Raw genomic sequence first — 70107 nt, forward strand, 5'->3', positions numbered from 1 at the left:
AGGCGGACTGCAAAGATCCCATCATTTAGCGCTGGCTTGAGGGTCCCTCTCATTCAAACTTCAACCCATCTTCATTTTAACTCAACATTTTACTGACATTACTCATTCCAAATGTTGCTGGTCATGAGATACTAGCTAACTTATGGTAACTAGACTAAGGTGTAGGGTTGCCACCCGTCCCGTAAAATATGGAATTGTCCTTTATTTGAGAAAAAAATGTTGCGTCCCGTATTGAACTAATACGGGACACGATTTGTACCGTATTTTCATTAACTTTTACACCCTATTCTAGTTGAATTATTGAAATAAATTAACTTTTACACCATATTCTATTTGCTGCGTGTCATCCCCGTTCTCTCTCTCTCTACCCCCTTCATATCTGCGACTTGAATAAAGGGCCACTAGAGCCCAAAAAAAAAAAAAAAAAAAAAAAAAAAAGAAATAGATTAACTTTTCCACCATATTCTAGTTGAATTATTGAAATAAGTTAACTTTTCCACCATATTCTAGTTGAATTATTGAAATAAATTAACTTTTACACCATATTCTAGTTGAATTATTGAAATAAATTAACTTTTACACCATATTCTAGTTGAATTATTGAAATAAATTAACTTTTACACCATATTCTAGTTGAATTATTGAAATAAATTAACTTTTACACCATATTCTAGTTGAATTATTGAAATAAATTAACTTTTACAACATATTCTTCACCTGTAGGCTATATTACATCTTGGCTGATGTGGACATATATAGCATAGGAGGCTATTTCAGTTACTAGTATGGTTGGCTGTCTGTACAGTCATACAAGTTCAATGCTATTAAAGCACTTTAAATAAAAGCATTTTGTTTTTTCATATAAAATAAACACATTTTTATTCAGTTTAGAAGTTTTGGGGCTTTTTTTTTTGGCTGGGTGTCTTCCAGTTGGCTCCCCAGCCTGTTTGTTCCACTCATTTGCAACAGGAAGCCCTGCAGCACGAGGAAAAAGCACTCTTCAGAAAACCAATAGGAGCATACACAGCAGGTTTGTCCAGAATTATCTATCTATAAATCTATAAATCTTCTTATACCGTCAATGGTGCAGACATGAACTGCTGCCTACATGTGGTCAGAAGTGGTACTACTACATGATTTGCTTTAATAAACTGAAGTAATCTTATCAAATATCAATGATTGAGTTTCATGTCATTTTCTTATTGGTCCCTTCTGAGAGTTAAAATTCTGGCTACAAGCAATGTATTATTTGACTTCCCCAATTAAAAGCTTTTAGACACATTTGAGGTCCAATCAGGTTTTAATTCAAGAACATTCAGTGTGACAGTTGACACATTAGAGATGGTCATCATTTAGCCAATAGATTCATTCATGCTGTCTCCTATATTGTGCTCACAAAGTTTTATGAAAAAAAAAACAACCCAAAAGGTGTTAATAGATGTATGCAAAATTGCTTTATTTAACTTTTTTCTTTTTCATACATTTCTCATATAATAAATAGACACAAGAATCAGGGCTGATCCTTCAGTCCTCTTCCCATGCCGATTCTGCAACTTTTTTTTATTCTCCACACTGCAAACAACTGTTCATAGAATTTACAACACAAAATAAAAAAAAGAAAAAAAAAGCTTGACACAAGCTGAATTTTCTGCTACCAGCTCAGCGCTCACCTCATGATACTCAGATGTCTGAGCTGAGTCACGTAGCAAATCCCAGGGAACAAAAATATATATAGATATATTTAATATTCACAGTTACTCTATTTACATATTTTAGGATTACAAAGCAAATGGGCAGAAAATGAAGATGTTTCTACAAGAAACAATCTCTCATAAGGGAAGTGGAGACTTTTCCTGTACACAGTGGACCTTTTTCTTTAAATAAACATCCTTTCAAACTATCAGATTCCTTTTACAGATCCCTGAAAATATTTTAAATACTCAGTCTTTTGTGAAAAAAAAGAGAGAGATGGATCTTGAAAGTGTTACCTTTGTGAAGATAAAAAAAAAAAAACAACTTTAAATCTTCTGTACAAGTAATCATATACAATATGAACATCAGTTGTGAAAAAAAATCTCCATTCTGAATCAAACTGAAGCAATGACTTGGTCTTCAAGGGGGGCTGACTGGTTAAGAGACGATGGGAAGCAGGAGTGCAAGCTTCGAGTGCATTCAGCAATTTTTTTTCTTTTTAAATCAAAGAATTGTACAGAAAGATTGACCCTGCAGACTGTGACAAGGTCGTGGAAACTCTTCAGTGTCACTGGAACTCTTAAAGACACTGGTACAATAACAAAAGTTGGAGATAAAGAATGTCTGACCCTGCAAACATAAGACAGTCATTCCAGATACAAACAAAAGGAAGCCAAAACATCTTTATCGAAAACCCCAAAACAGGCAGACGTTTATCGCATGTGCTTGTTAACACATTTCTGCAGGAACACTAAAGTTAAAACAAACAGTGAGACATTCGTATGGCACTTGAAAAGAGAAATAATAACTTTCTCAAAGTTTTCAGATTTTTTTTTCAGCGGGTGCAGACAAACTCGTTTCACATCCATCCCTAAGTGTGGATGAGCAGTTCTCCAGCGCAGCCTACAGGGGGCAGCACTCACATCCTCACACACCATCAAGTCATGGTGATACACACACACACACACACACACACACACACACACACACACACACACACACACACACACACACACACACACACACACACACACACACACACACACACAGTCTTTGAAGAATCAAGCACTTCCTAAACAAACCAGAAAACACTGGAATAAGATTAATGACAATCTTGCATAAACTAATGGGATGCAGTATGATCAGTATGATCCATTCTTGGCTGGTAGAAGTAGGAGACATTTGTAAATATTCCAGATTTCTTTTTTTTACAACAAGATTTAACCATTTCTGTTGTTTAACGTGATTTCTTTTAGTTTGATTTATTTCCAAGGAAAAGTAATGCAGCAGAGGTAGCAGCAAATTAGCTCTGGAGCCTCCAGCCCCCCACCTTCCACAAGGGTTTACCAGGTGGACGTTTGTGCATCACAACAGTGTTAGTAAGCAGCTGAACATGTGAATTTGTGTTGTTTTGTTTTTTTTGTACCACATGTGATGTGGCTAAAGCTTATTAGACAAATGAGGGGCGAAAGACGTGACATTTGCACAAACCACAGCTGGATGTGGAAGGAACCGTGTTTAAATACTGTCCGACATCGAGGCGAGGGTAGGAAATGCTGCACCAGCAAGTCATGTGTTCACACAAAAGAAAAACAAAGTGTTTTTCATTTAAGAGCACCATAAATCGTAAACAATCTAGAGTTTTATGTATGAAGAGTGCCGTACAGGTAGCTTTATCTGGGTGACTGTCCAGATTCTTAGCTTAGCCCACATCAGTTCCTCCTCCTCCTCCTCCTGGGAAAGTTTAGGGTCAGCACTTTTACACCCTGTGGGAGAGTCTTCTGACCTGCAATGGACGTTAATTGAGCGTTCCTCTGCAGTTCTCAGCCCCACACAAACAGGGGATCTTCTCATCTTCAATGGGGAACTTGTAGTCATACGTGATCTCTTCGTTCACAGTAATTGGCTGTCTGGAGTAGATCACAATCTTCTTCTGAGACTCCACTGTGATGACTTTCGCATAACAGTTGGGCTGAAAGGAAATACGAAAAGGAATGAACATAGAATAAGAACACAACTTCTTCCAAGCTAGTGTTTGTACTTAGCGTTGATGTCGTTGATGCCTTACGTTGCAGCTGTGGTTTATGAAACGGGCAAAGTTGCCACACTTGGTAGCATCTATGATAGTGTCGTGGTCCACCCGGAACATGTAGCTGCTACCGATACCCTCCTCTTCGTAGCGCTTCTCTCGCATGTCCGCAATCACCTGTCAGGGAAAAGGTGTCACAAGTTAGAGAGATCTTGGAGAGATTTTGAATAAATAGTCTGGGAAATATTCAGTAAACAGATCTCAATGTTATTTATTTCTAACTCTGTAGCTGTTCGCAGCTACGTCTGAAGCGACAGGGATGATAATCTGAGACCATGGATCTGAGTCAGAAAAGGTTGCGATGTCTGCGCCTGGTCTGGAGTGAGGTGCCAATTCAAGTGAAGGAATTCAAGTACTTCTGCGTCTTGGTTAGGAATGGGCAATATTATACCGTTCACGATATACCGCCAAAAAAATTCCCCATGGTAAGAATTTGTCATCTCGCGGTAAAAACGATAAATTCCCGTTTATGACGTTTTTGTGTAACAAACATGGCGGAAAGCGGATCTGAGAGAGAGGAGCTCGTCGTTAAACGAGGCTGGAACTGGTTTGGATTTTTAAAAAATGGAGGAGGAGCAAACATCATCTATTATGTGCAGTCTGCAAAAACAGAAGGAAATTGTTGTTACATTTTGATTTAACGTTTGACTATTACGAAAAAAAATTGCAATAGTATCTAATTCGTGGCATCTTCCAACCACAGGTTAATTTGCACATTTCATTTATATTAGAAGAGGTAATCACTGATTGGATTTTATTTTCAGTGAACTTTTATTTATTTGTCCTATTTCTTTATTTATCTAGTTGTATTTTTTTCTACTTTGTGATTTTATAAGCTAAGAAAACTTGTTTTGGGGGCTCCAAAGACTGAATGTGGTGATAGATTTAAAGTTAAAAAGATGGAGTTGAATTGGTATTTTTATTATCGTAATTTTTATCGTTATCGGGATAAATGCCAGAAATTATCGTGATCAATTATTTAGTCCATACCGCCCATCCCTAGTCTTGGTTATGTGCCGGATTCATATTGTGCAATTCTGGATGTCTCAGACGAAAGATGCTCAATTGTGTTAAAAGGAAATAAAAAATGTTTCCATCAACAATGGTGGTTGTACATCTCACAGTGATAAAACATAGAAGCGCCCTGCAATCAAGGACAGGCTGCGACAGATAAAACAGTGCCAAAAGTCCTACGACTTCACTAAGTAGCCAATTAAAATGCAACTTGAAATGACGTTTTAAAGCGACCCAGTGCAATTCCTTCACAAAAAAACAAAAAAAAAAGTGAAAAATATAAAAACGAAGCTTTATTAAACCCTGGCAAAGAATGAGATGTGGTGGAGTTGTGGTAAAAGAAGTCAAAACTATGAAAACATTACAAGTTGTCGCACGTTTGTATCTGCAGCCTGGGTCATGTCACAGTGTACCAAATGCTCTCTTTATCAAAACCGACACCCAAAGTTGATCGCTACGACATAGTGGTTCATTTTCACTTTGTTCTTGTTTACCGCTCCCCATGCTGATGAAAACTTACATCCCACCACATCAGGTTGTTGCCTACGACACAAGGGGGCATCATATTACAGTCTGTGCACACGGCTTTTGACGTCTTAGCCAAGACTAAGCAGATCCAAGTCCTACAGTGTGCCTTGGATTGATCTTATAAGACTAGCAATATCCCAGAGTGATGGTTGTAATACTGCCCTGTTGCTACTTGAGTCATAGTTATTAAGATGATGAATGCTGCTGAGACACAGGCTCTGCTCATATGTGCTGATAACGTGTCTTGGGTGATCAAATTACAACTGGACAGCAGCAAGTACAGCTAAATGCACTCATTCAGGTCCCATTACTCAGGCTACGCTTAGAGTTGGTCTGGGAGGCCATAACAGCTGAAAAGCTGCTTAGGTCTGTTGTGATGGGAAAAAGAGTTTCCCATACTTGATGAAAACAAAACTGCTGAGACCTCAGAATATACAGTAGCTTTGGCCGACTACAGGTACAGACTAGTACTCTGACTAGGCATGGGGCGATATACGATATTATCGTATATCGCGATAAAAAACCGCTGCGATAACGTTATCGTGGGGTACTGTAATTATTATTTTTTTTTTTTTGGTCACACAAGGCTACCAGCCAGGTAGAAGCCAGTGTTATTTTTTTCATGTATTTTATTAATATTATTTATTATTATTATTTATTTAATATTTTTTCAGAGAGTAATACAATCAGTGTGCATTTGGCTCTACTTTGTCACTTTATTTCTATTTGTCACTTATTTCTTTCGACTCTCAGGGAAGTATTTTCTTACAAAAAAAGAAAGTTCAAATAAGTACCGGTACTATAGTTTACACTTTGTAATGCATAACATTTACAGTACACTATTTGTTCTCTACCTCAAGTGTCACTGTGTTGAGAATGATTTGAGAATAAATGTTCTGAAGGAACCAGTGGATCCACGGTTAGTGTTTTTCCTTGCATTTTAAGAATTTTATAAGCGACTCGCTAATATCGTGATAATATCGTAATCGTGATATTTTTGTCCACTAATATCGTGATATGAAATTTTCATATCGTCCCATGCCTAGTGAACACCAATGTTCTGTCTACTAGAACGTATCATCCTCTACGCTTTAATATCAGTATGCTCCTCTGTTTCATGGTCATTCTGCATCGAGATGCCTGATGTGTGTTTTGATCCTCTTGCATGCCGCTGTTTAATTAAATGTTCTGAAATCTGGATAATCTCTTGAGTCTTATTCTTGGTAACTTAGACACTCAGTTTTCAGTCCAGTTATTCATCTAGTTGGAAAGAACGTGTTATGGAGGTTTAGCTGGTTTTTCCACAACATTTGTCACAAGAAATGTGTTTCTCTTCTTCATTCTGGCAGAGTAGAAAGGTCATCAATTTAATGAAGAAAGTGAGATCCAATTACAGGAGATCACTTGAGACGAACACAGGGATGCATTTTTATCTCAGGTGTGCGCAGAACACATGCTAATATCAGGTCTAAACAGAGCTGCATTTTCAAAAACATCCTAATAGAAGGCACAATTTAAAAAACATGCATAAAATACCCACTTTGCACAAATAGTTAGACTGTCCCTCACCTGTCTGATGTTCTGTCCCACATACTCGATCACCATTTCATCAGCAGCAATGGGCTCCATAGCAAACAGACCCCAGTCATGGATGTGTGATTTGCAGAATCTGATCTTCTTCTTACGGAACTGGAAGAGACAAAAGTGTCACCAACTATAAAAGGAAAGCTGATAACATCATTAAAGTTTGCAATTTAATAAAACAAAACTGTTTCAAAGGACACTGCCAACAGACAAAAAAAAAAATCAGCTCTGCATTAGGGCTGGGCGATATGGACCAAAAGTCATATCTTGATATTTTCTAGCTGAATGGCGATACTCGATATATATTGATATTTTTTCTGTGCCATAATTGGGGTTTCCCCCAAAGCATTATAGCATAGCATCTCTGTTAGCTTCATTTTTTCTGAGGCAAACCCTTAAAAAAACAGTCAGTTTTAATACAAAGCCTTGTGCCAAATGTCACACAGGTTCCTTTATTAACAGAGGTCTGCACAATATCAAAATGTATAAAACAAATGAAATAAAAATAAACTGCCTGCATATATAGAATAAAAATGCTTCTTGAATAAAATAAAACAAATATCCCTTTCCTGCATAACAATTAAATTAAAATACACTGTGCAATTAATACAATGTAGACAGTAACAGGCAGACTTTTCCACTGAGGTTGACAGTTGTGCAAATAACAAAACATTTGTGCAAATCTCAAATAAAACATTCAAGTCAATTTGTCACAAAATAAGCTATATCAAAATCATTAAAAAAAAAAATGTAAATTTTTTTTTTTTTTTTTTTTTCAAATCGATATAAACGATATTGTCTCGTACCATATCGTGTTTGAAAATATATCGATATATATTAAAATCTCGATATATCGCCCAGCCCTACTCTGCATTGATGACTTGTGTCAACAGCTGCGTGTTTGTTTTGTCTCTGGTTTTTTACTCTGCTGAAACCAAACTGCCCAGTTGACAGTAGTTCTGTTGGGCTTTGTTTACCTTTAGCTGGTTGAACTTCAGGAGGTCACTGTCACATGCGAACGAGGACAGCAAACGTCGCTGCTCCGACCGCCGCTCCGAGCCAGCTCTGGTAGAGGCGTGGACCTGCGCAGGAATACTCATGCCCTGCAAAGATGATGGCAAATTCACAGGTTAGTGTACGATACACTGTGACACATCAACACTGTACCTAACTCAGGAATCACAGTGTCGTCTCCTGCCCACCTGTGTGTCGACCGGTGGCTCCTCCGACTGTAGTCGTGAGCTCTGCAGATACTTGATCTTGTCCTTTTTGTCAATCTTATAGTAACCTTCACTTCGCGCACAGCCGGTCATGTGATCCCTCATGCCATCATCTCTCCTCTTTTTCTTCACTCCAGGGTTGGTGGTTGGTGCGTGGAAGTCAAGGAGCAAACCAAAACACCACTAGACTTTTTAAGCAAAATGTTTAACATTAAACTACATGTTCCTTGTTGTTACCAGTAGAGGGAGCTGCTTATTTATATCAGTACATTTAGTGAGCGAAAATACATTCCAAGCATTATTAAACTGTACCAATCACCTTTTAAGGATTCATATGTTTTACAACACTTCATGTAAACTAAAATCATCAAAGACAGCCTTCAGGTAGACGCTACAGAGTCATCAGGTCAAAAACTAACTCAAAAACAGTTTTTTCCCCAAAGCCATAATCACCCTGAACAACTTGTGAATCAATCCTCGTTACTGTCTCTTTAAACTGTGCAATATTCTACAATATTCTACATATGTATATACTGTATATACTGTCATCTGTAAAAAAAAAAAAAAAAAAAAAAACAATTCAAATGCACCTTAACCTTTTTTTTACATTTTATTTAAAAAATTTAAAAAAAATTGTATTACTTATATTTCTTATTGTTTGCACTACTGCTATTTGTCTTGCACTGGGGAGGTGATGCTGCCTCTAATCTCACAGTACCCAGGTACACTGATAATAAAAGTATTCTGATATTCTGATATTCTGATAAATGAGTAGATTGAGCAGTAAAGGATATGAGGATGGTTCACCCACAGCGTGTCGTTCAGCCAGTCGTTGCCATTGTCCTGCTGGAGCATTTTGTCATACGTGATCTGTAGGAGCCGAATATCTTCGTCATCAATGCCATCATTCCAGATGTCATATAGGATGGTCATCTCCTCAAATTCAGAGCGTCGGGTGAAGTATGAGCGGGGAGGAGTGGTGACGGGGGACAGACTGCCCAGCAGCAGCTCCTCCCAGCCTCTCCGCGTCCTCCGCATCGGTGGCTTGGTGACCGGTACCTCGTCTTCATAGGAGAGGAAGTCGTCATCCGCTGGTAACGCAGTTTGAGGCTCAATCTCTCCTTCCCGGAAGTCCAGGCTGGGGTGTTTGGGCGACTTGGAGGACACGATTTGCTTGGATTGATCTCCTAATTGTGCTTCGTGGGGCAGAGGCGTGGAGGCAGACGACAGCTCTAAAGACTCATCGGTGGAAGAGACGGTTAGGGGCTTTTTGCCTTTGGGTCGCCCAGGTTTTTTCTTTGATGGGGTGGCATCTGATGCCAGAGGGACGTCTTTAGAAAGAGCAGCAGGAAGATCCTCGGGGAGGCTGGCGGAGAGGTCTCCCCCGGCTGGCAGGGTCTGGTTAGGCAGTGAGTTGATGGGTGGCTCCTTGAAGACTGGTCTATCATCCAGGCTTTCAGAGGACACTTTCCTGTTAAGTGTCAGTGCTGTGGGGTCGGGGAAGACGGGGAGGAATGTCAAGTCTCTTCCTGGAGTAGGAGGCAGTCCAGCACTGAGGACAGGGGACTGTGCGGGGTAGGAGAAGGGACTACCGGGGATGTGAGGGGAGCTGAGTAATAGACTGCTACCTGTCAGAGGGCCTTCACTACCTGGTGTAATAGGAACAGTCTCGGTGCTCTGGGATTTCCCCAAACCCCGGACACGCTCCGTCAGGTCCCTACCTGGTGTGCGGGGGATGTCCTCGTCGGTGGGTAGCCTGGGCCGCTGAGAGAGGTCGGGCAGAGGACCGGGGGGCGGGTGGAGGAGGGAACGACCTTCTACTGAAGGGTGAGCAGGGAGAGGGAGGTGCATTAAAGATGCTGAGGCTGCTTTGGGGACGGGTGCGTTTGAATCTACGGTGGATAGGGCTAAATGACTCGGGGGGCAGGCTATTTCTTCACGCTCTGCTTTACCTTTGGTTTTTTTGTCTTGGTCACTGTCCAGCAGGACGCCCGTGGGGGTCGGTGGCCGAAGGTTTGCTACATGCTCGAGAGGTTCAGACTTCAGTGCAGGGATACTGTCATCAACAAAGATGTCTCGCTTGGTGCCTAAAAGACAAAAGAAATTTCATTTCATTTTCATTTCATTTTTATTTATTCCATATCATGGAAATAGTTCACATATGTTCCATTCCTTGATGGAAAAGGGGCAAGAAGAAGAAAGCCTTATATACCAAGCCCCTTTCTCAAAAAAAATAAAACAATTCATATGAAGATGGTCTGTCACTACTTATATAACACCAAAAAAAGAAATAATGAAAAAAACAAAACAAAAAAATAAGAAAACATACACACTAACTCACCAACAATATAAAAACAAAAACAACAAAATATATTTTACCCGTTAAATTCATATTGTCTAATTGTGTTGTCTTTATACAATTTCTTGAACTGGTGAATATTTTTGCAATCCTTGAAATCAGTTGTTAAGGAGTTCCATAATTTTACACCACATACTGAAATACACATTTGTTTTTAAGTAGTGCGTGCAAACGGATGTTTAAAATCAAATTTCCTTCTATGGTTCTTATCTTCTGAACTAAACACAAAAAAACGTTATTTTCAGGCAATATTCTGCTTTTTGCCTTGAACATAACCAATAAAGTCTGTAACTCAATAATATCTTTAAATTTAATTAATCCTGCATTGATAAAAAGTCCATTGGTGTGTTCTCTTGCCTCCTTTTTATGTATGATCCTTACTGCTCTCTTCTGTAAAATAAACAAAGGCTTGATATTTGTTGTGTATGTATTCCCCCAAACTTCGACACAATAACTAAAATAAGGCAAAATAAGTGAGCAATACAAAATTCGCATTGTCTTGTAATCTAAAACATGTTTCACTTTGTTCAAAACAAAAATATTCTTTGATACCTTGGTTTTAACATAATTTAACTGAGATTTCCATGTGAGGTTTTCATCAATAATTGTTCTTTTAGTAAATCTAGTTTGTGACACATGCTGAATGACACGGCTTGAGGCGGACACTCACCTAGGACAGCTTTGGGTGACGGCGGCTTCAGGTCTTCCCCTCCCTCCTCCTCAGGACTGGGCGGTCTTGGTTTGGATTTGCTACTTAGATCCTCCCCATCCCGGTGGTCCTCCGTTACTTCCCTGACTGGTCCTGTGGGAGGGCTCGGTGGCTTGGTGTCTGCCTCCTCATTCTCTTCATCGGAGGATGAAGATGAGGAGGAAGAGGAAGTCGAAGAGGACACTGCAGCTTTGTGACCCGCTTCAACATCCGCTGCCGTCTCTTCTTCCTCCTCTTCTGAGTCTAACTCGTACTCAGAGGAATCTGAGCTCTCTACCAAGGACTCTGAGCTTTCTGCTGAGGAGTCTGAGCTGGCCTTGGAGGAAGCCAAACTGTCAGCTTCTGCAAAAAAGTGAAGCAATGAAATGATAAATAAAAGGAAACATAAGAGGAAGCAACCAGATCCTCCTGTCAACTAATAAACGGACCTTCATCGGATGAATCTGAAGATTCGCTGCCACTGGATGAGTCTCCCTCATGTTCGTCGTTGCCCTCCTCATCACTGCTCTCCTTTGAAGTAATCAGATCAATAATAAAAATGTATTTAAAGAGTCAAACATCATGTACACTGCATGGTTTAAATGTTATTTTGATTGATTACATTGCCTGGCGACGGCCTCTCTGCAAGCTTGGCATCAACGGAGCCTGTTGATTCTTCCTCCCTGTCAGAGAGTGACTCCTCTTCCTTCTCCGAGGTGTCCACCTCTTCCTCGCCCTCACTGTCCAGTTCACGCGGTCGTGAGTGTCGTCGCTTTGCTGCTGTGCCGTCGGCATCCATTTTGGAATCGTCCAAGGGAAGCTCAGCTACTTCTCGATCTCGGTCTAGCGAGAAAAAGAAAAAAAGAAAGAAATTAGCTTTTGCAAGATTTGCATTTGTAGCATATTATGTTTATATTCACCTTCATCCTCTAGCTCATCGTCGACTGGGGTGGACGGTCGGGCTCGTTTGATGTCGCTTGCTGCAGCAGCCTCAGGTGGGTCCTTCCTTTTAACCTGAACACAACATTCGACCTTTTAGCACCCAAAAACATCCTGTCACTGCTATTTAGACTTCAGGCTTTTCCGAATCCAGAAGATCAACATTAATCTCTGACCTTAAAGGAGGGCAACCGGATTGCTCCTCGCAAACCGATTCCAAAACCCATTCCCTCGTAGCCGAGGCCTTCCCCCTTGTTCCAGTTCTCTAGCAGACTGGAACCTATAGTCTCTTTGGGTTTGGGTTTTTCCTCTTCTTTCCCCTCACTGCCCTTCAGTGGAGTCAAAGAAACCTGAGAAAAAAGAAAATGAGTCTAGTGTTTTGTAGTTACTGCATTAAACTGCATTATTTCAGTGGGAATCAAAGGACTAAGATGACATCCTCACATTGTACAGGTATTTGTCTAAACAGACAAAACAAAATAAATAAAAGTTCAATTTTCAGTTCAATAAATAGATAAACGTATCCTCACAAACTGGAACCAGTGACTGATTGATATTTTGCTTAAATGAGTGATGAGTAAAATTGTTAACTTTAGTTTATAAAATGACTAATATAATTCAGCAGCATTTTCATTCGAAGCAGGAAAAAGGCGAGAGGCAGCTCAGATCAATTCATCGTGGCACTCGTCAAAATGGCAGGTTTCTATTATTAATTCAAAACTCTTGGCTGCGCATACAAATTGGACCACAAAGAGGCAAATCAACCACAAACAGGTCATCATCATCTGCAAAAAACAAATGTGAATGCATGTTGCTGAAGAGTTTTGACTTGTGGTTCAGACATTTTTCCAACATCGTCATCGTTTATGACCCTTTAAAAATCTGACATCTATCAAAAATGAGTGTTGAGTGGTATAAATATGTTATATTCTGTAAGGTATTTTTATGTCACACTAGGGCTGGGCGATATATCGAGATTTTAATATATATCGATATATTTTCAAACGCAATATGGTACAAGACAATATCGTTTATATCGATTTAAAATTTTTTTTTTTTTTTTTTACATTTTTTTTTAATGATTTTGATATAGTTTATTTTGTGACAAATTGACTTGAATGTTTTATTTGAGATTTGCACAAATGTTTTGTTATTTGCACAACTGTCAACCTCAGTGGAAAAGTCTGCCTGTTATTGTCTACATTGTATTAATTGCACAGTGTATTTTAATTTAATTGTTATGCAGGAAAGGGATATTTGTTTTATTTTATTCAAGAAGCATTTTATTCTATATATGCAGGCAGTTTATTTTTATTTCATTTGTTTTATACATTTTGATATTGTGCAGACCTCTGTTAATAAAGGAACCTGTGTGACATTTGGCACGAGGCTTTGTATTAAAACTGACTGTTTTTTAAGGGTTTGCCTCAGAAAAAAATGAAGCTAACAGAGATGCTATGCTATAATGCTTTGGGGGAAACCCCAATTAAGGCACAGAAAAAATATCAAGATATATATCGAGTATCGCCATTCAGCTAGAAAATATCGAGATATGACTTTTGGTCCATATCGCCCAGCCCTACGTCACACTATACTTGGACATTGATGAAATAGGTAAGTTACCTTTGCCGAATGTTCCTTCTTGTCCCACCACTCATCGAAAGCCCTAAAAGCCACGACTTCCACCATTTTACGATTGAGGTCCCTCTTCATGATGGCTTTGAGTTCTTTAACAATGACCAGCAGGACGCCATCAACTGTGGCCTTGTGGGGGTCTTCCTTTTTAGTTTCATACCCAGGAGGAGGAACCGTTGGGTTGAATTTTGGATAACTGGGATTCTGCCACTCTTGTCCAAGCGTACCTGTGCTGCTAGCAGGTGTGGCGCCTATAGGAAGAGGTTGGTAGGGTCCTCCGAATGCACTGCCGTCTATAAAATGTGGGTATGGGTAGGGCCCTCTAGTCTGAGCCATGCGACTCAGCATCTGCTGCTGCATCTGGAAGGACATGGGAACTGAGCTCCACTGTTCCCATTGCAGGCAGTTCATTAGCTCCATTTGCACTAGCATGCCCGGAGGGTAGTGACCCATGGGCGGCAACATATGGTGAGGAACTCCGGGGTGAGTCAGGTGATGTCCCGGCACGGCGGAGTGAGCGGCCAGATGGTGATGTGGGATAGCAAAGCCAGCTTGGTGCTGTAAGGGATGGAAGCTGGCAGGGTGGAGGGAAATAGTCTGCATCGGAGACACGGCAGAGTTTACAACAATGTCCTTGCTACAGTCTCCGCTGGTGATTTGGGCACCTGGCATCTCGTCTTCGGAGATTTCCATGTCCTCTCCCGAAGACTGATGATCCTGTGTAAAGAGGGACAACCTGTCAGCGCTGCGGACAACCTGCGTAATCGCTTGTCTAATTTATATTCATGAGGCTTTCGAGGACATGCAATTTACTTAGGACCCAGAGATCAGGTCAGAAGTTCAGAAAAAAAGCTAATGAATCTTAACTCAGATGTGAGTTACTATTATTCCCCTCAGTCTCCAAAACAACACAAGCAGTACCAGGCTTTGTTGAGAATTTCTAAAACTAGGTCAGATACAGTGTCTGAATTATGAGAATGAGTCAAAGTCTTTCTTATTTTCCCCTTGACAACAGTAGAATCGACAAAAGAACTCTGCTTCTAATAAAAAATTACACCAAGGGAAAAGATATTTGAAAATGTACATAAACTTTATGATTATTTTGGGTGTGCATGAGGGTAGAAATGCATCAATCCACTTTTTCTGGATTCTGATACAGTTCCGATATGCCCTTTACCTCCTAAAAACCAATACTGATTCTGATATGAAAGAGAGCATTCCTGGTGTTATTTGTTGTTTCCAAGTTGAATATTTGAAATAAAAATGCAAAAAACTGTAGAACAACAAAAATCCACATTATCCAACTTTTCAAACAAGTTTAAATCAACAACATGATTGATCAAGTAGGGCTATTGGAAGAGTAGAAACATCAACATTTTTATTTATTTTTTATCGGCCTTATCTATGCTTGTGAGATACATTTTCAGTAGCTGACTGTTTTCAAAGCTTAATGACGTGCTATAAACACACTTCAGTTCATACTTAAGTACTTCCTGTAGTAATCCTACAAAATAATAGGGACAATTGATTCCAGACCTGATCCGACTTCAAAGATTTGTAGCCATTAGCACTAGGGCTGTTCGATTTTGCCCAAAAATAAAATCTCGATTTTTTTCTCTCAAAATCCGATTTTCGATTACGATTATTTTGTGAATTGACAAAAGGCAAAGAAATTATTTCAAATATGCTGTTTTTTTATTGAACATTTGCCCCATTGGGCTTTAAGTGCAAACTTTGCTCTTATTAAACCAAAAATGAATGAATAAAGTGCAAAACTCTGTAAAATAAGTTGAAAAAAAGTTTAAAAAAATATAATAAAATATAAAGTTTTATCTCTAAAAAAAAAAAAAATCAGCAAATCAGCACTTGCAAACATACAGTAAGTTATATTTCCAATTAAATAAAACAAGACATTTTCTAATTAAACTAAACTGTGTCTTTGCATGCTAAATAATAATGCAACCCATGAAGGAGGTAGAGGTGTGTAATGGGGCACTTGTCGCAGGTATTGAGAGGTATTTCAATCAATCATTAATATGTGTGCAGACAAGGTAAAAAAAAAAAAAAAAAAGGTGAAAAATCGATTTTACGATTTTCATGTTTTAACATCGTTCTAATTACATAATCGCGATTACGATTTAGAATCGATTAATCGAACAGCCCTAATTAGCACACTCAAACACAACACAACTGACACACATATTTGGTAAATTATTATGCAAGATGTTAATATCAAGCATCTCTCAATGAGTTGTCCTATTCTTTAACTATTATGAAATCATCTGTATCACAACTGCTGCTTAAGGGAAGCTAAATAGTGTTAACTCAGCATGGGAGTGGCGTTGTTACCCAAATGACCTGTTTGCTTTATGATAACTTGAAATATGAGACCAAAGACACAATCCTGACTGTCAAGCTCAGCTACAACCAGGAAGTGTGCCACTGAATGAGGCCCTAAGCCAAATAAAGTTTTCCTTCGACCAGGCGTGTGCAATGAGTGTTAGAAAGAGGAAACAAGGTGCTTTGATTCCCCAACAGCAGAATGGCTCATATTTCGTCTTTCACAACACAGAGGAAAGTTTAAAAATGCAACCATATCAGCCTGAAGGTACGACTGTGACAAGGAGGTCAGCTTGATATCAGTGTGTTGATATCTCTAGAGCAGCAAAATTAGCTTCTACGAGTTTTCATTCATAACCACCACAGACTTTTATAAACACATGGATGCATGTTAACCAAACAAATTCATTTTTAAAAGGCTTGTTAACAGTTTGTTGTTACTTGACTGAAACAGACACAACTGAACTGAAATGTACATGTTTGGCATGAAACACTTTGTGGTAAAACTAGAATTTCCTCTAGAAGGCAGAACAAAAACAATGAAATGAAAGGTTTACTACTACCACCTCACATTCACACTATACCTCACTTCCTGTGTCCTTTGTGCAACTGTCATTCACAGCAGAACACATGCTTCAGGAGCCATGCTACTATCTATATTTAAGAGCTGATTCTAGTAGTATCTGTGAGCTGTTTCTTGGGAAATATAACAACCCTGAAATATCTAAACATTAGGAATGGGTGATATTTTACTGTTCACGATAAACCGTCAAAAGAATTCCTCACGATAAGAATTTGTCATCTTGCGGTAAAAACGATAAATTCCCCTTGATGACGTTTTTGTGTAAAGCTGATTTATGGAAGGAAGGAAGGAAGGAAGGAAGGAAGGAAGGAAGGAAGGAAGGAAGGAAGGAAGGAAGGAAGGAAGGAAGGAAGGAAGGAAGGAAGGAAGGAAGGAAGGAAGGAAGGAAGGAAGGAAGGAAGGAAGGAAGGAAGGAAGGAAGGAAGGAAGGAAAAAAACAAGGAAGGAAGGAAGGAAGGAAGGAAGGAAAGTAGGAAGGAAGGGAAAAAACAAGGAAAGTAGGAAGGAAGGGAAAAAACAAGGAAGGAAGGAAGGAAGGAAGGAAAGTAGGAAGGAAGGGAAAAAACAAGGAAAGTAGGAAGGAAGGGAAAAAACAAGGAAGGAAGGAAGGAAAGTAGGAAGGAAGGGAAAAAACAAGGAAGGAAGGAAGGAAGGAAGGAAAGTAGGAAGGAAGGGAAAAACAAGGAAGGAAGGAAGGAAGGAAGGAAGGAAAGTAGGAAGGAAGGGAAAAAACAAAGAAGGAAGGAAGGAAGGAAGGAAGGAAGGAAGGAAGGAAGGAAGGAAGGAAGGAAGGAAGGAAGGAAGGAAGGAAGGAAGGAAGGAAGGAAAAAAACAAGGAAAGTAGGAAGGAAGGGAGAAAAGAGGAAGGGAAGAAGGAAGGAGAGAGCAGGAGGAAGGAAGGAAGGAAGGAAGGGGAAAAAAAGAAGGAAGGAAGGAAGGAAGGAAAGAAAGGGGAGAAGGAAGGGAGAAAACAAGGAAAGGAGGAAAGAAGGGAGAAAAGAGGAAGGGAAGAAGGAAGGAAGGAAGGAAGGGAGGTATTTTTTCTATCGTCATTTTTATCGTTATCAGGATAAATGCCAGAAATTATCGTGATACATTTTTTAGTCCATACCGCCCATCCCTACTAAACATACATTTATAAATTTGAAATGCGTACTTACCGTATCCATTTTATCAGTGGGACTGTGGCCTCTTAAAGGTCCATCTTTAAGGTCATTGTTGCTCATCTTCTCGTGAACAGGAGAGCTGATTCTCTTGATCAGCGAGGCAGTTCCAGGGATCGGCTCTTCATCTTCCGAGTCTGGCAGCGGCGTCGGGCTGATATCCTCCAAGCCGGTGCTGCAGGGACGGGAGTTTTGCTGGCCGCCTTGCGAGCCGCCGGTGTAAGGAGGGATTGGGGATAACTGAGAGGACGAGGAGGAAATCGGACTTCCCTCCATTCGCACCTCATTGTCCGAGTCCCGCTCCTCCAGGAACGGCAGCAGTTTTGTTCTTTTTTCCTTGAGGAGCATCTCAATGCGAGAATCCAGGCTGTTGCGCCCTGGATCCGGCACTGGGGAGCCTGGTGAGGGACAGCCCTCTGGGGTTTGAGGGGGGGGAGTTGTGGGATGTGGCAGGGGTTCTGGTGGCGGCTCTGGTATGGGGGGAGTCGAAGGTCTGTCCTTGACGGGTAAGAAGTCAATGGAAGCTGCAAGCGGTGGCTGCGGTGGTCGGAGATAATCCCCCTCCCTTTGGGCTGGGTGATGGAAAGGAGGCTCTGATGGAGGGTATGTGGGAGGCAAAGGAGCTTGGTAGGGTGAGAAGGCAGACTTAAAGTTGGGTGTAGCAGGTAGAGGTGCATTGTAAGTGAAAGAAGTAGTGGAAGGTGGAGGTTCAGGCGGGGTCATCTGGTGCTGTTTGAAAGGAGCCTGTTCAGACGGCGTTCCCCGATACATATTGCTGTGATACTGAGGCCTCTCCGGTCTGCGGTTGTATGCATCCTGGAACTTACTCTCATGCCGGCGAGACTTGTAGCCTCCAGAGTTCTCAGGACGGCTGGACTGATACGCAGGTGTGGACTGCCGACTGGAGAAGCTCGAGTCTTGAGAGAAAGGCGTACCTGTTTGGCGTGGGGTGTGAGGGGTACCCTGGGACTGGGGTGTTTCCTGCCTTAGGCTGGAGTAGCCCGTCTCCATGCTCAGGGGGGTGGTGGAGCTGCTGCTGGGCGGCAACGCTCCTCCCACAGCAGACATGCTGCTTTCTGACAACCTGCGGATGGGCTCACAGGCCTTAAAGAGACAAACGGAACACAGTTCAAACTAAATATCACAAACAGACAATAGGACCAATTAACCCTCTGATGCACAACATAAGGACACCCCTTTTAATGCGCAACATGGGTCAAAAATGACCCGCATTCATATCCCATGTTATCTCATGCAGGCTGAGTTTTTCTTTCCTGTATGTTTTTAGATCAATGTATTTTAGTATCCAATAATCCACATATTCTTTAGATATCTTGTTTTTGAGTACCATGCATCATTATTTATATGTTTCCAGCCTTATTTTTTGAATATACTTCATTTTTGTATTACTATATCAAGTTTACACAGATGGATCAAAAAGGACCCGTTTATCCAAGTATGATTTAAAGCACGAAAAACAAAAGTTGTCTTAAATGTAACTGTGAATACATTTTGCTTTGGAATAAAGCAACTTTTCAACAGAGAAGATATGTAAAACACAGCAGCTCCCAGATAAGAGTATCTAGGCACAATGCTAAAAGGCCAAAGGGCATGTTTTAGATGGCTTTGAGAGTTCAGATCACAGTCAAGGGTCTGGATAACAACTCCTCTGCTCAGCTCTACCACCTGTTACACTAGTAACGTGCAGAAAGATTAGGGACAGCTTAGATCAGAAAATTGGCTCATTTTACAAAGTAACACCATGATTCAGTAAAAATCACATCCACACAATAGTAAACATTTGTTCCTCCAAAATGACTCTCCACAAACAAACAAAAATGCATGTATGCACAATTCAGGGGGTGATTTCCAATTGGCTAAATCCATGTACAAGATAAAAAGTATATTGTGCATACTGTTCCAAGCTGTGATTATTGTTATTATTATTCATTTAATTAATTATTTATCTACCAATAATGCTTCTGCCAGGCTCCGAGGGGAAACTTCCCTGGTGTCCTCCCCACCTACAGGCAGCGTCCGGGGAGTGTAGCTGCCATTCATCAAGAGCTGGAAGTACCGAAGGCGATTCTCACCTGCAGAACAGAAAATATGTCTGAGTCTGAGACCAGCTTTAGAAAACGGGAAGACTATGAAAAGTGAGCTAGAATTATTTGGGTATTTTTAGTGTGAACTACAAGAACATAACAAAAACATACTTGCATATTCTATATAAGCAAAGAAATGAAATTTGGGCCCGAATTGCAGCACATTTTGCAGCACACAGCCTGTTCAAGGCAACGGAGAGATACACTAGAGGACTCATTCTTTTGGGTTTGGAACGCTTCATCTGACATTATTACTAGAAAACTTAAAACGTATACAAATTTTTTTCATAAATCCTGCCTCAATCCGGCCTCAAGCTCCTTTAAAACAGTATTTTAAATAACAGTTGAGCCAATGTTTTCCAATAGAAGCTTTTGTGCAGTCAATTAAATCAATCTACACTATTAAAATTAGCAATGCTGGTATATTGGTATTTGTGAAACAATAAAACAGCCTTAAAAAAGTATTAAAGTTAATCTTTTGCATCCACCAGAGAAAAAAAAAAACACTCAAATCCGTACTTTAAAAGAAATCACAATTATAAAGAAAAGTGCCTCAACACCAAGAAACTAATGTGACAGATTGGTTTGTGTTTGTCTGCAGGTCTGAAATTATGCACAGGGGCAATAGACAGCTCTGGGCTTGAGGGAACAAGTTTTTTTTTCAATTAAATTTAATTATCAGCGTTGCCAGGTAACCACATACATTTGAACACATGGCTGCTGTCATCCTAATAATTCCAAAAATGTGAAACATAAAGCTACTGCACACGTGCAGACTGATCTGCTTCCACATAAAATGAATGAAAAAAAGTGTTTACCTTTCGGGTCCAGCTCCACGTGGATGATGTTTCCCATCACAGACGTGTTGTGGAGCGACTGAACAGCGACCTTGGCTGACTTCACGGCTTCAAAAACAACTTTGGCTATTCCCAGGTGCTTTTTGTTTTTCGGATTGTAAAGGATCTCGACCTCCTCGATTTCTCCAAATTTTTTGCACATGTCGGTAAGAAACCCTTCCCTGATGTTGTCGTTGAGCCTGGCGAACGTCACCTCCTTCGGAGGAACGGGGCCGATGTAACAGTCATCGATCTGGGAGAGGGACGGCAGGAGTCAATGCAAAGTGCTGCACCATGTGGAGTAACCAGAGCTGGGTAGAGTAGCCAAAAATTGTACTCAAGTAAAAGTACAGTTACTTCAGAATAATATGACTCAAGTAGAAGTAAAAAGTAGTCATCCAAATAATGACTTGAGTAAAAGTAAAAAAGTACTTGGTGAAAAAACTACTCAAGTATTGAGTAACTGTTGAGTAACATCTGATTTATTTAACACAACCATTCAAACAGACAAAAGTACAAAATTATCTTCAGGCAAATTAAATCAATAAAATAATCAAATAAATTAAAGTAAAAAATAGCTTAAATTAAAATAATCTTAAAGTAAATTCAAGTACTTTAATAAATAATAAATAAAATAACAGAATAAAAAAATAAATTAAGCACAAGTAGCACAAAATGTCAAGCCTTTGTACTTTTCTTTTTTAACCAGGCAGAACTAGAACAAGCCCATGAACTCATAGTAACTCTGTGTGTGTTTGAGTCTGTGTAAATGTGACAAAACATGCAAATACAAACGTTTTTCCCAAAGAATCACCCAGTGATGTCATGAGATTGACGCAGATAAAAGGGATAAAAGAAAAGTAACAGCTCAAGTAGCCTAATGTAGCGGAGTAAGAGTAACAGTTTCTTCTTCACAAATCTACTCAAGTAAAAGTAAAAAGTATAGTGATTCAAAACTACTCCTAAAAGTACAAGATTTCCCAAAACTTACTCAAGTTAATGTAACAGAGTAAAAGTAACTCGTTACTACCCACCTCTGGGAGTAACTAGATAAGAATAATAGTAGAGAAGCGTCGCGTGAACATTGCCACAGATAAAAACCCCACAAATTAAAGCAGACACGGTTTAAACAATCTCACTTTCACTCAGCATCCCAAAGATGACAGAGAGGGGGGTGTGTCTGCAACTTCTGACAGCAACTCCATCCCACAACAAGTTTGGTGTTGCACTTATATCTTACCTTAAATTTAGGCACCGGCAGGTCCGTCTCCTTGTATTTGGTCCAGAGACGACCGATCCTCGGATCTCGGACGATGTCCACCGGCGGTATCCCGGGGTTCTGTATCAGAGGATGGAGGGACACACACAATCCTATTACCCATCCCCATTCACAAACTTCGCACACTAACTAACTTGTTGCAAAGTTAAGTCCTGAGACAACCCGGAGGGTTTTTTTAGGGGGGAAATGAAAGCCTCCGAGCCGGTGTCCTGGATGCTGGAGTGTGCTGGTGGCCACCACGGCCACAGTGTGACCCATCATGGAGGTGGGCTACTCGGTTACTATTGTAGCGGCACTTACGGGCATGCTGAAAGTCTGCCCGTCGTAGCGGTACAGTTTGTGCGGTCCTTTCTTCAGCGCCGGGTCGATGATCAACTTGTAACTTCTCCAGTGGTGACTGCGCTTCTCCGCCGAGCCGCAGACATCCATGCCGTTGGCCAAGCCTGAAAGCGGGCAGAGAGGAGCAGCGTTATCGGGGGCAGCGTGTGTTGCAGCTCGGTCCCCCCTCACTTTTACAACAGCCCACCGCTACAGATGCATGGTGGTGGAGGTGGAGGTGGAGGGAACCCCTGTGAGGGCGAAAATGGGACCTAGCGTAGATCCCACTGACGGAAAACAGGCATTAGGAAGGCTGGAGAAAGAGGGAAAAAAGAGCAAGCTTACTTGAACTCTGCTTTCTGCCATGGTCCTCGTTCAATCTGTTCCTCTCCGCTGGCTTGGACATGGTTCCTCCTATCGGGTGGTGTTTTTTAATTGACGAAAAGATAAAATCGCTTTCCTTACGCCGTGTACATTACATGATTCAGCTTGAAGAATACTGCCTCCTTTTCGGCGAGAGCCAGCACATATTGTGTGCCTCTGTAGTCTCTAGCTGCTGTCTCTCCCACAATACACGGCTAAGCTCTCCCACCCCCGACGCTCGCCGCACTTTCGTTGCAAACACCGATTATATTTCCACGTGTAATTTCACCCCGTATGAAGCTAAATGGTTAAGCACGTCATAGAAGGCGACGTTTTTATATGTATATATATGGTTTTTTTTATTTATTTATTTTTATTCGAGAAGCGGTGACGGTTGGGAGTCCACGACCATCTGAATTATTTCGTGTGGAATCTGCCGACTGCATTTACTTAACTGGCAAACAGAAGACAGACACAGAGGGGATATCTTCTCCCCTACTGCCTCTAAGGGCTAATAAAGCAGATTTGCACGCGAAATGCAGACGTACTGGGACATATTTCAAAACAAAAAGGACACTCTTCGACGATATTGATCGTATAATTCGGCTACCGTGTGATATTTTTAGGAAATGATACAGATACAATAAATACGACATCCGGTTGATTATTGGAGACATTTCGCAGTCTGTGCAACGTATGCAACTATTGGAATGCGGCGGCTTGTTTCGTTATATTTCTTTTAGTTGCTTCATCCCAGACTTCCATTTACCTCGGAAATCGGAACTGGGAACTGGGAATGGCAGCCATCTCTGAATGGTAACTCGGTGGTGGTGAAGCTTCTCCCACTTTCCCAGTAGGAAATCCCACTTCGAGGGGCGTTCCAGTTGAAAATTCCGACTGGGAACTGGGAAATTCCGACTTCCGAGGACAAATGGAACGCGGCACAAACAATCTACCGTTGTCGTGTTTTTTCTTTTTTTTCTTTTTCTCCTTACAAGTATTAAATTATATGGATATCGTGTTTTTTTTTAACCACCGGCGTGAATTCATCTTTCCTTTTTTAAAATGTTGAACGAAGGGCTTGTTGTCAAGCAAACTGGGGTTTAATGTGACATTGCCTGTTGTTTTGCAGTGCTCGGGCAATTGGCTGGTTAACGGCGGCGGCTCGGGGAGCCAATCAGCGCGCAGCGGCGGCGGAGCCGGCTGCTATTAGAGGCACGGCTCAGGAGTCCTTCAACAGAGAGCAGAGAGGGGGCCGAGCGCTCTGGCAGCCATTTTCCTGAAACAGGACTCAATGGCCTATATGGGTTTCCTTTGTTCCAAAAGGGATCTTACACTTGATTTCCTCACCTCTTACGGACTATGATAAAACAATGATTGCTCCTTTTAAAGGATTGAGAAGATGGAAGAGAATGTGCTGGATGTGATACCCTGTGACATTTTGAGCCTTTTTTCCTCTGCCTGGAATCCATCTTTGTCTTAACTAGGTCATGGCACACCCATATAATAGTATTTATATTTCTTAAGTGAAAAGAAACCATATGATGTGAATAAACAGCTATATGGCTTTGTAGGTATTAAATGACAGAAGAAAAATACACGGTTAAAGTTATGAAATGTTTGCATTGCACTTATGGCCTTGTAGGAAGTGAGTTGCAAGGAGTAAGTTAACTTCTTTTATGGTTATTTTTGACAATTGAGTAATGTAAAATGTGAGGCATGCAGTTGCTGTTATTAAAAGTATTTTCTGTCAATGTATCTATGGAGTTATCTGTAAATTCTGTAATAGACATCTTTATTTATAATGTTTTATTGCATGCTGGCATATCAACATACAGGTTGTATACCACTGCTCATATAGTAGGCCATGAATTACTAATGGCCCTTTCACATTAGTTTTTTTTCTCCTGGGCTTCTTGTATTTTTGATTGTTGACTGATCAAACTTGTGCTTTGATTAACGACTTTGAATACTTTCCTCTCACAACAGCACGATGGCTCGTCTCTGTCCTGTCCTGCGACTGTGGAGACGTCAAGCACGATTAGGCTGTGCTGCTGTCCACTCAACATTTAACAGCCAAAAGCGTCCAAAGTGTAAACGCCGGTTTGACCTTGCCTCAAGGGTATATTTAAGTTTCATAAGAAACCCCACTCAGGACAGGGGGAAATACTAGTGTACACCGATTTAAGTAAAACAAAACCAGATAAATCTTAGAGGAAACAGATGGAGGGAAAGCTTTCATGGTGAAAATATTTACCTCAGCACAGATTCAGTTAACAGGCCTAAACGCAGGGGAAGGACTGTTTTCAGCTCCATCTCCGGATCCTTTAATAATGGCTTTAATAAGGGGTGGGAAAGCGTCTCCTGAAAAAGAAAAAAATCCATTAGCTCGACTGATGCTCCTCTTTTCAAAACTTTTTTTTTTTTTTTTTGATCAGTGGTTGCATACCCTCTCAGCCAGCGAATATGCATCTTCAAGCATCATCTGTGTGGGCAAATATGCAAACCATCTCTTCTCTCTTCTTCAAGACAGGATTGCAGTCGAGTATAACCTCGTCCATTTCGACATTTCTTGCTGTGATACCTCATAAAACTGCAAGGAAATGTTTTAAAAGGTAATGTAATTTGAGATATTTCACTTTGACAATTTATCTACATATTATTATTATTATTATTCTTATTATTATAGACGACAGATGATAATAATAAAACTAGGACACGAAAAATATATGTTGACTTCTGTAAATATGTTATACATAAAATCACGTTTTTTTGGATTGATTTAATGAACTTACAGTTGATATTCAAAACATGTAATCCAAGTCTTAAACGAGCAAAGGAATCATGAGGGGATAAATCTTGTGTTTTTTTTCACTGCTTCCCTTTATCCAAAGAAACCTTTTAGTTGGTAAGTAGGCTTTGCTTGCCCTGTGTTTCTCTTCTGTTCTCTGTCTCAAAATGGCTTCTTTGCAGACAAAGAGAGCAGTGTGCTGTGAAATGTTACTGCGCCATAAATGGGTGAGGCTCGGCTTAGGACATTACTCTCTGTTGCATCACCCTTCAACTGGAATTCAATACAACGATCGCAACGGAGTTTATTTTTTTACTCGAAAATTAGGTGCATGTTTTACAAAGAAAGGGGAATTAAAAAAATAAAATAAAAAATGAAAGGTGATGAAGTAAACATGAACGGGGTTTTCAGGCGGTGGGTCGGCTGCTCGGCTGATTCCCCTCCCTGGCAACGGCAGCTCTGGGCCGTTGCCAGGGGAGCCGGAGCGGCTGTGCACCATGTGCGCCCCCACTGCCATATAAGGTCAACAGGAATCCTCCGCAGCGGCGGCGCTATCTGGGTGAAGGGTGCTCGCTCTCTGCCTGAAGACCGGCGCTTATTAACCAGCCAATGCCGACTGTTTAACGCGCTGCAGTACGACGAAGTATTAGGGCCAAACAAAAAAACAAAAAAAGGAAATTACGAGAATAAAGTCATAATGTAATGAGAATAAAGTCGTAAAATTATGAGAATGAAGTCATAATATTACGAGAATAAAGTTGTAATATATTATAAATATATAAATATAACTTCACAAGATGCTCAATATTCTTCATTTTAACACAGGGAGAAGACTGCTCTTCCTGTTAGAGTTCTCATAAATTACCACTTTATTTTCATAATATTATGACTTTATTCTCATAAATTACCACTTTATTCATTACGACTTTATTCTCGTAATGTCACAACTTTATTCTCGGAATTTTACGACTTTATTCTCGGAATTTTACGACTTTATTCTCGTAATATTACGACTTTATTCTCATAATATTACGACTTTATTCTATTACTTTATTCTCACAACATTACGACTTTATTCTCGTAATTTTACGACTTTATTCTCATTATATTATGACTTTATTCTCGTAATTTCCAATTTTTTTTTGTCTTAGTTTGGCCCTAATACTCCGTCGTAGTGCAGAGACTAGATAGGGCAAACAAATAGGAATCCCGTCTTCTTTTTTTTTCTTTTTTTTCGGCGAAGGAGTTAAAAATACGTGTGGGAGGGTCGATGTTGGCATACTTAAGAGGGGGTCCCTAGGTGTACTTCTAGGTTAATGCTGGCTGTCACGCATTCCTCTTCGACGTGAGTGTATATTCAGTGCACACTATAATATTAGATATACACAAAGCCTTTTCAGAAAGCTGCGACACAGGATTAGTGTGGGAGGCCTGTTTTTCTTGTTCTCCATTGCTGTGGCTGCAGGCGCTGCCAGGTCACGGGGCTGCTGTGCTGACACTCATTTCTCAAGGCTGTCTGCTGCAATCTTTACCAACACAGCGATTGTTATAAATGTATGAAGCTTTACTTTATGTGTTGGGAAAAGGTGAACAAATTCAAAGATTTTTCTATAGATTTACGCCGAATCCACCAATGAGGTTATTTATAGGCCTTTATTCCGGGGGAGGAGGAGCCTGGTGCGCAGCGCCGCTCCAGCGCTGACAGACTGGAATATTCCACACAGAGGATTGACCTCTACACAGGACAGCTGCCTCCCTGTGCACGGACAGAAATATTTTAACAATTGCTCTTTGTTTGTTCATGATAACAGGCTGCATGGATGTGGATGTGCTGTAGGACAGATTTAATATCGGTTTACAGGCTATCATTCAAATGTGATGTTTCCAGTTTCACTCTGTAAGTCAAGCAAGCACTTCTTTTCTTTAAAACAATTATTTATTATGCTGGGTTCAGCGCGTTGTAGCGTGTAATGGAGCACATGGGATCTGTGACTGGCTCATTTCTGTGCAGACAGGTTCTTTCACTTGTACCTTCAGTCTTTTATTGTTATGGATTGTTCAAAGAAGCAATTCAGGGATCAACGGAGCTTTGTGTCTTTTATGTATGGGTATGTTTGCTTTTTTCAAGGATTCCCCCCCTCAGATTGGTGGTATTGTATTTATTAATTACACTGGCTTTTCCTCTTAGTAAATCTTAAATATTTGCATGTGTTATTGTCAAATTCCCCATTAAGGCTTGTGATTTAGTCTTTCCTGTTTGGTATAATGATGTTTTTTTTGTTTGTTTGTGAGATGTTTAAATAAATAGAAAGTAAATTCATTCATATGGGTGGGTTTTTTTCTTATGAAAGCTGAAGCAGGTTGCTATATAATGGTGAAGGATTTAGAGGCCCGAACTAAGAATATAATTTAACATTGAATATTTAACACCAGTAAACAGTTAATGATGCTTGAGGATATTGCTGTAGGCTCAGTTTTGATACAGCATAGAAAATACCCAAAAGATGATTTTCAAAAATAGGTACATTAAAGGGCGTCATCTTTTTCCTCTTAAAGGGACAGCTTCTTCAATTTACCGTATAGTTTTACACCATTGCATTTTTGGATTTTACTTCGTAGCTTACCTCAGTTTGAGTCGACTTGCCTTAATGACAGAGAAAATGTTCAGACCCATGCAATAATTCGTGTATTTCAATAATCCGTGCATCTCCTCTCTCGGTATACACTGTAACTGAGCTGATTGTAACCATCTGTAATCAACAGCATGGTTGAAACATACTCCCAAACATTCCCTTTTTATTTTTAGCTTCAAAATGTTGATTAGAAAAAATAAAAATAAACTCAGGCATTGAACAGAATGTACAGCCTTTTCACATTGATCTTTAGCAAATGCACCACAGTTGGCTTAGTGTTTCACTGTAGCTTTTAACATTTACCTATGATCAGACAGCTCATCTGAATTGGTGATGAGATATTTTTTTTACTCATGTCTCAGAGGAGTTCTCATTATGTCCAGGTGAGTGTTTTACTGCTCCCCTGTGTCGTCTTATCCCAGTTTATTCCCTTTGCTGATTCATCCAGTGTGTTGCTGAGTAAGATATAGTCATTCAATTAATTTCTGTTCAGTAAAACTATTAATCCCCAAAGGGGCATATTATTGCTGCCATGAAGTCCCCATAAAGTCTTTATTTCAAAATGGTTTGTCCAGTGACTCACATCTTACTGAGGATTGAACATGACCAAGAGTGGAAAACACTTTAAAAAGTACCTTACCAATATTTGAATGTAATCTAAGAAACACCCATTATTAGATGCTTGATTATCTTTTCAGTTGCTTAAAGCTGTTAGCATGCTTGAGTTGAAGCTCCCAAAAGTTTTTTTTTTTTTTTTTAATTTGAGCTATAATTTAAGTCAGTGGATGTTTCTTTAGTACTGAAAACAATTTAATTAATTTTGGTCAGTTCAGAATAGAATCATCAGTAGATAGATAGAACTTTATTCATCCCGAAGGGAAATTCAACTGTCCAGCAGCTCATCAAAACGTAAAAAACAACCACACTTCCACTCAGACAATAAAAGCCCATTAATATTAAAATAAACATGAAATAAAAGGTTAAAAAAATAGCATATAAAGTGCAAAATAAAATATAGTCCAACTGTGGCAGAGGTGAGTGTGTGAGTGTGTGTGAGTGTGTGTGTGAGTGAGTTCAGGAGGAGTTAAACAGTCTTATTGCTGTGGGGACGAAGGATCTCCTGAATCGCTCCGTTCTGCAGTAGCTGATCCAGTAAAGTTAATAAAACAGCAAGATTAATGCCACACAACGGTACACACAGTCACTGGGTCATTCCCATCAGAGCTTCTCTGTATTACATATTCATGACATCCTAGGTGAATCCTCCTCTGGCCATGATTGTTGGTTTACAAAAAAAAAAACAACACACAACTCCCTGGCTTTCCCTCAGGATTATCATTTCGAGTGCTATTTCCCACTTATTATCCCTCCCACACACACAGTCCGTGGAGGCAGTACAGTACGTCAGTTTTAGTACACACCCAGTGTATGAAATGAGCAAACTCAGGCAAAAGAGGAAGCCGGAGCTGCCAGACTCGGCGGCTTTGCGTACATGTGCACCTCAGCTGCAGCGTTTTGAGCTCTCAGTGAACAGCACGCTGGGCCAGGAGAGAGGCGGGGGGTCTAGAAGAAAGAACATGAGTGCGACAGGAACAGGAAGTGGTGAGCTACCTGGTAAAACATGAGGCTTGCTTGTTCCTCTCTCTTGACACTGCCTGTATATCAGCTCAGCCATTCCAGTTGAAGATTTATTAGGCTTTGTCATGTTATTTAACGCAAATCTGGAGTTAGTATAGTTTGCTTTGTCCTGTCTGGCACATTGTTTGACTTGTTTGGAGGCAAAATGACACAGAACGGTGTCAGGACTGGTAATGATACCAGGAAAAAGGTAGAGGAACTTAAAATTGTGATTGTGGGAGATGGAGGCTGTGGGAAAACATCTCTACTGATGGTTTATGCCAAAGGTGATTTTCCAGAGGTAAGAAGCACTCCCATGTGACTTCATGTGTCAGGTCTCTTGATATCTTTCCTAATTTAACATTAGACATGATTTCTGTCCATGCCTGCTAAGAAAAAAAACGGAAATTTATCCCAACTCTATTTTGAGCTAAAACTTTTGTGTACAGTTAAAAGCATCTTTATAGGATTCACTGACAATACAATGTCTATACAAGCAGCTAGAAACGTACTACCAGTATGCAAAGAAATATACAAATATGCAATTTTTCTTTTGTGTCAAAAACAGAAATATGCACCATCAGTTTTTGAAAAGTATGTCACAACTATCTCTCTTGGAGGAAAAGAGATAAAGCTCAACCTATATGACACAGCTGGTAAGACAAAAATCTGCTCCTTGTTTAATAATCGGCATCAAGTTTTGACTCTCAGCACACATTCTGTAGTACGTAAGCCAGCTGGGTTTAGAGCATGCTGAGCTCAGTGTCCACACAGCACATCCACATTACACACATAAATGGGACATAAACAGACTCTGAGATCATTAACAATGTGACTGCAAGGAGCAAACAATCTTACAATTTAGTTTGTTTTTGAATAAAGATCAGGGAACCTTTGACACAATTAGCTCAGTCGTCATTGGGGGAACAAGGGAAGTGGTAAAGGGTGGTATTTATGTCAAAGTGTCATCTACATCATCTCAAGAACTGTTTAGTAAAATTAGTAATTAACATGGAAAAATTGTTTCAAGCAGTTTAAGAGATCTTTTTCCTGATAGCTTCATAAATTTGACCAAAAAAAAATAATGTTAGATGGTATAGTTTAATATTAAAGACACCTAAAATGAGGTTGTGTTTTAAAAATACCCCAACTTGGCTTAAACTGTCAGAAACGTATCTGTTGTGTGAGAGCAGCAGGGTGTTTACATCAGCCCGGGAGGAAGCTGAAGTCAGGATGTGGTTTTATCGGTCTGCATGTAGCTTGGTCTCCTACATCATATCTTTAGATTCAGTCTGTTGCATCCAAGGCAGAACGCGTTTTAGTGTTTTCTTTTCTCACATTTGGGTCCTATGAAATGCTGTTCTTGTTCCTTTAGGACAGGATGACTATGACAGACTGAGGCCACTTTCATACCAAGAGGCCAATCTGATTGTGGTCTGCTTTGATGTCACCAACCCCACCAGCTTTGAGAATGTCCTGATAAAGGTACTCACCTCTGGAGCACGTTATCATTGTGTCAAGTAGCACACGTGACAAAGAAGGCAGTGTTAGTGTGTAAATACGCAGAGGTTCAGATTTACTCTTCAGGTGTAGTTCGTTAATGATTTATTAAGTTTAGTATGGTGGCGCTCACTGCATTTTTTTTAGGTGAGTTAAGTGCTATGGACATTGATCCCTACTTATAAGAAGACTTGTTCATCTGATAATTCAATCTGAGAGCAGCAGCAAAATCATAATTAAAAAAAAAAATACAAAAATTTCCCAGTGGTACCCGGAGGTGAAGCACTTCTGTCGAGATATACCAGTCATCCTGATCGGCTGCAAGACTGACCTCAGAAAGGACAAAGAGTGTGCAAGGAAGCTGAAGGCCATGAATCTTGATCCCATCACTTACACACAGGTAAGACGACCGCAGTTGCAGTGACATTTACTAAGTTGTGAAGCCCAACCTTTTTACAGATGTTACGGGTTGTACACTATAGTTGATTTTCTTTTGTCTTACCTGTTTTAATCTTTTAACTTTGTAAGGTGACCTTGGGTGAAGAAAGGCACCAATCAAATGAAATGTATTATAAACTGAAAAATGAGATGAAACACAAATCAAACCATAAAACAATATCTGCAATTTATCTGCATTAACAGATGCAGGTCTCTCCCAAGTGTATATTTTTCTTTGCTTCTGGTCATTTATCACTGGCGTCACATAGTCTTAATATTTTGTGGTTTTGGGTACAGGGTGAGGAGACCCGCCAGCAGATGAATGCAGAACTCTACCTCGAGTGTTCGGCCAAATATCAGGAGAACGTGGAAGACGTTTTCAGGGAGGCAACGAAAATGGCTTTGGCCTTCAATCGAAAACAGAGGAACCACAAGAGGAAGAAGAATTGTGTCGTTTTGTGAAGATAAAAGGACTGAGGTTCCCAGGATCCTACTATCCTGCAGGTGATAATTGTTTATCATATTACAAGTGGATGGACTTAAGATGCGCTCAGTGTCCTGCACATGAAAATAAGTAGATTAGAATATAATCATTAGTCCCTGGAGATTTCATCCCCCCTGAACCATCACAGTCTTCTTTAACAAAAGTGACTAACGATGCAACAGGAAAGACTATTTTGCAAGGTGCAATGACATTTTCTAAAATGGAATACAACTTGCACTTCCTGCCAACACATTATTCTTTTGAGTCATTTAAAGTGCTTTTATACTGTTTTTTTCTCAGCCCTATCATTTGTATTTACAACTGTTTTTGTTATTTTAAATTGAAATATATTTATTCATGACATTGAATATTTATTTTTTTGATTATCATGGTTATGAATTTGTCTGTCTAATTCTGCTGGTAAAAAAAACAACAAATTCCTAGAGAGCAAGAGAGCTTTTTAAGCTCATTATTTAAGGAAAGTGTAGGTTTAAAAAGTCTTGCCATACATGTGGGATCTGGTCATTTCCAGCACAACAAAACAAATGAAGCACCAACTTGTAATGAATCCATGAGCCTAAAGCAGGCTCTTTACTTGACAAACAGCGCCACCTAGAGGCAAAATCACAAGGTGCACCAAAACTGTTTTATTTTTCCTTTAAAAGAAATAGAAACATTGTGATAGCACACAAAACACTTGCATAACAATTGTTTTTAATGAAGTGTTCAACAGTTTTTTCTTTACAATAATGTACACAGATCGAGACACTGGCAACCGTCGTGTTACTGGCCACACTTGAGGCACCTGATACAGTCTTGAAATGAAACAGTCGAGTTATGAAAATGAGGACATTGTGTTTTGTGCATTCTGGCAGCTTTCACATGACATGTAACATTTGGTATATAACATGCTTTTATTTTCCCTTAATAAAAGTGATGGCCATGTTTTCAAGGAGCCTGACTGCATTGCAGGATTCAACATGACTGTTATGCTACCTAAATTTCAACAAGCAGGACTTTCTTTTTTCCATGAAGGGGAAATAAGGCATGACACACCTGAGCCTTGAGAACAACTGTCTGAAATTAGGTGAGATAACTCCAGTGAACTAGAGACAGAGTTAATCATAAATACAAGTGTTTGAGATTCCAGCACTGTTAGCGGTATCACGGTTTTGCAGTACCAGTGCCAATAGCAGCATTTGATCATATGACAAGTTCAGTAATGACGAGTCTAAAACCTGCACAAGGACCTACAGTGGTTCAATAAATCTTAACTTTGTGATACATTAATAAATAACCTTGAAATTCCTCCAAAATACTCTCAGTAGCATAATGTATGTGTTGCATTCTGTTAGTAATGTTACTAAGAGTTCTCATGAAAAGTTATTTCAGCCCTCAGTGGCAACATTTGAGGAAACAATATTATGTTTTTATGTGCAACGTCATGTGATTTTTACTCAATGAATATAGTTAAGACATTATTCTTGAAGGGAGATATGTTTCGCTTCCCTTGTGGCCCCATCACTTCTTTAAAAAAAAAAAAAAAAAAAAGACTACCTGTATAGTAAAAACACAGCTGCTTCTGATGATGGAAACAGTTACAACAGAAGAGATTTTTCCATTAAACTGAAGATAATCATGGGCATCAGCTAATGCTTTTAAAGTTGCAGATCATCATTTTTCATTTCAGGATCAATATTCTGGCAGAAAAACTGGTTAGTATAACAGGAGAGAAATACTGTTTATCTTAACAAGGGAAACGAAAAAAAAAAAAAAAAAAAAAATAGGCAGTTCAAGAAATGAAGGAATGAAGAAATGAAGTGTAGTGTCAACATGAGTGAACATGAGCAGGAGCCAGTTTGACCATTACTACTTCACAGAAGTATGCACATGACAGACATTACGTCTTAAAAGGCAAACTATTTTCTATTCTGCTCCCCAATTCCTCCCATTTAGTTGCATATGATCTCAACAAAGGCTCTTCGATACTCATGCACTGGCACAAACAACAACATTTGTTACACACACACAGACACAGACACACACACACATACGCACAGGATCAAGCAGGAAAATGTTCATCTAATTGGGTGAACATCTGCACTGGTTTTTTTTGTTTGTTTGCCTTACAGCAACATCAAGCCACTGGACAGGAAGTGCACGTTTGCCAGATACTCCGGCAGGACGCTGATGCCGTGAAAGCCTGAGAGAGCGGTCCATTCAGCTCTGGCCCACGCGGCAGCACGCAGTTGCTTCATGATTACTGTCCGTTTGAAGGATCAGAAGTGTTTTAATGAGGTTATTCTCAGTCACTCTTTTGCACTTTTTCCTCGTTTTTCTGAATTTTTTGGTGGACGACCTTTAATGTGGTGAGAAAATTTCCCAGGAAAAGGACGAGAAACGTCAGTGCCAGCATAAATACCTGAAAGCAAAGACAATTTCTTTTAAAGCAAGTCATGACATGTTCATAAATTAAAGCACTATCAGAAGTTTGAATTTGTGACACCTTGGAGACATCTACCATGCTCATCAGCAGCTTCAATTGCCCTCTAGTAATTATAGCAGTGTGATTAAAATCATGAAAAAAAAAAGACCTAGATGCTTTTGTAATCAAATTTGTTTGGTTATTTTTTTAGCAAACTAAAGTTATATGGACTAATCAAAATGCACTGTGTAGCACAAGTCTTAATCCCCCCCCTCTATCATCAAGCATTTGAGTTCTATCAGGGTTTATACAGCAATCCTTATGTTAAATTTAATACCAATTTAATACCTTTTTCACTACCTTCAGATTTTTTTAAAAAACTGTCACAACATTAAGTGTTAATCACGGACCTTTTAACATTAATACAGATTTTGAACTATAGAACACTATACAGAACAGATTTATAGACTCTGATGTTGACCAGATGTTTCACATTTATTTCACTTTGTGAATGACAATAAAATACACTGCTTAAAATGTAAAAGGTAAAAAATAATACCAATTTAAAAAAAAAAAAATACCTCTGACAGTGAATTTAACACTTTTAATGGCCTTAAATTTGGCAATTTTCATTTATCACTTTTTAATACTTTTTAAAACCCAGCGGAAACCCTGTCTATGCTGCAGAAAAAAAGCACTACAAACACCAGGTCCGATAGCATCCTGAACTTCACAAGTAATCTTTAATATCTCATTTAGATTACTGATAATGGTGCCAAATAAGTTTCCTACTCCCATGCAAAAGGCACACTCCACTCCATCAAAGCCCACCCTCAACCCCCTCCCCTCAGGCAGGAGGTTCAGGTCCGGATAACAGCTACTTCTCAGCCATCAGACTCATGAATGTTAAATGACTGACGCAGCACAGCCACTCCATGCACCTGCTACTTTTTTTGCATGTTTATATATTTTTTTGTAAGCTTACACTATTTATATGTATTTTATCTTAACTATATTTTAAATCCTACCTGCCCTCATAATTATTTTTTCCATTATTTTGTTATGTTTGCATCATTATATCAGAGCAGTGTCCTAGTCTGTAAACCTGTTTTTACTGACAATGGGAATAAAAGCAAGTCGTACCAAAAGACTTTCAGAGAAGCTTTTCAAATGGTTTCGTTTTAACCCGACCTTTCTAAAAACCTTAACATAACTTATAACACTGAACCGCTGGATCTGTGAATGTGATCCTTACCTGCCACTCCTTACAGTCCTGGTGTCCTGCCAAGCGGAACAGGGTCCCTGAGTTGTACAGCTGCCAAAACTACAAATAGAGAAGAGGAATAATCTTTCACAATGTATCTACATACTCTGGTGGAATAAACATTATCCTTCAATCTTTGCCCCTTTTCCCACTATTTGCCTTTGAAATGCACTTAATACATCACAGCACAGATGCAGAATGTGTTGCAGCACTGTCTCACGAGTTTACATACAGTGGTCTTGTGCAGAATCCACTTGCTTTTACAGTACTGCAATAACGTGTTGAAGCTGCAATTTTATGTTATAAACCCAGAGAAAAGTAAGAAAATTGACTCACGTGGCCAAAAAAGAGGAAAGGCAAAAGAAATGTGAGCCCTCTCCACATCCAGGACTGGAATCCCTCTGCACAGACATAAAACAACTGTAAAGGACAAGACACTACTAAACTGAACTGGTGTTCAAAGGCTAGCGCAACAAGACCGTACTCCAGTTACCCGACATCTGCATCCCAGCACACTGATATCAAAAGCTGTTTCCACTCCTCACCTTTACCCCATTTTTCCAGGCATGGTTATCCAGAGTTTAAACGATTAAAATGACAACCACCAGAAATGGCTTACAACTCACCCACTGTGAGGTCCAGGTGATTTCTCTCACCTAACGCGCGTAGCCTGTATAAGCAGCCGCTCTGGTAGTAATACTGCAGGAACTGAACAAAGCCTGGGGGATGGAATGGTACAGCATGTTAGAAAGATGTTCTGGTGAAGAAATAAAACTGTCACAAATACAATAAGTTAATTGTCCTTAGACGGTTCTGATTTTAAAGTAATGACGTCAGCTTATACGATACATAAAATGATACACTTGAAGAAGGGTCATCAGCAGCCTGTCATGAAGCTTTGCAGCTTGAATTGGATCAAGTCCACAAAACAGCCATGTTATCTCAGCTCAAGACGACCTTGTTTAGTTGAAATGTGTTATATAAATGTTATTTTCCTTTAAACACATAACTTATCACCTGAAACCCCAACAACAGAGTGTGCTGGTGTAGATGCTCAGTCATCCAGGTCATGGTAACTCTCAAAAGGTTACACCTTATATCCTGAAGGCTTTATAAGTTCAGACAGACTGTAGATTTCTTCATTTTAATTGTGCTCAAGTGTAATTTGGATACAGGGACGTTCATTGTCTACAGTAGTGTGAAAAACTAAAACTTCCATTATACATTTTTACATCTCAGGAAATGTAGAAAAGGGATCTGGTCCTTTCCAGGTCTTACAGTGAAACAAATACAAATGATGTACACGTATACAGCATCTTTTTAACCTCATCAAATTTTACACTTTACAATGTTTCTCATTTACCTGTTCACACCAACACACTCAAACTGTGCTGCTATTCTTTATAGACAGCAGTGCTTTGGATTTTTACAATTGTACACCAATAAAAGACAGGGAGCAATGTGTGTTTTGGTTATATTTGTTATCTGACGAAACAAAACAAAACAAAAAACAACAAGAAGAAAACAGGCCTTTTTCATAAGCAGCTTAAAAAATAGGCACTTCTTTCAAATGAGTGAAGAAGCTAAGCTGCAGCCAAAGTGCTGCTACTCAAATTCACTTGATTAACTGATTATACATCACCTGCACCAGTTTTGGCAGTGTACTGCTGTAGTTAGTACTTAGTTGTATATTAAGATAATGCCAAAGAGAAAAGACGTCACACATGATCTTAGAGAAGCAAATACCCATTAGTTTGCAAACGGTTAGATAGAGAGTAGTGACATTGTTCAACAGCAACCGGCCAGGGGCCGGATTCACAAAACATTCTTAAGAAAAAAATCTTCTTAAGTGTCATTTTTTTCTTAAGTTCAGTCTTAAGAAGAAAACAGAGAAGAAGTCATATTCTCCAAAAAAGTTCTTAAGTATTTTCTTAACTTTCTTCTTAAGAAAAAACTTAAGAAGAAATGGTATTCTTGAAATAAAAGTTCTCAAATTTGTTCTTAACTTTTTTCTTAACTTTAAGACAACCTTGACCTGTCTTAAGATTTGGTCCGTGAAAAGGTAAGACTCGAATATCACCTTTTTCAACACATTTGCACATGCACAAAGCAATATTGTGGAGCGATGCATCGGTGTAGTGAAGTCTCGCTTCAGGTGAATCGACTAAATATAATGAAATGAATAATAATAATAATAATAATAATAATATTATAATGAAATGAATAATAAATATAATTTTGTATACCAAGTACGTAGAGTTGCACTAAATAAAAACCCAAACATATGTAGCTTAATAAAATAAAATAAAATTCAATATGTTCATTTTAATACATTTATTAAAATTGTGACTGCTCTGATGTACAGACAGAGCAGCAGCTGCTTCTGGCGCATGAAAACATGAAGCTTTACTTTATATTCAGACAAACTAATATGGCAGCTACAACTGTTAGATTTCATCTATTAAACCAACATTTATCTTCCTAAATGATTTATTTCAGCCAGCGACAATTCTCCACAGAGCTGCAGGTCAGTTCATTGGATCAGTTTCTCCCCGGGACGACTGCGTAGCTTGATCCGGCGATCACGTCTTTCCCCCGGGCCGTGAGCTACTGCTGCTGCCGACTGGGCGGCTCTTCTCATCCCCGAAAACGTTGGAGCAAATTTCTCAACAGGCGCTATTTGGATAAACTGAGGCCAGTTTGGGGATCTTAACGGTTACTTTTACGCCTGAAAAAATATTAAAACTTAATAAAGTGGCATATTAACAGCGCTACAGCTGAAATTAAAACAGCTTCTAGCCTGCTTTTAGCTCTCGGCTTCTGCTGTCGTTTTGGTGCGAAATGCATTCTGGGATACTTGGCTGCTACTGCTGAACGGTCCGCTGGGGCGGCTGCTGAATTGATTGAGTGATTTCGGATACAGCCATATTTTAAGAAGTTCTTAAGTAGAAAAATAAGAAATTTGTAAGAAATGACAGTTCTTAAGATGGTTCTTCAGAAAATATTGAGGAATTGCACTTAAGAACTTTCTTACGAACTTCTTAATTTTAGATCTTAAAGCAGCACAACGTAACTTTCAGCTTTGCTGAGTTTGGCGGCATCTTTTGGACAAAAGTTGTAGTGCTTTACCAAAAAGAACACTACGTTTCCCATGAGCACCAGCGCGTACTGCCGGAAAACTCCTGTCCCTAGAGAATACCATTTCTTCTTAAGAAGAAACTTAAGAAGAAAGTTAAGAAAATACTTAAGAACTTTTTTGGAGAATATGACTTCTTCTCTTTTTTCTTCTTAAGACTGAACTTAAGAAAAAAATGACACTTAAGTAGATTTTTTTTCTTAAGAATGTTTTGTGAATCCGGCCCTAGCAATGTGTCGACGCTGCCACCTTTGGCATTTAAACAGGCGCATATATATATATATATATATATATATATATATATATATATATATATACATATATATACATATACACACACACACAAACATACACATTCACACACACACACATAGGGGCCGAAAAAGTATTTAGTCAGCCAACAATTGTGCAAGTTCTCCCACTTAAACTTCTTTATAGGTACACTACTATGAGAGACAGAATGTGGGGAAAGAATCCAGGAAATCACATTGTAGGATTTTTACTGAATCAATTGGTAAATTCCTCTGTAAAATACCGATAAGTATTTGGTCACCTACAAACAAGCGACCTGTAACTTCTTCTTTAAGAGGCTCCTCTGTCCTCCACTCATTTCCTGTATTAATGGCACCTGTTTTAACTGGTTATCAGTATAAAAGACACCTGTCCACAACCTCAAACAGTCACACTCCAAACTCCACTATGGCCAAGACCAAAGAGCTGTCAAAGGACGTGAGAAACTAAATTGTAGACCAGCACCAGGCTGGGAAGACTGAATAGGTAGGAGGTAGGAGAATCTGCAATAGGTAAGCAGCTCGGTGTGAAGAAATCAACTGTGGCAGCAATTATTAGAAAAAGGAAGACATACAAGACACTGATAATCTCCCTCGATCTGGGGCTTCACACAAGATCTCCCCCCGTGGGGTAAAAACGATCACAAGAACGGTGAGTAAAAATCCCAGAACCACACGGGGGACCTAGTGAATGACCTGCAGAGAGCTGGGACCAAAGTAACAAAGTACCATCAATAACACACTACGCCGCCAGGGACTCAGATCCTGCAGTGGCAGACGTGTCCCCCTGCTTAAGCCAGTACATATCCAGGCCCGTCTGAAGTTTTCTAGAGAGCATTTGGATGATGCAGAAGAGGATTGAGAGAATGTTATATGGTCAGATGAAACCAAAATAGAACTATTTGGTAGAAACACAACTTGTCGTGTTTGGAGGAGAAAGAAAGCTGAGTTGCATCCAAAGAACACCAAACCTACTGTAAAGCATGGGGGAGGAAACATCATGCTTTGGGGATGTTTTTCTGTAAAGGGACCAGGACGACTGAACCGTGTAAGGGAAAGAATGAATGGGGCCATGTATCGTGAGATTTTGATTGGAAAACCTCTTTCCATCAGCAAGGGCATTGAAGATGAAACGTGGCTGGGTCTTTCAGCATGACAATGATCCCAAACACTGCGCCCGGGCATGAAGGAGTGGCTTCATAAGAAACATTTCAAGGTCCTGGAGTGGCCTAGCCAGTCTCCAGATCTCAACCCCATAGAAAATCTTTGGAGGGAGTTGAAAATCTGTGTTGCCCAGCGACAGCCCCAAAACATCACTGCTCTAGAGGAGATCTGCATGGAGGAATGGGCCAAAATACCAGCAAGTGTGTGAAAACATTATGAAGACTTACAGAAAACATTTGGCCTCCGTTATTGCCATAAAAGGGTATATAACAAAATATTTAGATGAACTTTTGTTATTGACCAAATACAAATTTTCCACTATAATTTGCAGATACATTCTTTAAAAATCAGACAATGTGATTTCCTGGATTTTTTTTTTTTTTTTAATTTTTGTCTCTCATTGTTGAGATACCTGTGATGAAAATTACAGGCCTCTCTTATCTTTTTAAGTGGGAGAACTTGCACATTATACTGTGTATGTATATATATATATATATATATATATTTTTTTAAATGTTTCATTTTTATAAGAAAGTTAGCAAAAGTTGAAAATTAAATGAAATGCAATTTTACGTTTTTTTTTTTCCTTATTGTACTGAAAATGAACCGAACCGTGACCTCAAAACCAAACCAAGATTTTTGTGTACTGTTACACCACTACTTCTTCTAAATTCTGGTTTCAGGTTCGAATCCCGGCCTGCGCACCTTTGCTGCATGTCATCCCCATTCTGTCTCTCTACCCCCTTCCTGTCTGCAACTTGAATACAGGGCCACTAGAGCCACAAAAAAATAAATAAAAATAAATAAATAAATAAATAAATAAATATATATATATATATATATATATATATATATATATAGACACCGTATATATCTCATGGGTTGCTGTTGTTATGTCTGTACTGGACCACTGTAGACCTACTAAGGACTAGATCTTTTTTTATGTCAAGTAATAAGCAAAACCTAAAGTTGACAGTAAGTGCACTTTTTTCCACAAGTGCCAAGTGATTTTTTTATTTCAGTTCAATTTCTTTTATTAAAAAAAAAGTTATTTGAAGAAAATCAGGAAAAAAAAAAATTGTATTGTATACAAATATACATGCTGAGGTTTTAGTAACAAAATAAAAAAAGAAAATGTAAAGAATTAGCTGTTAAAATAGCTAGTATTCTAAAAGGATTAAAAGCAACATTTAAAAAGGAACAACAACAACAAACAACAACAACAAAAACCATATTTCATATAAAGACAAGGTCAAACAGTTGTGCTCTGCTATATTTATATTTAAAACATAAAAGAGTGACCAAATGTCCCATTTATCCTCCTCAGAGTGCACACCCTTTATCTGCATAACAAATGTGAGACTTACTCTGATAAATGGAGAAAGCGAGGAACTGGCTTCGGAACATCTGATACATTGGTCCCTCTGGCCTGTGGCGAGATACAAAGATACAAACAATGGAATAAATAAAATAATACTGAATTTTTAAATCGGTTTTGCATTAAAACATTTTAAATATGCTCTCACCAGGTAAGCATAACACCTGACAGGAATGTAGAGACATAGTGATGAGACACCCACCAGCCTTTGATCCTGAAATATATAAAAATGTAGAAAGAGATACAGAGAAGCCATTTACAAATTCACACAATTTTATAGGTCAGGAAACATGTCTTCAAAATAAAATACACATTTTAGGAAAATTACAAATCCTAGATCAATGTGAAGACAAACCTAGAGCCATTGCTCATGAGGATGCTTTCCCTTATGGTCAGTGTGCAGTAGTACCACACCAACAAAAAGTTGAAGATTTCATCAGTGACTCTAAACAAGTGGAGGAAAAATTAATAAATAAATGCCTTCAACAACAATATAGTACTTTAAGAGATTAAGTTAACTCACCGGCAGTTGAGAAAGAAGAGGCAGGTTATAGCTCCAAACATCAGGATTATTGTCATGTAAAGCTTGAACTTCTCATACTCATCTTTGTAGGCAAATCTGTGTCAATAAGATGATGATCGATATGATGAGGCTGACAAGCAGCTTGCATTTTAAACTTATGCTACCTCGTCACTACATGGTTCACATACTTTGCCTGGTTACTGAGAAGCGTCACGTTCACGTTGCCCAGGACCAAACTCAAGTACAGTCTGAGAACAAACACAAAAAGAACCCAATATGTAAATATAGAATGAAACAAACTTGCAATGCTGAGTTGCTGTTTTGCTGTATTGACAAATTGGTTACATTGGTCCATAAATCTAAGACTTACTAGTAAGTTTTCATTTTAAACAGTGAAACTTTTTTTGAGGCTATGCCTTCCACCCACTCTTCTCTGGCCATTTTTACTCTTGAAAACTGACAAATGTTGACCTGCTGTAGACCCTCTTTCAGTTTGTAAATGCAACTGTTGCCTCATGACGTGGATGAACAAATCTATAAAATCATGACGAGTTGCTGTGATTTGTTTCATGATGGTCGGTGCTCTTCTCGGTCACTATGTATCCTTCCTTGATTCGCTAAGTCTATACCAGGGGTCGGCAACCCAAAATGTTCAAAGAGCCATATTGGACCAAAAACACAAAAAACAAATATGTCTGGAGCCGCAAAAAATGAAAAGTCTTGTATAAGCCTTAGAATGAAGGCAACACATGCTTCATGTTTCTATATTAGTTATAACTGGGGGAAGATTTTATTTTAATTATGCACTTCGAGAAAAAAGTTGAAATGTCGAGAAAAAAGTCAAAATTTCGAGAAAAAAGTCAAAATGTTGAGAAAGAAGTCAAAATTTTGAGAAAAAAGTCGAAATATCGAGATTAAAAAGGAAAGGAAAAAGGAAGAAAAAAGAGAAAAAAAGGAAAAAAAAGAAGAAAAAAGAAAAAAAAGAAAAAAAGGAAAAAAGAGAAAAAATGTAGAAAAAAAGGAAGAAAAAAAAAGAAAAAAAAAGAAAAAATAAGAAAAAAAAGGGAAAAAAAGAAAAAAAATAAGAAAAAAAGGAAAAAAAGGTCAAACATTTTTGAAAAAGCTCCAGGAGCCACTAGGGCGGCGCTAAAGAGCCGCATGCGGCTCTAGAGCCGCGGGTTGCCGACCCCTGGTCTATACCATGAGATCATCACCGGAAGATTACAACTGCCTTGATGTCAGGTTAAATGACAATGAGGGAGCAGCATGCAATACTGACATTGTTGTCTTTTGTTGTGCCCGGTATGCAGCAAAAGACACTTTTTAGAATTAAAATTAACTCAAGGTCCATGCTTAAATGGTAATGAGAGCAAACTTTTGGTCAGGGACCAGACAGACGTGAATCGAGGCAGTTTTGAATTAGAATGGAATGTTATTAATTGTCAGACTTATGTAATAATTGCTCGGGGGTCATGTTCTGGGTCTCGGCTAAGCACCCAGCACAAGGTACATTTCAGTTTGTGTCGTTTCCACTTAAAACTGCTTCAATTCACATCCTTTTGTCCGTGACAAAAGTTTGAAATGATTACCATCCAATAACAGTAACAATAACTACCTACATGTATAGGAAGAATTATGAGCGATTATAAAACAAACTAGCAAAAGTTATTTCCAGTTTAGAGAGCAGGCCTTTCTCATTCATGCACGCATGCCAAATGAGGATGAATATATGTGCTGAAGGGGAAGTAAAATGGATGGAGAGTTTTTCCGACAGAGCTGAAAAGTGTGGCTGCAGATTGGTTTGTTTAGTGCTGAAATAGCCTAATGTGTTACTGCCACTAAAGACATCAAAACTTAAAAACAAACTTACCCATTCTTCTTTGGCAAATATGCTTCCATATCAAAGAAAATATTTTCTTTATCTTTGATTTGTGTTTTGATGCCTGATATTAATTCCAATTCTTTTTCATCACATGCTCGTGCACACCTGTAAAGCAGAGAGCTAATGTTTGTGAGAAGACAAAAGAAATTCAAGAATGTATATCATCTCAATGTCTATTTATGTGAATGATTGCATGGTTAATAATAATAATAATAATAATAATAATAATAATAATAAAAATTCTGGCATATTTGTTGTTCGGACTTTTTTGCAAATCTACCCAGTGCTTTTCTTTTCTGAAAAATGTTAATTTTCACAAATAACTGGCTGTACTTACTTGTTCAAGCTGTATCTCAGGTCTTTCAAGCATTTTCTCTGTTTGCTGATGGCGCTGCTGCATGTTGCCTGGAGAGTTGTGAGCTCCTCTAGTTTTTGTCTGTATATTTTATGCGTTTCCTGGGGATCATACAAATATATATGTTGGCTTAGAAATATGCATCAACACAACAGCCCCATGACTCTCCACTGAGTGATGATCAACATCCCACCGTACATGCATTTATACATCACAGCCAAATTCAGAGAAGTTTCATCTTTCTGTTACACAGCTGAAATTCTCCACATTCCACCAACAAGTTCGTTTTTGATTTAGTTTCTGTTAATTTTGTGGATGACACAAAAATTAAACATGGAATTATTTCATTATGCAATCTTGCATTGCATGATGGTTGTCAAACTGTAACTTTAAGTCTGCACCCCTCCAATTAAAAGCTGACTTCATTATGAAACAGGATCCGGATTCACCCTTTATTCGATCACTGGTAAGGAGGAAGACTGAAGTGAGTCTATGATGGCGAAGTTGCAGAGTCAGCATAGATAATCCTATGATCTGAGGTTAGAGACTCACTACCAACCCCCGCAAAACTATCTGAGCGCTCTTTCATGACAACCATGAGACACTACTTCCTGCTTTCACACGTACAGAAACATCTGAATAAGTGCATGTGGTACAACATAGTCACGGGGCTAAAAGCTCAGTTTTTCTTGTGACACATATGATCAAGATTTAATTTTAGTTTAGTTTTTTTTGGATCAAATTTCAGTTTTTTTACCATTGGAAAAATTAACGTTAGAAAAATACAACCATGCTCATATTTTTCAAGAATTTTGGTTCCCATTACTCTCAAAACTGGATAATTTTTCCAAAGGGGAACAATGAGTATCTTTATTTTTTTTCGAACTTGTGCCTTATAGGTATGTATGTTTGTATGTATATATGGATATATATATATATATATAGTCTGATATCACTGTCGCTGCCATTATATATTTTTTTATTTTTATTTATTTATTTATTTTTTTATTTATTTAATTTTGTTCTCCCTTAATGTATGTTTTTTTTTTTCCCCTAGGGTAATTATGGGGAGGGTAGGAATGTGGGTATAATAGAAATCATGCATGTGAAAATGTGAATTGTGAAAATTATTGTGAAATAAAAAGATCTTAAAAAAAAAAAAAAAGATTTAATTTTAGGGCGCAGTTGTAGAAATGTCCTCAACAAAATGTTGAATTTTTCCTGTCTTAAGAATTGTAGTCTTCCTGGACAACTAATTTTGAGAGGAGCAAATCAACTAGACAATTTTTGTATCGCATCAAAAAGCACAGCTTGTTCAAGATGTGCTATAAACACAAAATATGACTACAATAATCCTTGTTTCCTGCTCTAGACACCAAAATCAAATCTACTTTTTTGTGTAAGCAAACCAGTTATCCACATCCTACAGAGTAAGGCATTATGAGGTGCTGTATATTCACATGACAGTTCTCACGTTACAACTGGATCAGTCAGGAGTGCACGCAAGACCGTGGTGGCCCCAAAGTCCAAAACAATATAAATAAAAAAAAAAGAAAAAGGTATATCAGGATGTGAAACATTTAACTTGATACAAGATGGACATATATACATTTAGGGGGGATTTCTTCTATCTTCTCCTCTTACGTTTTTTATTAAAAAAACGCTGCTTTAAGCAGATTCTCATACTGAACTACCAACAATTGATGTTATAATGACCATGATTTTTTATTTTATTATTTTTTCATTGTCTTTTTTTCTTCTGTGCATGATGCTTTTCTTTCTTTTTTAGCTACTTTTATTATGGTGATTGTTTTTTTTCATTGACTTTTTTTCCTTCTCTACTGTGCTTGATGCCTTTCGTTTTAGCTACTTTTATTATTGATTCACATGTCTTTTAATTACTTTTATATTGACATACTTTTATATGTCAAGAAGAAGGGTATACACTGTATATATGTATTATTGTTGTTATTATTATTATTATTGTTATTGCTACTATTATTCTTTTATATATCGGATACTCTTATATTGCAAGAAGGGGCCGGACTAGATAAGCATTTGCTTCTTCCTGTCCCTTCTTGAACAAAACTGGTTGTGCTTTATTATTGTTGTTGATGTATGTGTTTTAAATTGTTTTGTTCAAGATGAATAAAGATCAAATCAAATCAAATCAAATTAATTATAAGTATCTCATAGCTATCATTGATGTCCATCGTTCTTGTAGTGTGTTGTGCTCCCTCCCTTTCTCTTTTGTGTATGTTTGCAGGCCGGAGCTTCGGGAGCTGCATGCTGACCTGCAGGCCCCCCATCTGACCATCACACTGCTGCTTCCACCTGTCTGTGTAGATGTCTGCTTTATGCTTGCTGACATCATGCCTCCCCCTCCCTGACCACCTCAGTGTCTGCTGTCTACATCTGTTTATATAGTCATCCTTGTACTGCACCAGTTAGCCATTGTGTTTGTGTCTCTCCTTTCTTTATTATTCATTCTCTCTGTCTGGTCTCTCTTTTCCTTCTCTGTCCAGCTGGCCTCCGGCAGGAGGATCCCCCCCCCCCCTATGATCCAGGTCCTGATCAAGGTTTCTTCCTTCCTAAAGGGGAGGTTTTCCTTGCCACTGTTTGGCTTAAGGTTTTTCTCCCACTAAGGGGATTTTTTACCTGCCATTGTTTATGTAATATTTGCTCAGGGGTTTATGTTCTGGGTCTCTGGAAAGCGCCTAGAGACAACTTTTGTTGTAAAAGATGCTATATAAATTAAATAAAATTGAATTGAATTTAATTGAATGTCATTTTCTGTTACTAAAATATTTTCAAGACAACAATGTGCAAATTTAAATTAATCTTGAAACAATGGGGGGGAAGGGGAAAATAACTGATATGATATGCAGATATGCAATGTTTGGCCCAATCCTCTCACTCTTTCTTACGAATAAGTTCAAAATTCACGATTGTCCATTTTTCTGACAATTAAAGACTATGATAATGAGATCAACCCATTCTGACTATATCTTTTCTCTCATATTAGATAGATATTGTACATAAGGACCACGATACTGATACTTGATCCTGAAAGAGTTTGCTCATATGAAATATTCAATTATGGAAATCCCTGAACATTTAGGAAATCTTCCTCGTTATCATCAAGCAGCTCTAAATATTTTACCGGAGCAGAATTGATTTAATGAGGTTTAATGATGATTTAATGAGGTTTAATGAATTCAACACCAAATGAATTCAACACCCATAAAACTTGTGATACATAACACTGATTGTTTTCAAAACCACTTGTGATGTGTTCATGGTCATCTAGAGTCTAGACTATATATCACAAGACTGTAATTATTATAAAATAATACTATGGGCTGATTTAATGAGATTTTATGAATTGGTATGGTTTGAAAACAATCGGTGTTATGTATCACAAGTTTTATAGGTGCTGAATTCATTAAATCTCATTAAATCAGCCCATAGTATGATTTTTTAATAATTACAGTCTTGTGATATATAGTTTGTATGACCATGAACACATCACAAGTGGTTTGAAAACAATCAGTGTTATGTATCACAAGTTTTATGGGTGTTGAATTCATTAAATAATCATTAAACCTCATTAAATCAGCCCATAATATGATTTTATAATAATTACTCTCTTGTGATATATAGTCTAGAATAGATGACCATGACCATCACAAACAATATGACCAAAATCAGTGGTATGTATCACAAGTTAAATGGATGTCTTTGAATGTCGAATATCCAATATCCAATATAAAACCAATTCAACCGCGGTAAATATTTTTATGGCATCACAGACCACAAACTTGCAAATCCAAGTGAATTAAAGTTGTTATTATGAGTTAGCCACCGTTGCTAACACGAGCTAACCAGATAACTGATGATGGATGATGAAGTCAGTCACTTCTGCAGGATTTACTCGGGGATCGAAGTTAGGACAAAGTCCACCCTTGTGTGTGTCACAACTTTGATGGTGATTGTTTTCCCGATGGCATCATCTTCACCAGTAAAGATGAGCCTTTACCTGCTAACGTTAGCAGGATGTTGCACTGCACACCAACACTATAAACGCCTATTAAAACACTCTCCTGCTTCAAATGTTGCATTTACCAGTAGGGTCCATCTCTTTAGCAAGCGCTTAAAGCTAAAATGGAAATGAAAGGCAAAAAGGGAAAGAAGCCGGCAAACTACCGCAACAGTATCTGCTGTCAATGACATGCACGACCCGCACAACAAAGCACTACTTTCACAGCGTCCAGTCACCTGTAACTGTTGATATTCCTCGTCGATTTCTTCCCACTCTGCTTGAAACTTCAGTGTGGACATGATGATACAATTGACACTGCGTGGAGGAGAGAAGACGACGCGGTATGTCGTCGTGAAAGCTTCAAATAGACGACTCCGTCCCACTCACAGCTCTGTAATCACTGAGCTGCGAGGCGCATGCGCACATGTTCAGCGTGAAGTAAACCCCTGCAGCAAACACTTGTTAAACAGTTATTACAGGGAAAATCAGGAAGATTTTGTTTAAATAATTGCGTAAATGTGTGTTTTTTATTTTAACTAGAATTAATATAGTTTTGAAATCCTTTTTTTTATTTCAAAATAAAACCAATCACAGTGCGCATTGCTGTTGCTAGGACACAACAAGCATAACTGCTGGTGATTGAGTGTAGACTTCTAACTGTCTGCGTTTTCTTTTTAACGACATACCCCGAATTGGGTCTTGGGACTGCAGAGGAGGTACAATTACTTTTCTTTGAATTTGTGTTTGACTATTCTTTCCCCTTTTAAATGATGCACAAAAGTTTGCAAAATAGGTAGCATTTGCTATGTTGTATGAGTAACTTTGAATAACATAACAAGGACTTTGTTGTTTGACTCTATTTTCATAAATATGAAGTGGACAAAAATCCAAAGTGATCAAAAGATCAAGCTGAAAAACGTTCTGATGAAAAGAAAACAGTCAAGTTTGTGAGCTTGACGTCATTTGTGAACATGATAACATGATAGTGACAATAAAACATTTTGACATTTTGTTTCGTTGTATGTAGGCCAATGATAACTTCCATCACCTTTCATCATCACCTTTATTTCTTGCATCTACTTTGTTTTATTCGTTTTAATTTATGTCTGTCTGTCTTTAATTTTGCTTTCAAACTCTTTTACATTTTAATGCATTTCTTAAAATTTATTTTTTATTTAAAGCGCTTTGAATTGTCTTGTACATGAAATGTGCTATACAGATGAACTTGCCATGCCACTGGTGTATGCTTGTTGTGTACAAGCTGCAGGGAAAACAGAAAAGCTCCAGACAATATTTGAACTGGGATCTGTTTAGCTGTGAGGTGACTATAACCATCCCCCCACCATACTGCCTGATAAATGGTCACAGAAAGAAAGATACACTTTTTTCAGCAAAAATGGAAGGCAAATGAGGACACTGTCCCCTCGCAGCAAGAAGGCTGTCTGTTTGGAGTCTAGTTGGGTTCCTTTCTGTGCTTTCATGGCGTCTACAAGGGTTTTCTTTAGTTTATCATGTTTCCTTCAACAACAATTGTCAGTCTAAAGAGAAGTTAAAGAAGATTCCATTGAATACTTCTTTATTCATTCCCAAAGATAAATGACACTGTTGCAGTATCTTATAAAGTCATTGTTGAAGGCTTCAGCTGGTAGCAGTAATGATCTCATGTACTCTCATGTAACACAAGAAATGACAGACTAAAGGCAATCCATTGTTCACTGTGTTGTGTAGATAATGTGGATTGTTGTCCATTATGTTTTGCAAGATTCAAACAAGTTTCAGAGCAGTCTCCAAAGAATGACTGCAAATAAAATATGCTCTCACCCCACCAGATGCATAGAAGATATTCAGCAATCTTAGTGCAAGCACTGAAGAAGCCAACTGTCCTCAAGAATTAGTCTGTTCTTTCTTGCAAACAACCTTATTGTTTAATCTTCTATACAGTTCAGGTATCTGCAGGATTGTACTGGCAGGCTGAGGTGTACAAAGTGCAGTACTACAGCTTAGTGAGGTATTCAATGATCCAGGGGATTGTAAAGGCATCTCTGTGTGTTTTCTGGAGTTTAGTGCAGGCTGGATTGTGCTAAATGCACTGGAGAAATGAAAACCAAACCAAAAAAGAAACCATAAATCTCACAATGCTGCCTGTTTTGTCCAGATGAGAATTGGCTCACTGAAGCAGTAGATGATTGTATCTTTAACTGCAACCCTGTGTTGAAAAAACAAACAAAAAAACTGCAGGGAGTCGTGCTTGCTTGCTTACTTAGGTGGACCAGTAATAGATTTGAATTTTCATGGATAGATTTTTGTTCTGTTTACAGTCGTGTTCATGTTTGTGCTCTTTAGCAGCACTGAATTGGTTAGGGGGAATAAAATTAACCTGTAGCTTCACAGATTTAATGGAATTCTTTATTTTGCAGGATTCCACCAAGCTACTCCCAGAAATGCCATTTATCAAATCAAAAAAGAATCTGCCAGTCATTTCAACACAGAAATGTGGACTTCGACACACAGTTATCTCTGCCAATGGAGATGAATACACCGGGGAGTGGCTTGACAACAAAAAACATGGTTAGATACTGTTGAGTGTACTTCACTATTGAAATATTGGCATACACTCAGATATAAATCATGCTTTGTCAAGTGCTGGTTTGCTGAAAAAAAGGTTTTTTCTTTCAAGGAAAGGGAAACTATGTTTGTAAGAAGACTGGTGCCATTTATGCAGGAGAATGGAAATTTGGAAAACGTGATGGACTTGGCACCTATTGTGTTCTACTCCCTGAATCAAAGACATGTTCAAAAAAGTACGATGGTGAATGGAAAAATGGAAAAAAACATGTATGTATTTTATCCAATTTTTTTTTCAACATGCAAATTGAAATACATACGCTTGATTTGTGATAGTTTTCTATCTCCAGGGTTATGGGACTTACTTTTACAATAACTCGGAAGTGTATGAGGGGGAATGGAGTGAGGACCAGCGGAGCGGCCGGGGAAGAATGCACTATCTGAATGGTGACTTCTATGAGGGAGATTGGATGAATGATAAGATTAACGGCCAAGGACTCATGACATTTTGTAAGAGAAACTTGATTTTTATAAACATGATGTAGTTTGGAATTTCTTAAACACCTTAAAATGTAGAATCTGACTGTCCAACTTATGTTAAAGCAAATGGAACCTCGTATGAAGGCACCTGGCAAGATGGCAAGAAGAATGGCGATGGAAAGCTCTATTACCGTAAAAAAGGCATGATTTATGAAGGTGTTTGGGTGGACGGAGCAGCAAAATGTGGGACACTGTCTAATTTTGGGAGGGACGAGGCTTCAGAACCAGCCAAGTACTCATTTCCAGAGGTACAGAAATGTAATAATTCTATATTAATCTGTTGATCCTTTGGATAATTAAATAATTTAATTTCCGCACTACTTTCACGAATCAAATGAGCACAGACTACAAAGCTCTTTTCCATTGCAATATTGAAGACTGAAACCTGTCCCTGTTTTCTCTTTGAAGTTACACCTGGTGGATGCACAATTGGTTTTAAGTGAAGCTCAGTCAGCCCTCCGTGATCAGTCCTGAGAATCAACAACAAGCATCCTCTCCATCACAAACATGATGTATTCAACACACTTCATCTTGTCAAAATTGCCCATGTCAGAGTTCATGTTTCAATTGACTTTAGACAATAGCTATTAAACTGATCAAATTCATTCTATCTACTATTGTTGCATCTATTGTGATAAAAGAACTATTCAAGCTTTGTATGTGTAGAGTAAACATCTATAATTTCTGAGTTATAATTAATGTAAATGTCAAAGTGATCTCAAAGAATACCACAAATATTGACTACTGCCAAACAGGCCATTTAAATCAGCTTGTTTAAATTGTTGAAACTCAAACAGCAATTACATGTGAATAAGGCTGGCTGACAAACTCCCTGGGCTCTGCAGGGAAATGAGGGATGAAAATTAAAAAACTAAGCAGTATGAAGGATGAAGGCCGGCAAAAGAAAATCTATTAATCATCATAAAATTATGGGCTTAAAATAAAGTCATAAATACTATTATAGATGTAATTTTTTCAACACTCAAACTCTGAATGCTGGTTAAAAAAAAGTGTTTATTTAAACACAACAGCCTCTGCCACTTGTCAGCAACTTAACTTACTCTAATAACACTGTAATTTTGGCAAAGATTAGTCAATATACTCAAATCTCAAGCAATTATAAATAGAGAGCAATACAAGCGATCCTGTCACTATACAGAAAAAGATAAAACACCAGTGGTTCACAAAACAGGACAAGACAACATACACGTACCTGTACAGTGTTCGTCGACAAACATAAATAATGTAATAAGTAATATCCAGGATTCCAATTACTGATCACCAGATAATTCAAGCAACAATCACATTTAAGATTTTGTGATTTCAAACTTCATGCATTGTGGCAAATTGACAAGTTTGCAGGTGATCAGATATGTCTTTTAAAAATACAACTCTTCACAAAAGTATATTTCACAACAAATATCTTAATTCCTGTAAAAACATTTGAAGCCAACTTTTGGGCTTCTGACTTGGAGAGTTCTTATGGAGTCAAAGAATTATGATATCCATCCAGTGTCTATGGGAAATGTGAGCTTGGTGACTGCAAGATAGAAGACTCTCCCCTGTTGTCAAGCTCATTTTGAAGTCGAGTTAGGTTAGATAGCTCCTCAAGCTCCTGAAACTGTCTATCAGTCTTGTGGCTGACCAAGGAGCGATAGAAATGCACAGCAAAGACTATGAAGACCAAGCCGAACGGGACCATAATGGAGGTTGAGGTAATAGCAGCAGCCACACCCGAAGAAACAGTGTTATTGCTGGATTTGTCAGGCTTAATAGGCAAAAATTTGACCCAGCAGAGAAGAACCACCTCAGCAAGGAAGAGCAGGGTACCGATGACGGTGGAAAAAGCCCACGCCAGTTCAATGTGTCGGTGCATCCGCTCATGTGGAGACTCCTTCACAGAGTTGAGGTTGTGCACGTTGCTGACAGCCTCTATGTTAGGCAAAATGCAGGTGCTGACCATCAGAGCAAACAGGTGAACAGCCACAAGCACAGTGGTGCAGGCACTGAAGGCGATAAGAAGAGCAGGAGGGTAAGGATAACTGTTGTCCAGCTGCACTTCTACCATAGCCACCTAAAGAGAAGGAAAAACAGCAAACATAAACTTTAAATGCACACCAGCACTCTCTTGTGGGATTGGCTAATCCAGAGAGAAGCAAGAGCAGGGGCGTCAATTGGGTATGGCAAAGTACGGCAGCCGCCACACATTGGCTTCAAGGGAAAATGTAAATGTTTGTTTTTTAAATACATTTATGGAATTACTCTGTGTCTATTTGTATTGATTATTCTATTACTTAATACATATAGAATAACTACAAATGCAAATCAGAACAACATGATCGATTTCACTAGTTATTATACACTGCAAAAACTCAAAATCTTAACAAGAATATTTGTCTTATTTCTAGTTAAAATGTCTAATTTTTAGTCAAAGAAAATCTCATTACATTTAAGGCTATACTCAAAAACAACCATTTTCACCTGTTTCAAGTAGATTTTCACTTGGAACAAGATTGTTTTGCTTGTAATGAGAAGATAAATCTTGTCCCACTGGAAGATTTTCCTACTTATTTCAAGTGAAAATGTACTTGAAACAGGTGAAAATGGTCAAATAACAAGTTATTTTTCTAGTGATGACTCTTGTTTTAAGTGTAATGAGATTTTTTGACTAAAAATGAGACATTTTAACTAGAAATAAGACAAATATTCCTGGTAAGATTTTGAGTTTTTGCAGTGAGCAAGACTACTGTGTCTATTTGTATTGATTATTCTATTACTTAATACATATAGAATAACTACAAATGCAAATCAGATCGATTTCACTAATTATTATACACTGCAAAAACTCAATCTTAACAAGAATATTTGTCCTATTTCTAGTTAAAATGTCAATTTTTAGTAAAAAAAAAATCTCATTACATTTAAGACAAGACTCAAAAACAACAATTTTCACCTGTTTCAAGTAGATTTTCACTTAAAATAAGTGGAAAAATCTGCCAGTGGAACAACATTTTTTTGCTTGTAATGAGAAGATACATCTTGGTGAAAATGGTCAAATAAGTTATTTTTCTGGTGATGACTCTTGTTTTAAGTGTAATGAGATTTTTTGACTAAAAATTAGACATTTTAACTAGAAATAAGACAAATATTCCTGGTAAGATTTTGAGTTTTTGCAGTGAGCGAGACTGCATTTGAAAAAGTTCCAATTTTCTTGACCACACAGATAAGCTACATAGACCTCTGTGATGAGTATTTGCTGGACGTGTTGATTGATACTCTAGTTAATGTGACTCGTAACCTTGCCATACCTTAGCTTCCACTGAATTGACGCCACTGAGCAAGAGGATGCTTTGCAGAAGAAATTACCATAGCAAATCCAGACAGCAGGGCTGATGTCCGACTAGAAGCCTTCAGTTTAGCTCGACTCAGGTACAGTTTTCTCCAAGACAGAGCTTGCAGTGAATGCTCGTTCAGACTCATGTTACACTTGTGAGGACGCGGACGGAGCTGCGCAGTCGTCTGTCAGTCTCGAGACAGAAAAGAGAGCGCAACTTGGTGCGGTTCAGGATTTAACCTCGCCTGTTGACAGAAGTCCGGAAACCCTTTTCTCAGACAGCCGTCTTCTTTAAAGTGTCGGTGCTGCTTGCACCTTAAATTACCCACAAGGCCACGCGCTGTCGCCGACAGCAACATCCGTTATGCTGCGTTCCATTTACCTCGGAAGTCGGAACTGGGAACTGGGAATGACGTCACAGCCGAGTTATCAGCGTTCCAGTTACAAAGTAGGTAAACAAGTTTGTAGTTCGCATATACCACATGAAAAATGTGAATGACACTATAGCAGCATATATATGCTGAACAATACTTGTATATGACTGATCTAGTGTGACCAAAACTAGAATGAAGTGCTACGAATTTTTACAGAGCTCTCTTCTACTGTTTACAACCGGGGCAGCCATCTCGGAATGTGAACTCGGGGGTGGTGAAGACTCTCGCACTTTCCCAGTGGGAAATCCCACTTCTAGGGGCGTTCCAGTTGAAAATTCCGACTGGGAACTGGGAAATCCCCACTTCCGAGGACAAATGGAACGCGGCACAAGACTTCACATTTACGAAACAAGCTGTAATAACATGCAAATAGATAAATAAATGAACAAGCGTTCACATTGAAAGCAATGTTAAATTTGTCCGTACGAACGAATATAATGAAAATTGTTTTTTTTTGTAAATTTGTGACTGCATTTGGAGAACAGAAATCTGCAAAATGTTTCTAAAGCGATTAATTACAACAGCATTACAGTTAAATAAATCGTCATACATAAGGAATAAAGGGTTCACAATAATCTGGTATTCAGTGATATATGTGTGAGTGTTTCATAGCTTTTAAATGTATAAATATCAATCAAATACATGTGCGAAGTTTGACGCATACCTGTCAAATCTCCCGTTTTGGCCGGGATACTACCGTATTTTACCTCTCTTTCACGCCGAACTCCTGTATTAGTATTTTCCCGTAAATTTCCCGTTTTATAATATAATTATTTTAAAACAGCAAACTAAATTATCACTAACCTCGCGAGAACTGCTGCTTGCTGTAGCCTCGGTGGCAGTTCTCGCGAGGTTAGTGGCGACAACTGAAGCAAACTCGGAACAACAAATCATATTGATGGATGTAACGAGAGAGAGAGAGAAGGCATTTCTGCCCCCAAAAAGCAAAGACTTCTTGTAAATATCTCTAAAAATGGGAAACCGAATTTACTTTCCTAAAGAGGAGCAGGTTGGGGCTCAGTTACGCGTTCTGAAAGATGTGTAACTAAGATTTTAGTGACTCTCACGGGGGAAGGACCGATGTCCGTCAGTGAATACCAGAGAGCCACATGAGTGAAAATGAAAAATTAAAAGAAAATGTAAATGTTTCACTTGAGGACAATCAATGTGTATATAAAATGCAAATATTTAAAATAAATAAATGTGCTTTAATTCACTTTTTGTCTTTTTATTTAGGCTCTATACATAGGAATGCCCACAGCAAATTTCAGTGTCAACAAAGGTAGAACTAGCAGATTCTGAGCACATAATTGTAGTTTATAAGCAGTACGCGAGTTGTAAAAAAAGATCAGGGGGGATGGTGGATTTTATCATATGGGGACAGATAATTTGTGCTGATTACAAATAATATAATATATTACAAATAGTAGCACTGACCAAAACACCTGCAGAAATACTGCAGGAATGACATAGCGGCAGTTAAATGCAGCCTTCTGTAAGCTTTAAATATCCACTGGACTTACATCAAATACATCAAAACACAACAATAAAAAACAGTTTTCTGAACTTATCGATATGATTCTGTCCTTCACAGGATAAGTAAAATGGATCACTGCAAAAACTCAAAATCTTAACAAGAATATTTGTCTTATTTCTAGTTAAAACGTCTCATTTTAGTAAAAAAATCTCATAACACTTAAAACAAGACTCATCACTGGAAAAAACAACAATTTTCACCTGTTTCAAGTAGATTTTCACTTAAAATAAGTAGAAAAATCTGCCAGTGGAACAATATTTTTTTGCTTGTAATGAGAAGATAAATCTTGTCCCACTGGCAGATTTTCCTACTTATTTCAAGTGAAAATTTACTTGAAACAGGTGAAAATTGTCAAATAAGTTATTTTTCTGGTGATGACTCTAAATGTTGAAATAGCAGTAAAACCACATTCATTGATGAAATGGCATAAGAGATGGAAAGGGGGGATGGCAGTTTTACAGGGGGGATGATTTTGACCGTTTTTATTTCAGGGGGGATGCCATCCCCCCTCAACTCCAGTACTGTTTATAAGTCCTTGACAGGTGGATATTTTAAATCTCTCGTAAATCTGTCTTATAATGTAAGATACTGGACCTCGGTTGGCGGAAAATTTCCCATATTTTTATTTTTTTATTAACTTACAGTACAAACAACAACAGAAGACGACATCAGTGTGTGTGTGTGTGTGTGTGTGTGTGTGTGTGTGTGTGTGTGTGTGTGTGTGTGTGTGTGTGTGTGTGTGTAGATAAGGTGATGAAAGTAGATACATAAATTGACAATATAATTAAAAAAATAAATAATTATCATATAGAGTGGTGTAGCACTATACAATGTAGAATAATAGTATAGTAATATCCTAATATAATATAAATATTATAAAATATTATAACATATAACCAAATTATCACCATACTATTATAGGCCTATATAACGATATAATAATACTATAGTTAAACATCCCATGATATTTCATAACTTAATATAATAATAAATTATGAAACAATACATCATGATAATGCTAAGAATAATTATTAGAATTAAAATTAGCAATTTATGTATTTGCAAAAAAAAATAAAAAATGTCCCGTATTTTTAAACCCAAAACGTGACAGGTATGTGGTGTGACGTAGTCCAATAATATTTTCATCTCGGGCGATGACGTCACACACAAAACACGGCTCCGCTGCTTTGAATGTTTTTTAAAGCTGCTCGGTGCTTCTCAGCTCACCTGCACACGAGGATGCCCGCACAAAATATATCAACTGCAAAAGAAGTTTAAGAGACTATGACCGAGTTGGCGGATTCAGGCGCCGGATCTGGACGTAGGCTGGTGTGTAGCACGATAGCATCCGTCGTTCACGTTAACCTGCGGAGAGAGCTAATTAGTTAGCCCAGCTAACGACGTGAGGACGTTTGTCATGTCACCAAAACTGTGCAAGTTTGAAGAGTCAAGCGAAAACGACATTTAAAAATAAAAGCATGCTCTCACACTTGTTGTATTTATCGTGCATATGGTAGTTAAAAGGAGTCAAAATAATGTGTGAGTAAAATTTTGCAAGTAAGCCGCGTTCCATTTGTCCTCGGAAGTGGGGATTTCCCAGTTCCCAGTCGGAATTTTCAACTGGAACGCCCCTCGAAGTGGGATTTCCCACTGGGAAAGTGGGAGAGTCTTCACCACCCCCGAGTTCACATTCCAAGATGGCTGCCCCGGTTGTAAACAGTAGAAGAGAGCTCTGTAAAAATTCGTAGCACTTCATTCTAGTTTTGGTCACACTAAATCAGTCGTATACAAGTATTGTTCGGCATATATATGCTGCTATAGTGTAATTTACATTTTTTATGTGGTATATGCGAACTAAAAACTTGTTTACCTACTTTGTAACTGGAACGCTGATAACTCGGCTGTGACGTCATTCCCAGTTCCGAGTTCCGACTTCCGAGGCAAATTGACTTAGAATCAACATCTTGGAATGTCCCACACACACAAGCGTGAATTAAGGGCTGTGCCGTTTGTGCATTCAAGAAAAATATACACACCTATTGTAACGGAACTAGTGCCACAAAAATCTGAAAGTTTGACATGAAATGATGGTCCTTTATTGGTACTGACTGGTGTGTGCAGAGGAGTGGGAGTGGGCCTGTCTGTGCGACACAGCGTGCTTTCAGCGTGTCTAAAACCTGATTTATGGTTCTGCGTTACACCGACGCAGATTCTACGCCGTATGGTCTGCGTCGGTGTAACGCGGAACCATAAATCAGCCTTCAGTGTTTGTCACGGAACTCATGTGATTTTCAATCGCAGCGCACCATCTGCCGGAGGATGTACGGCGAAGACGAAGATCTGTCAGAGGTTGAAGAAATGGCAAACATCCGAGATTTCAGCCTGGAGGAAAAGCTTGCCAGTGACAGCTACACGGGAGACTTTGTCCGCTCCATGGAGGGCAGAGGTAAAGAATATAGTGCATGTCAATGCATGCTTTTAAGTCAGCTGTTGTTATATAATTTTACAACAGCGTTACATTTGATTTTTGGTTGGCAAGGTGGACGTTTTTACCACAATTGCTAAATGCACATACATGCTTTTGATTAAAACACATGCATTGTCTTGCAGACTTCACTTATGAATATGTGCAGAGGGAGGCCCTCAGGACCCCCCTCATATTTAAAGAGAAAGATGAATTAGGGATCAGGTGAGAGTTTTTCTTTTAAGGTGCATAATACAGTCCATTATTGTGATTGGCTCAGATGACTTTGAACTGTAGTAATTGTATAGATATACATTGTTTGGGGTAATGATGTTATATTTAAATAATTGGAAATTGTACCTTAACAAGAGAGCCCAACACACAATTTTAAACTCCACGTAGAGTCGTTTTTTAACATATCAAACCATGTTTAAAGCAAATTAAATTCATCTGCATTTTCTTTTGCAGTTGATCAAATCAATTTTTTCTTGCAAAAACAATAGTGGCACAAACACAGGTGTGCTGTGTGTATTCTACATCATGTAAGAAGATCTCACATCACTGTAAGTTTTATTACTGTTCTTAATAAAAGGCCAAATGAAGAATTTAGCTCCTAAATAAAAAAAACTGTTCTTCCTTTTTCAATGTTAATGAAAAGGAATGAGATCTTCTTCAATCCATATCTTAATCAAATTATAATCATTTAATCTTGAACACACTAATTATAATTTATTTGCACACTTTTAAATATCTGATCATTGTTCCTTTTTTTGGAATTTTATCAAGTAATCCTGATTACTTGTTATCTCTTACTGTGTGACTGTTCTTGTGCAGTGTAATTTTCCAATGTTAACATGCTATCAGTTGAATATCTGTGTTTTAAACTTATAACATTGCACGCTGTATATCAACTGGCTGATGTGCACCATTTTCTTACATTTATATAGAATGCCTGATCCAGAGTTTACAGTCAGTGACATTAAAGGATTAGTGGGTAAGTGGAATGTACAAACGCACACAAGCACATATTTATTGTTTCAGACATAGACTTGTCATGGAAACTGAACCAAAGCATACTTGTATGTAGAACTAGCTGCTGACAAATTTCTGCCTCTCTAAAAGTCTGAAATGTGACACTTATTGTTATTACCACACAGTTTGTCGTCATGTCAAAGTTTATTTATAGAAAATTTAAAACACGAGTTGACCAAAGTGATGTATAAATAACACTGGTCAAACAAAAAAATCTTGACGATAAAAACAAAAAAAGAACAAAAAATGTGTTTAATATTCTGCGCAGCTGTGACTTTAAAAGGGATTTAGCACCTCTGATATTAAAAGGTATACTGCTGTACGGTATTCATGGCAGTCACTGAAAATGCAGTCTCGCCTCTGTTATTCAGTCTTAAACAGGGAATATTCAGGCGCAATAGGTTTGCAGACTTGAGTGTTCTAGCTGGAGTGTGACGTTTCAAGACTGGGTAGTAGGGCAGTGCTATACCAACAAGTAATAACATTTTGAAATTGACCCTAAAATGGATGGGGAGGAAGCAAACATAGAGCGATGTGATCACATAATTAGGTAAACTTTGTCCTCAGTTGTGATCACATAACCTTTTTCACACCCTGCAAACACGAAAGAGATGACTGATCAAGACCAATATAAAAAGAAACCACAATAATCCAAACAAGTTGTAACAAAAGCCTTAATAATTCTGTCATGGTCCTGTGAAGGAAGGTAGGGCTTCACTTTACTAAAGGGTGTCATAATTGAAAAACACTGGTCTTGATTATTTAACTACCTTATTTATCAAATTTGAATGCACTTTCAAAAACTGACACAAAGATTCCTTTGCACCTGATTGACAGTAAGAGTGTAACTTGCAGATAATACTAATAACCATCTACAAGGGTAGGCTTTCCAAATAAAATAATTTCTGCTTTGATTTTTTTTAAGACGTTAAATGTAAGATGTTTGTCTACATCTGTGATTGCACATCTCTCTAACAGTTCAGCAGAGCCTGAATGTTAGCATGATTGTTATATTGGCAGATAGATTTAAGGCTTATCTGCAAAATGGTGAAAAGAGATGGTTTGCTTTTTGTAAGTTGACCCCAAAGGGGATATATATGTGTATATATGTATATATATATATATATATATATATAAACATAATAAAAAAAATTGTAGCAGATGCAAATGTAAACATTAACACAACTTTTATTAAAAAAAATGGACCTACACAAAAAATATTGAATGAAAGCCTCATTTTTATTCAACATTTTGTAGTTTAAAAAAAAACACATTTTATTTGTCCAGTTGCAAAAAATTGCTTATATAATTGCTCCATCTAGTGGGGACCATTGTCTAAAACGCATATATGAGCGTGTGCAGTTTTTACTGTGGCAGATTTGTTTGTGGTAGGTGAGATGAACACAAACCTATAAAAGAACCTACAAAGTTTTATGGCATTTCCACCTCACTTGTTTTGAAATTGCAAAATGCGCCGTTGGTCTCAGTGTAGGATGAATTCTTTGTCTCCACTTTTTATTCTTTTTATTATACCTCAAGTGTTATTCATGCAGTTTGCCAATGATGCAATTTCCATGCTTCCCTTTTCCTTGTGAACAAAGTGCGTTACGTGTGATCACAGGTGTCTTTCCTTTGGTGTCCTGCTTGTTTCTTGCAGGCAGTCGGCGCTCTGTGGATGTTATGGACGTGAGTACTCAAAGAGGCTCTGAAATGAGCATGGCTCAGTTTGTCCGTTACTATGAGACACCAGAAAAAGAGCGCAACAAACTCTTCAATGTCATCAGCTTAGAGTTCAGCCACACTAAGCTGGCGAACCTCATCAAGCGACCAACAGTGGTAATGTAACTTGATGCTTGCTACTCACAAATCCTGCAATTTATTCAGAGAACATGAGTAGATGTGTAGTTTTGATTACTTTTATAGGTGGACCAGGTTGACTGGGTGGACAACATGTGGCCTCCTAATCTGAAACAAAGCCAAACAGAAACCACCAACATTATTTCACAGATGAAGTACCCTAAAGTGCAAAGGTAAGGCTTTGCTGTGGTCGATTTGTCTCAGTCTTAACATCATGTAACAGGTTTACATGATGGATGGCTGGATGTGTATTTACGAGAAAAAAGGTGTGTTGAACAGCCACATGGAGAGTGAAAAAAATGTCTTATATCCTCCTGAGAACCGGCCCATTCATTTATGTCCTTTATAATTGACATTTTGTTCACCTTTATCTTCCTTAAGTATTTTGAGTTACCCCATCAAGCCCTAAAGTGCTTTGTAGAGGACATCCTGGGCTTTCCAGTGATGTGTCATGTGATGGGTTTGCATGCTGGGAACTTTACTTTTTTTCTCTATGAAGATGGCTGCCATACCAACAACCACATTTTATGGAAAGAGGAGAGGTAAGTCAAATATTTTATATCTATTGCTATTTTTACCATGATAATTATATATATTCTTGTTCATTAACTTGTCAGTAACAATATTTTTACTTCTGAAAACAGTTTCATGAGTTTTGTTTTGAAATAATGGTCATTTAATGAATGTCAACTGTAGTGGACACCAGGACCATTTTAATGTATTTAATGACTGCACATTGTTGTAGGAGAAAGAACTGAAGCAGAGAGGATTCTATACCGGATAATAGAGGGAGATTCAGATTTGGAGCTTTCAGATGAGGAAAAGGATGAGGAGGATGAGTATCAGCCTGTGATAGGGGAAAATGATGATGAAGAAGGAGAGGAAGAAGATCCAGGAGAATCTGATGAGACAGAGTCAGAGGCAGAGAAGGAGCAGGAAAGTCGTCGTGCTCTGTGGGCCAGGACTAACTTGTATGTTTTATTTAGTTTCAGGCTAATGTATTTAATTTTATTATCATGTTAGGTTATAGTAGTATTTGTACTATGCGTAAATGCTGTTAAAATATATGCAAGTTACCTAAAAATATGCTTGTAAAGTTGGTCAATAGGGAGTCATATCACATCCATGACACTGAAATTACTGCATTAATACAAAAATGAACTGTTATTCCTTTTATTAACTTGAATTTATTTGTGTATTTTTTTTCTATCCATCATAACAGATTCACACCTGTGCTACCTGGGCTTCCTGTGTATCAAGATGACCCTAAAATCCGGGAATACTGGAGTCCAATCCAGTACTTTTCACAGTACATTGATGACAAAATCTTTGAGAATCTGGCAACCTTTACAAATCAAAGACACCTGCAAACTACAGGAGTGTCACTGAATACTACTGCCCAAGAAATCAAGATTTTCTTTGGCATATCAGTACACATGGCCTGCCTTGGCTATCCCAGAGTAAAAATGTTTTGGGCTCAAAAAACTAAAGTACCACTTATTAGCAGGAAAATGACAAGGGATAGGTTCTACAAGCTGAGAAGCTCACTCAAGATTGTCAATGACTTGGATGTACCTGAAAGGGCAAAGGAGTCAGACATTCTTTGGAGAGTCAGACCATTGCTTGACCGTGTGAGGCAAGGTTGTCTCAACCTTCCAAGGTGTGACAAGGTGTGTGTTGATGAGCAAATCATCCCGTTCACAGGCCGCTGCCCAGTCAGGCAGTATGTGCCGGGAAAGCCAAACCCTACTGGCCTCAAGGTTTTTGTCCTTGCCTCGCCAAACGGCCTGGTCCTGGATTTTGAGGTCTATCAGGGCAAGAACACATTCAGGGGCCAAAGATTGGGAGTTGGAGCTGCAGCGGTCTTGCGAATGGTCGAGTCAGTTCCTACAGGAACTTATGTGTTCTTTGATCGATATTTCACAACAATCGATCTCATGGACGCTTTGCTCTCAAAGGGTCTTCCAGCAACTGGAACTATTATGAAGAACAGGGTTCCAAAGCAATGCCAGCTACCCGGAGATAAGCAGCTGAGAAAAGAAAGGAGAGGGGCTTCAGTGATGTTGGTCCGGAGGGGGCCTGAGCTGGCAGTGACGAAATGGTTTGATAATAAACCAGTTCTGATGGCCTCCACTGTCTATGGGAAAGATCCAGAAGATATCTGTAGCAGATGGTCCAAGAAGGACAAAGGTCATGTCCAGGTGAGACGGCCAGCAGTAATAAGGGAATATAATGACAACATGGGTGGCGTAGACCTCTGTGACCGAATGCTGAGCTTCTACCGCATGTCAACCAGGACCAAGAAGTGGACGTCGCGCGTGATGACGCATTTCTTTGATGTTGCCATCACAAACGCTTGGATCCAATACAAGTCTGACAGTAAAGCGCTGAATCGACCAACTAAGAACACACAGCAGTACCTGGACTTCAAATTGCACCTGGCTGAGGAGCTGCTGGATAGTCCTTCATTTGATGACAGCAGTGAAGACAGTGAGGAAGAGTATCAGCCACCAACCAAAACAAGGATCCCACAACCAGAGCCATCTGTACGCAGACTAGGAGCCAGGCACATGCCAGAGATGATGGATATCAAACATGCAGAAAGATGCAGGAACAACGGCTGCAATGGCAAGACATACATCAGGTGCACCAAATGCAAGATGTTCCTCTGCATAACAAAAAAGAAAACATGCTTCATGGATTATCACAGCTAAAATATCCAAAGGAAGAAGAAAAACAGAACTACTTATGTTCTATGTGTTATAGTTCACGGTTGAACTGAATATGTGTTTTTTGTTCTTGCAAGCAACATGTAACAGAAGAGTGAGACAGAATTGTATTTTGTTGTATTTTGTTCAAATTGAATGTGTTCCTGGGTGAATATCACTCTAAAGATGCTCCTTTTTTCTCGTTTTCTAAATTCTGTACTATTTTTACACGGAAATCGTCCTGTTGTCCTCTACAGTGGACATGCTGTGAAATTAAAATAAAAAATATATTTAAAGAAATTAAAATTGTAAGGTGTTTTTTTAGGCCCAAATAGATAGGAAATCACACAAAAACAGAAATTGTAAGACACTTTTTTTCTTTGGTTCTCAGGAGGATATGTTTAACCTCCTGTGGCTCTTTGTTTGTTTTCTTTCTTTCTTTCTTTCTTTCTTTCTTTCTTTCTTTCTTTCTTTCTTTCTTTCTTTCTTTCTTTCTTTCTTTCTTTCTTTCTTTCTTTCTTTCTTTCTTTCTTTCTTTCTTTCTTTCTTTCTTTCTTTCTTTCTTTCTTTTAGTCAATATCCACAATGTTTAAATAGAAATAGAAGAGAGTAGGGAGAACTAAAGGTGTTTCAACACATTCACATTCACACATTCAGTTTGTACTTAAATTATTTCAACTTTGTTGTAGAAAACACTTATTTTACTGTATTGTTTTTTTTTTATCAGGTGCTGCCTGTCAAACTGTGGTTCTTGTCATTTCATTATTTTGTATATTTATATATTTAAAATGTAAGCTTGGTCTTATTGTGTTTAAAGCAATAAGCTAACAGTTAACAGATTATCAAACATTGAAACTAACAAAGGGATACGTTTACTGTTGTGCTACATCACCTTTAAAAAAAAATACTTTAACAGAGAAGACATATGGAGCCAAATCAGGGCCAAAAGTTTTGCTAATTTGAAAATAAAATTTGAACCTGAAATTTTTTTTTTACAGTTTCAGTTTTATTTTTTTCAGTATCAGATCTTTTTTTCAGTTTCAAATCTTTTTATTTCAGTTTCAAATCTTTTTTTCAGTTTCAAATCTTTTTTTTTCAGTTTCACGTCTTTTTTTTTCAGTTTCACATCTTTTTTTTTCAGTTTCACTTCTTTTTTTTTCAGTTACAAATTTTTTTTTCAGGTTCAGACTTTTGGCCCGGATCTGGCGTGGGGGGCGTGGCATCAACTGAGAGGGGCGTGGCATCATGAGTGACAGCAGAACAGAGAAGGCGGGGGACCTTCCTCAGTCATGTTGCCTTCAGGAAACGTAGGTTGCAGAAGTTATCAGTAGAAGAAGTATGATTCAACACTGTATATACACTATATTCACGTGATTGGCAGTGGAAAAAACTGATATTAGTGACACATTTCTGTTTGAAAGGCTGTTTTAGACCGTACTTGGCACCAATCGCAGTATAAAAGCAATAAACTATGCCAGACTGTACAGTTCAACACCGTACTTGGTAGTATGTGGAAGTGGGAAATGTCAAACTTTAAAGTGTGGCTGTTGAACTGTACAGTCTGGCATAGTTTATTGCTTTTATACTGCGATTGGTGCCAAGTACGGTCTAAAACAGCCTTTCAAACAGAAACCTGTCACTAATATCAGTTTTTTCCACTGCCAATCACGTGAATATGGTGTATATACAGTGTTGAATCATACTTCTACTGATAACTTCTGCAACCTACGTTTCCTGAAGGCAACATGACTGAGTAACGTCCCCCGCCTTCTCTGTTCTGCTGTCACTCATGATGCCACGCCCCTCTCAGTTGATGCCACGCCCCCCACGCCAGATCCGGGCCAAAAGTCTGAACCTGAAAAAAAAATTTGTAACTGAAAAAAAAAGAAGTGAAACTGAAAAAAAAAGATGTGAAACTGAAAAAAAAAGACGTGAAACTGAAAAAAAAAGATTTGAAACTGAAAAAAAGATTTGAAACTGAAATAAAAAGATTTGAAACTGAAAAAAAGATCTGATACTGAAAAAAATAAAACTGAAACTGTAAAAAAAAAATTTCAGGTTCAAATTTTATTTTCAAATTAGCAAAACTTTTGGCCCTGATTTGGCTCCATAAAGACACAGTTTGAAGTGGAATGTTTTTCCAATTGTGGTTTACATATTATCTCAGCCCCTCAAAAGTTTGTCAACTGCTCCGTTCTTATTTTTCCTTTACAAATGACTTAAATCTTTTTAATCCGTGGCAGATCTGGACAGCCAGCAAATGCAAAAAAAAAAAAAAGACATAAGTGAGGACTTATTTAAAAAAAATCATGTTGACAAGTAAAAAAAATACAGGGTAAAAAAAATAAATGCAAACAAACTTGTTCTCATGTATGAAACTGCCATTAAAAACTGCCACATGATCTCTCAGTGAGTTCAGGCAGTAGTGAGAAAAATTTAGTCTCTTTTCCTGTTTACACCTGGGTGATGATTCTTTCAGAGCTGATCCCATAAATTAGTAAATCATTTCTCACTCAGGGTGCTAGTCACCCTTTAATTAATTGCCAGAGAAAAGATTGTGTACAATTTTCCACACAGTGGGGCCCCTGTTAGTGATTTTGCTGTCATGCTTTCAACAGGGAATGTATCTTTCTTTCAGTAATAACTGAGATCGCTGATTCACTCATTGGTCAAGTTGAATAGTTTCATTGTTAGTATTATTATAGATTTCAGTCTGATTTTATTTCCTTTTTTTAGGTATTGTTTGATGAGTGTAAAGGGCTGTTACACAGACTTCCACATTGATTTTGGGGGAACCTCCGTTTGGTATCACCTATTTAAGGGACAGAAAGTAAGTACATTTTTTTCATAAAGGTTCAGATATTGTACATAGTCTCAGTATTGATTACACCTTATTGAGAAAAATCTCCTTTTAAAAATGACTTATACCCATCAGGTGTTCTGGCTTGTGCCTCCAACACCCCATAACCTTGCACTGTATGAGGACTGGGTCCTGTCAAGCAAACAGAGTGATGTCTTCCTAGGAGACCTGGCCCATGGATGCCAGAGAGTAGAACTCAAACAAGGATACACTTTTTTCATCCCATCTGGTGTGTTGGCATGCTTCTTTTAAGGTCGCCTGCAGGAGTAGGTTGGCTACCACTTGAATGGAGAGCAACTCTAAGTTGTATATGGTTATTATGCAATGTATTTTAATTCTGTGAGTTTGCACTGCCTTTTTTCTTTGTATCTCACATCTTTGATTTGTGTTTGGCAATTAAGGTTGGATTCATGCTGTCTACACTCCTGTCGATACACTGGTGTTTGGAGGCAACATTCTGCACAGCTTTAACATTCCTATGCAGCTTACCATCCACGAGATAGAGAACAGGACTAAGGTAGGATTCTTCAACGTGTGGCTAAACTCTGACCAGTAATGCACTAACTCTACGTGGGATAGTTTCATCTCTCTGAGAACTATGAAAGGTGAATAGTTCACCTGTGAGAGACAGTGGCCTGGTTTCCCAGATCAGTTAAGAAGCTCTTAACAGCAAAGGCTTCTTTCAAACCTTCTTAAGGAGCCTGTGAGATGCTGCTGACCCACTCTTTACAGCCTTCTTAGTGAACAAAGACTCAGAGATCCAGGCGCGTCAGGCAAATCCATATTACACCGCACAAATTTTGATCTATTTTATACTTTAGATTTATATTGTTTAGCATTCATTGGTGACAGCAAAGGGGAAAAAAAAAAAAAAAAAAGGAATAACAAGTGTGTTCCTGTATATGCTTTATGCATTACGCACAAATAAAACTATCATCATGACTATCATTTATCACACGTGTGAGATACCATGGCTGCTATACAGCATATTCTCGCTGCAAATCAACCGCGTCGCTGTGCGCGAAGCAGAACTCTTTATATGAACGCATTCGTGCGTCAGTACTTCAATCTCCTGGACGTGCTGTCGGACCGGGCTGTCCAGATGAGGTACCGGCTTCCACGGGCTGAGATACAACACCTCATCACGTTGGTGTCTCTACATATCCGGAGGGCAACCCGGTGCAATTTTGCCCTGAGCCCGGAGGTCCAGTTACTGGCTGCACTGCGTTTTTACGCATGCGTAAAAACGGGAGCTTCCTGGAGGTGGTGGGGGACGGCACCGGACTGAGCGAGGCATCGGTGTCACGGAATGTGGCAGCCGTGACACCGATCCTCCTGCGCCATGCCCGAGCGCACATCAGGATGCCACCACAAGGGAGGAGATCCGCCAGGTCCACCAAGGATTCCACGCCATGGCTGGGATCCCCCGGGTGATTGGTGTAGTGGATGGCACCTTGATCCCCATCCTCAATCCCTCCTTGGTGGACCCGTGCTGGATTGGGAGGAAGCACTTTTCTGCCATCAACACGACCACGAGGGCCTGATAACGGACATCGTTGCCAGGTGGCCGTGGGGCACCCATGACAGCTACGTGTTTGGGAATTAGTTCATTGAGGAGCAGCGCTGCGTGTCTCCACACACCCGCTGTGTGTCTCCAAACATCCGCAAATACAACGTTGATGAATGCAAGATTCTGCTTAGGTCAAGCAGCTAAATAAACTTCAGAATATTTTTTTGAGGTGAAGGATACTGTTTTACTACTGTAGTCACGAGGATACAATGTGGTCCTATATGCGGATCGTTAAGTTAATTTGTCCTTCGTCCATCTTTCACATTTAAAAAAAACAATACATTTCCTCATTATTCTCTTACCAAGACTACTTCTTATATAGTTGCAGTCTTGTTTTCATCATGAAAAAGGGTCATTGAAGTATATTTATCATCTTAGTTTTTCATTATAACACACATAATGCACAGGCAGCAGGGAATTAGTGCGTTTTGTAGCAGTGCTGTGTGTGAAAATGCGCTGATAGTGATCGGTGATCGATTTGCCTGGCATCGATTGATTTAGTTTCAGAACCGCGGTGGTGGACAGCTCCTCCAAAGAGCAATCTTAAGA

At 38.6% G+C, this 70107-nt stretch overlaps 6 protein-coding genes and 1 long non-coding RNA gene across 7 annotated transcripts in view; 3 read left to right on the forward strand and 4 right to left on the reverse strand.

Annotated features, from left to right (window-relative positions):
- Positions 1-1293: 1293 nt before the first annotated feature.
- On the reverse strand, positions 1294-22941 carry setd1ba (SET domain containing 1B, histone lysine methyltransferase a). Its single transcript, XM_061734205.1, has 18 exons — positions 22718-22941; positions 22355-22497; positions 22016-22114; positions 20758-21028; positions 19806-19927; positions 17832-18938; positions 13737-14465; positions 12290-12463; positions 12095-12188; positions 11797-12017; positions 11624-11705; positions 11157-11537; positions 8922-10214; positions 8110-8276; positions 7885-8010; positions 6893-7012; positions 3761-3898; positions 1294-3664 (listed from the first exon to the last, which is right to left on the reverse strand). The coding sequence occupies exons 1-18, from the start codon at positions 22776-22778 to the stop codon at positions 3491-3493; spliced, it is 5502 nt and encodes a 1833-aa protein (XP_061590189.1). The 5' UTR covers positions 22779-22941; the 3' UTR covers positions 1294-3490.
- Positions 22942-24888: 1947 nt separating this feature from the next.
- LOC133455259 (uncharacterized) lies at positions 24889-25788 on the reverse strand. Its single transcript, XR_009783493.1, has 3 exons — positions 25531-25788; positions 25185-25328; positions 24889-25099 (listed from the first exon to the last, which is right to left on the reverse strand). It is a non-coding gene; the product is annotated as an uncharacterized LOC133455259 (long non-coding RNA).
- A 3667-nt stretch (positions 25789-29455) lies between these two features.
- Positions 29456-33199, forward strand: rhof (ras homolog family member F). Its single transcript, XM_061734207.1, has 5 exons — positions 29456-30077; positions 30345-30432; positions 31152-31261; positions 31542-31676; positions 32012-33199. Exons 1-5 carry the CDS (start codon positions 29943-29945, stop codon positions 32174-32176), a joined length of 633 nt encoding a protein of 210 aa, XP_061590191.1. The 5' UTR covers positions 29456-29942; the 3' UTR covers positions 32177-33199.
- A 721-nt stretch (positions 33200-33920) lies between these two features.
- Positions 33921-49034, reverse strand: tmem120b (transmembrane protein 120B). The gene is made up of 12 exons (XM_061734206.1): positions 48894-49034; positions 44598-44716; positions 44249-44365; positions 42567-42626; positions 42379-42474; positions 42211-42300; positions 42004-42069; positions 41845-41906; positions 36514-36606; positions 36224-36288; positions 35879-35947; positions 33921-34620 (listed from the first exon to the last, which is right to left on the reverse strand). Exons 1-12 carry the CDS (start codon positions 48954-48956, stop codon positions 34504-34506), a joined length of 1017 nt encoding a protein of 338 aa, XP_061590190.1. The 5' UTR covers positions 48957-49034; the 3' UTR covers positions 33921-34503.
- A 2064-nt stretch (positions 49035-51098) lies between these two features.
- morn3 (MORN repeat containing 3) lies at positions 51099-52426 on the forward strand. The gene is made up of 5 exons (XM_061733179.1): positions 51099-51225; positions 51335-51492; positions 51573-51732; positions 51826-52010; positions 52171-52426. The coding sequence occupies exons 1-5, from the start codon at positions 51099-51101 to the stop codon at positions 52234-52236; spliced, it is 696 nt and encodes a 231-aa protein (XP_061589163.1). The 3' UTR covers positions 52237-52426.
- Positions 52427-52762: 336 nt separating this feature from the next.
- orai1b (ORAI calcium release-activated calcium modulator 1b) lies at positions 52763-55400 on the reverse strand. The gene is made up of 2 exons (XM_061733384.1): positions 55129-55400; positions 52763-53836 (listed from the first exon to the last, which is right to left on the reverse strand). The coding sequence occupies exons 1-2, from the start codon at positions 55240-55242 to the stop codon at positions 53279-53281; spliced, it is 672 nt and encodes a 223-aa protein (XP_061589368.1). The 5' UTR covers positions 55243-55400; the 3' UTR covers positions 52763-53278.
- Positions 55401-58228: 2828 nt separating this feature from the next.
- The window catches only part of kdm2bb (lysine (K)-specific demethylase 2Bb), a 36644-nt gene continuing 24765 nt past the window's right edge, over positions 58229-70107 (forward strand). Inside the window, exons 1-9 of the mRNA XM_061734210.1 lie at positions 58229-58396; positions 59369-59513; positions 59678-59756; positions 60479-60525; positions 62221-62399; positions 62487-62593; positions 67865-67958; positions 68064-68217; positions 68390-68505. Of these exons, the coding sequence (XP_061590194.1) occupies positions 58352-58396; positions 59369-59513; positions 59678-59756; positions 60479-60525; positions 62221-62399; positions 62487-62593; positions 67865-67958; positions 68064-68217; positions 68390-68505 (966 nt within the window). The 5' untranslated portion in view covers positions 58229-58351. The remainder of the gene's footprint in view (positions 58397-59368; positions 59514-59677; positions 59757-60478; positions 60526-62220; positions 62400-62486; positions 62594-67864; positions 67959-68063; positions 68218-68389; positions 68506-70107) is intronic.

The sequence above is a fragment of the Cololabis saira genome, chromosome 11 (assembly GCF_033807715.1).
Source record: "Cololabis saira isolate AMF1-May2022 chromosome 11, fColSai1.1, whole genome shotgun sequence".
NCBI lineage: Eukaryota > Metazoa > Chordata > Actinopteri > Beloniformes > Belonidae > Cololabis > Cololabis saira.

What these genes read in the sequence shown, in the direction of transcription:
- setd1ba (XM_061734205.1), bottom strand. Translation starts at nt 22,778, where the DNA reads ATGTCCAAGCCAGCGGAGAGGAACAGATTGAACGAGGACCATGGCAGA. An exon ending in CGTGGAGCTGGACCCGAAAG is followed by an intron (nt 19,928 to 20,757) that starts GTAAACACTTTT and finishes TCTGTTCTGCAG; the next exon opens with GTGAGAATCGCCTTCGGTAC. An exon ending in TCCGGTTGCCCTCCTTTAAG is followed by an intron (nt 12,189 to 12,289) that starts GTCAGAGATTAA and finishes TGTTGTGTTCAG; the next exon opens with GTTAAAAGGAAGGACCCACC.
- rhof (XM_061734207.1), top strand. Translation starts at nt 29,943, where the DNA reads ATGACACAGAACGGTGTCAGGACTGGTAATGATACCAGGAAAAAGGTA. An exon ending in CAACCTATATGACACAGCTG is followed by an intron (nt 30,433 to 31,151) that starts GTAAGACAAAAA and finishes TTGTTCCTTTAG; the next exon opens with GACAGGATGACTATGACAGA. An exon ending in ATCCCATCACTTACACACAG is followed by an intron (nt 31,677 to 32,011) that starts GTAAGACGACCG and finishes TTTTGGGTACAG; the next exon opens with GGTGAGGAGACCCGCCAGCA.
- tmem120b (XM_061734206.1), bottom strand. Translation starts at nt 48,956, where the DNA reads ATGTCCACACTGAAGTTTCAAGCAGAGTGGGAAGAAATCGACGAGGAA. An exon ending in CTGAGATACAGCTTGAACAA is followed by an intron (nt 44,366 to 44,597) that starts GTAAGTACAGCC and finishes TCTGCTTTACAG; the next exon opens with GTGTGCACGAGCATGTGATG. An exon ending in CTCTTCTTTCTCAACTGCCG is followed by an intron (nt 42,301 to 42,378) that starts GTGAGTTAACTT and finishes CCACTTGTTTAG; the next exon opens with AGTCACTGATGAAATCTTCA.
- morn3 (XM_061733179.1), top strand. Translation starts at nt 51,099, where the DNA reads ATGCCATTTATCAAATCAAAAAAGAATCTGCCAGTCATTTCAACACAG. An exon ending in GCTTGACAACAAAAAACATG is followed by an intron (nt 51,226 to 51,334) that starts GTTAGATACTGT and finishes TTTTCTTTCAAG; the next exon opens with GAAAGGGAAACTATGTTTGT. An exon ending in CCAAGGACTCATGACATTTT is followed by an intron (nt 51,733 to 51,825) that starts GTAAGAGAAACT and finishes CTTATGTTAAAG; the next exon opens with CAAATGGAACCTCGTATGAA.
- orai1b (XM_061733384.1), bottom strand. Translation starts at nt 55,242, where the DNA reads ATGAGTCTGAACGAGCATTCACTGCAAGCTCTGTCTTGGAGAAAACTG. An exon ending in TGCTGTCTGGATTTGCTATG is followed by an intron (nt 53,837 to 55,128) that starts GTAATTTCTTCT and finishes CCTTCTCTTTAG; the next exon opens with GTGGCTATGGTAGAAGTGCA.